Below are 72,089 nucleotides of genomic sequence, written 5' to 3'. Positions count from 1 at the left end.
GGTCTATGGGCATAGAACATTGACAGACTCTTTTGTGAAGCAGGAATTTCAATGGACTCTCCTACTTTGTCTTGGCAAATTTCAGCAATCATCTGCTTTTTTGTCCTGTTTGTCCAACTTGGACAGCATACTGTCAGTAGTTGAGGCAAAGGCTGTTTATTGCATAGTGGATAACTTTCCCACATTAAAAGTAAACTCCATATGAATGTTCTTAGATGCCAATAATCCTTCTCTGAAGTAAATTGCTGCTCCAGGAGCTGACATGTCTCACTGTCATGAAGAGCCTTGCTATTAAAACATCTTAAATACAATATTCTGTAGGTCTTGGAAGTATTTGAAGACCATTTGTGTATCTAAAATGTATCTCTTCTTGACCTTGAAAACATACCTAACATCGCCACAAATTTAATTGTTATAAATGAGTAACTACTCACCTATATTTCTTAATTATCTTAAACAGTTTTCAAGGACTAAAGCTTCACATTGCATTTCTAAATGAGCTGCATAGGTATAATACCTAAACAAAAGTAGGAACACTATACTTGTTCAATATAGAAAAATCCATACCAATGTAAAATACTTGAGAGTAGTGGTTGTTCAAAAGTAGACTCAACAATCCACCCATTCATTCCATACTATATCTCCTCTTTTCCCTTCAAACAGAGATTCCTGAATCTAATCTCTTTTGTTCAGCTTTTTACCTGACCATGACCAATAACAAATCATAAGCAGCTCCTCCCCCAACAATGACAAGCATCCTTAACCCACCAAATGACCAAAAACTACCCACTCTACCACGTGGTGTCATGTTCTCTAGACTCTTTCCTGTTGTCTGGGGTTGAAGACATTTTTAGGAGACCCAGAAAAAAATTATGACAATTGTCAAGTCCTGGGAAAGCTAGCTATATTATTTTTTTTTGTTTAGTCTCTGTGTAATGCGAAAGTATATAGCCTATCTGAAGTCCTGACTGGATAGTCTTTGAGACTGAATCATCTCAGCTAGCAGTTTTGAAGTTGTTCTTGATGCAGAATTTTTAGAAAACTGCAACAGAGGAATTCTCAGAGCTGGATCACCTGCGATATTTGTCTTCATTGGTGCTTGGTCTTTTTTTTTCTGAAAACACAAAAACTTTTAAAGGTAACATATATATCTGCATTAACACAAAAATGGAATGTGTGGTGCACACAAGTCAGCTAAAGAGGATTTTTTTGTTCTTTGCTTGAGCAGGTAAAAGGCATCTGTGAAGTTGATAAATCCTTTTTGACAATATAACCAAACCTCTATCCATGCTGTAAGAAAAGATGGCATGTAATAAATAATAAGTCATGAGGACCCTGTAGCCAACAAGACTTATCTTATCATGTCTCATCCAATCTTAGAAATGTTCCCATTATAGAGGGATCAGCACATATGTCATCTGTCCTGTAGTCTTTCTTAATTTATTTCTTCATATACGTAGTCAAGATTTCAGGAGGTCTCCCCCAATCCAAACTGATTTTTATTAATTTTAAAGAGAACCATAACTTTTTTTTCCCTGTGGAAACAAAAGCATAATCACTGCCCCAATGCAACATATTTTCTGACTTCCATTTTGAAGTTAAGATACTCTTAAAATACATAGGTTGGTTTAATTTAGCGATTTCCATAATCCAATGTCTCTCAGCTTAAGGTGAAGTTTCCTGTCCCTACCACCTGCTCCCAAATAACCAACACAGAGACATAATATTACTTATAAATTCCCAACCAATAACTCACCATTGTTACTAACTAGCTCCTAAAAGTTGGCCCATTTCTATTAATCTATTAAAAGCCCTAGGATCATGGCTTTTACCTATCTCCCATTTTGTGTGTCCAACTCGTTCTCCATATGGCTCGTGACTCCTCTGACCTTGCTCTATCTCTTCTCATCATTCTTAGTTTGGATCTCCCACCTGACTTTATACTGTTCTTCTATTGGCCAGTCAGCTTCTTTATTAACCATTGAGAGTGATGCATATTTATAGTGCACAGAAGGATTATTTCACAGAATTTCCCCCTTTTGTCTAATTAAAAAGGAGGGTTTTAACCTTTATTTAACATAATAAAACTATATATAATAAAAACAATTATTATGGAAGAATTACAGTTACAATATCCAGTCCATTTTTATTTGGCAAAATTAGAGAAAATACTTTCTTATCTAACTTTTCTTATTGAATCTAACATTTTGCCTCTAATCTACCTATATATCATAACTAACAAAACAACAACAACAAAAAAATCATACCTATCTAGTCTTCAACTCCATTACAGACCCAAGAAGGATATAATATTGCCTGAGTAAGCAGCAAGTGCAGAGCAAGGGACTTCCAACACTAAGAAATGACAGAAACAGATGGCTACTTCAAAAGTAACCCAAGGTTCAACAGTAACATTGGGGCATCCATCTTCTACTTTCAGGCGTATTATATATGTCAGATTTTTCTGTGAAGCAGGATTTGAAGGACTGTCCCGTCTTGTCTCAGTAGTCACTTTCTTTTGTGTCCTGATTGTCCAATTTGGGCAGCATATTGTCAGCAGTCAAAGCAAGGGCACTTTCTTGCCTAGTTGATAATTTCTGCCACAAAGAAAGTAAACTCCATATGGAGTTTCTTTGATGACCATCATCTTCTCTTAATGTAGATTGGTGCTGCCAAGGAACAGACATGTTTCATTGTCATCAAAAGTCTTGTTATTAAGACATCTTAAAAGCCATATTCTGTAGATCTCTGAAGTGTTTGAAGACCAACTGTCTATCTAAAATATATCTCTATTTGACTTTCAAAACATACCTAACATGACTACAAATTTGATTGTAATAGGTGATTATTAACCTGCATTTCTTTATTATCCTAAGAAGTTTGCAAAAATAACTTTCAAGAATTAGAAATTTACATTATATTGTTAAATGAGGTGTATTGGTATAATAGCTTGAAGAAGAATAGAAACATATGTACATTAGATTCTATAAAGAATAACCTTAAATTTGTATCAATATACAAAAGTATCTTAAATAAGAGAAGAAACATATATACAGTATAGCAAAAATAATCTCAAATTTGTATCAATATACAATGAACCATTACAATATAAAATATTTAAAACTAGTAGTTACTTTTTTGGTTTAAATATAGATTCAGTAATCTACTCTTTTACTCTATAACTTTTATATCCCCCCTTTTTCTTTTCAGAACAAGATCCCTTAATCTAATCTCTTTTGTTCAGCTTTCTCCCGGCCATTACCAACAACTTGTAACAATCCCCTCTTATATGATAATAAATATACATCACCCATCTTTTGGGAATGTGTACATAGTTCTGGAGACTATTTCCTGTTGTTTGTGTACACTGTTATCTTTGGGGGACCCTGAGAAAACTTAGGATTATGGTCAAGTCCTTACTGGAATATTCTGTGATGTTATGTCATCTCAGTCAGCAGCCCTGAAGCTGTTCAGGATGCAGAATTTTAAGGAGACTGTAATAGAGGCATTTTGAAATGCTAGATCACATGGATTATCTGTTTGCATTGCTATTTGGTCCCCTTGCTCTGAAAATACATAAACTTTTAAAGGTAGCATGCAGGTCTGCATTAATACAACTATATACTGTGCATTGTACCTAAGTCAGCCAAAGATTTTTTGCTGTGTTTGAGCAGGTAAAATATACATCACATGTATTGTAGTTCTTTTCAGTTTATTTCTTTATGTTAATAGCCAGGATTTTCATGAGGTCTTCTTTGATCAACCTGATTTGAAGTCACAATATTTTAAAATTATATTGATTGATTGAATCTAGCAGTTTTTATAATCCAGAGACTCTTAGCAGCCAAAAAATTCAAAGACAACACAATGACATACAGGATCCTGACTCTGTGTATTTGCTATCTTTATGTGGCTTATTATATTTTTACTACTCTATTCTTTTTCTAAGGACTTCCTTTACCCTTTTTATTTTCTCTCTCAAGCATACACACACACACACACACACACACACACACATATATATATATATATATATATATATATATATATATATATATACATAAAACACACTGCAACATGTTTAGAGTTTTTTTCCCATCTGAATTTGTCTTTATTGCATATCTGTAACCTTTTCTGCCTGCATGAGCAAAACCCTCAACCTGCAGCCCCTGTGAGAAACTGCAGGAACTTGACATGTGGCTAAGCTCATGATGTGCTAGTAGTTGCCAGGAGATGCATCTGTGTATTACTGCAGGTATGAGAGACACAGACTAGGAAGTCACATCTGGCTCAGTTTCTGTGTGTTAAGAACCTCTTTTTTTATGCTTTCTCAGGCTTTATGTGGATGCATATGGCCCTGGATGTTGGATGCCAGTTGAAGGCAGAGTTTTCCTCTCCCAACTTCCTGCTCTCAAATAATCAACATGAAGACTTAAAATTATTATGAATGCTCAGCCAATAGCTCAGGCTTGTTACTATTAACTCATATAACATAACACATTTCTATTAATCTGTGTGCTGCCCCAAGGCTCATGGCCTTTACCTCTATCACATTTTTGTGTATCCAATGCATTCTCCATCTGGCTGGTGATTCCGCTGATTCTGTCCTTCCTCTTTTCCTCTTCCTATCATTCTCAGTTTGTCTCTCCCACCTAACTTTATCCTGTCTAGCTATTGGCCAGTCAGCTTCTTTATTAACCAATGAGAATAATGCATATTTACAATGTATAGAAAGTTTATTCCACAGCACCCAGAAGCTATTGATTTTTGTACATTAGCATTTTAAAAAATTCAAAGTCAATGAAGCACCGAACAGGATCCAAATGCCCAGTATATTTTCCATCCTTATGTGGCATAAAGACTATATATATATATATATATATATATATATATATATATATATCTTTACTCTTTCTTTAAAAACTTTAAAGATACATAAGGAGGTGGTTTCTTTTAAGGAGAAAAACAGACATAATTTCTTTTTTATACTGTTAATTTATGAACAACTTCATGATTATTTCACATTATTAAATCTTTTTTTAAAAAAAGGAACATATTTTAACAAATCATTTAGGTTTTGGACAATTGATAGAGGTCTATTTTTTTTCCTAACAAATTTTTCTTGCTTCTAGTCTTTCACATACAGAGATGGTTCTACTGCTAATGACTTCAGTATAGATAAAATAAATAGGATGGTGCATTATGGACTGTGATCAAGGGTAGCCAAAACATGACTCTAGCCAAATATGACCTTCATTTGATTTTCATATTCATTAACTCACAACCAGATTCATTAGTTGCACAATATTTATAGTGTTTTTTTTTAATACTGTAATCCTGGAATGAGTACCAGTGACCAAGACTACATGTCTTCAAAGCCCAAAATATTTATTTATGTCTTCTTGAAGGAAATTCACTGACCCTTTGTCTTTAAAAATATTGCAATTATCCTTATTGTACATCAGAGAAAACTGAATCTCAGAGTAATGAGCATGTGTTCTAGAACACAAAAATAAATTAAATCTCCATTCACTATTCAAGTGTGCTTTATTTTAGAAAACACAAAGTGATGGAGGGGGATTTTAAGAAGAAAAAAAATACACATTTGATGAGTTGAAGAACCGTGAGAATTGTGGAGTCCATATCATGGAATTTGGCTACTATATCTTACAAATGGGAATGGCTTAGGAAATGTAACTATAAGACTAAGCAAGATTAAACTTGAAGTACAGGGCAAATGCATTTTAGGGGTTAATAAACAAAAGGGCTTAAGTCCATTGAAGCTAGTTAGGAAGGAGTCTAATTACTAACGTCACATTAGGAAAGAACAAACTGAGTATTGACAATATTTGTGGTAAGAAAAAAGGAATTATTTACATCACTTCATGTTATAGAAATAAACAGTACAGAGGAACTTCAGGTGTATTGCTTAAATGATAATTTGCATGGCTGTGCTTCAATATACATCACAATATGTAAACAATACAAATGATATGCTGGTTTATGGGATCAGGGCAAATTCTTTTTAGACAATGTTGGGTTTGATAACCTAAATGTGTTTGAAAGAACTTAATTTTTCCTACTAGAAATTGGATAGATCCTTATTTTTAAATATGTTTAAATCTAATTAAAGAATGTACATAATGATGAATGTAGAGATTACTAGACAGGTAAAGAGTAATGACACTGATAAGAAATATAAAATTGATTTCATATTTAGAGATCAAGAACATTCTGTTTAGCTTTCTCTATGCTATAGGTGGTTCAAGCCATTAATATCTTATTTCACATTCTTTTTCATCTTTCATTTTCAAAATGAGAATGTGAAAAAGAAATAGAGGCTCAATACATGGGGTGAGAAGGACAGTGTGTTCATAAGCTGTTATTAAAGGACACATGTAATTGCATCAATAGGAAGAACACTGATGAAAAGAAACTACAAGATTATGAAGAAAGTCAGTATAGAGAAAAATATGAAAGGCAAGACAAGGAAATAGTGGACATGCTACACATTTGTGGTACATTCTTCAACTTCTTAGTTACAAATCTCTCGTTGATGCTTAGACCACAATTATGAGAGAAAATATTTGTGCTTTATTCATATCTTTATCTCAAGGACAGCTTGCATATAATACGTAACTACTCTTTCTTTCATTTCGTTAAATACACAATGGTCAGAATTTATTGTATCACTTTGCTATTATTTTATAGTCTGTATTTATCAACAATAGCCACTCTAAATAAAGACGATGGCTTGGTCATTCCTATAGTCATAGCTTTACAAAACTAAGTGCACATAGTAGGTGCTTTATCAGCTATAGTGCATGAGGATACCAATATCAGATACAGTGTTAACTGGATAAAATACATTTCGGGTTCTAGAGTTTTGTTGATTTTGTTATTTAGTGTTTTAGCAACTTTATTGAGCTTAAAATTATCTCTAGATAGGAATAAAGAAAATTTTGTTGTTCTGAGATTTCCATATTTTTTGATTATTTAATTACAATGTCTGAACCTTAAGATAAAAGTTAAATAAAAGTATATATTGGCTCATATACATATAAAGCAGTGTGTTGAAGTATAGATAATAAAATTGGAGGCTTTCACAAAATTGTACCAGTAAGAATTTTGTAAAAGTAGATGCGAATTGATCAAATTATGTTGATGTTTTCATATGGCATTATTGTGGCTCAAGCTCATATGTGGCTTGAGAGAGATTATCTGGTTCATTTCTTTACATATTATCCTTTCTTACTAACACAGTACTTATCATGCAACAGATAAACACTGCATTGCATGTGCTTTCACAGGTACACACAATCATGCAGCAATAGAAATAGAGCAGATGCAAATGAGGTAAATTAGCAGGAGTTGAATGTATGTGTCTGCACCAATCATTTCTTTCTTTTTTTGCTCATCTTATTCTCTTCTTCATGTTCATCATTTTTTCTTTGTTTTTTTTTTTCCACTCTGCTATCTTCTTCCTCATGGATCTCTGTCACTTTTGTTTCCCTATCCTGACCATCAATATCAACATCAAACTGAAATATAAGTGCCAAGAAGACAAAGCTTGGAGATTCAAGTGCTAAAACACAGGACTTGAATTACAGGAACTGCCTCTGGAGAGACTTGACACTCTCTAATAGAAAATGGAAGCTCTACACTGAATGTCAATCACATCTTCCTACATTGTCTTCCCTTCTGTTCTCAGAGCTGCTGGTTTGTTTGTTTGTTTGTTTGTTTGTTTGTTTGTTTGTTTATTTGATTTAATTTTACCTATCAGCCACGGATTCCCCTGTCCTCCCTCCTCCTGCCCCCTAACCCTCCCCCAGCCCAGCCCACCCCTACCCCTCACTTCACGCCCCACCCCCCTCCACCCTCCATCCTCCTCCCATCTCCTCCAGGGAAAGGACTCCCCTGGGGATTCAGCTCAACCTGGTAGATTCAGTCCAGGCAGGTCCAGTCCCCTCCTTCCAGGCTGAGCTAAGTGTCTCTGTATAAGCCCCAGGTTTCAAACAGCCAGCTCATGCACTGAGGGCAGGTCCAGGTGCCACTGCCTGGGTGCCTCCCAAACAGTTCAAGCTAACAACTGTCTCACTTATCCAGAGGACCTGGTCCAATTTGGAGATCCTCAGCTATTAGTTCATAGTTCATGTGATTTCACTAGTTTGGCTATTTGTCCCTCTGCTGTTTCCAACCTTGGTCTCAACAATTCTTGCTCATACAAACCCTCCTCTTTCTCACCAATTGGATTCCTGGAGCTCCCCTGGGGCTTGGCCATGGATCTCTGCATTCGCTTCCTTCAGTCATTGGATAAGATTTCTAGCAGGACAGGTAGGGTGTTTGGCTATCCTATCACCAGAGTAGGTCAGTTGGGGCTTTCTCTCGATCATTGCCAGTAGTCTATTGTGGGGTATCTTTGTGGATTTCTGAGGACCTCTCTAGCACTTTGCTTCTTTCTATTCCATGGGGTGTTAATTTATTACGGTCTCTTTTTCTTTGCTCTCCCTCTCTGTTCTTGATCTAGCTGGAATCTCCTGCTCCCCTAAGCTGCTGTTTTTGTTTGCTTGTTTGTTTTTGTTTTTTGGGGTTTTTTTTAAGATTTTTTTTATTAATTTTATATATCAATCACAGATCCCCCTCTTACCTCCTCCCACCCCTCCAGCCTCCACCCCCCCTGCTGCAACTCCCCCATTCTCTCCTACAAGTAAGTAAGTCCTCCCATGGGGAGTCAACAGAGCCTGGTATATTTAGTAGAGGCAGGTTAAACCCCTCCCCCTCCCACAAGGCTGTGCAAGGTGTCCCACCATAGGTCACGGGCTCCAAAAACGCCAGCTCATGCACCAGGGATGGATCCTGATCCTACTGTCAGGGGACTCTTTAAACAGCTCAAGCTACACAACTGTCTCACTTATGCAGAGGGCCTAGTCCAGTCCTGTGGAGGCTCAACAGCTGTTGATCTAAATTTCATGAGTTCCCATTAATTTGGTTTGGCTGTCTTTATAGGTTTCTCCATCATGATCTTGATGCCCCTTGCTCTTCTCTCTCTTCAACTGAACTCCTGGATCTTGGCCTGGTGTTTGGCTGTGGATCTCTGCATCTGCTTCCATCAATTACTGGATGAAGGCTCTATGATGACAGATAGGGTATTTACCAATATGATTACTGGGGTAAGCCAGTTCAGGCATCCTCCCCACTATTGCTAGTAGTTTAAGCTGCTGTTACTTTTAGCTGCCCTGCTCAGGCCATGTCTTTGAACTTCATACCAAAGTAAGTCAATCTTTAGAACTGGATAGGCTAATCTGAGTGCCAAAACACTTTTGTGCACACATTAAAACCTGGCTTACTGAACATATGCAAGCGGGTACCATGAAGAGATGAATCTATATTTATTATATGTTTTTACATGTGAATAATATTTAAAAGTCTCCAAGTCATAATTAAGGATTTGCATTTGTGAGTGCAATGAGAGAAACCAAATATGCCAATAAATTTAGAGAATTGAAGTAGTACTGTGGGCATTATAAGGATGAAAATAAACAGAGGAAATTATATTATAATTCTTAGAAACAGTTGGTTTTACTTAGGAATGTTTGGTTTTATTTAGATCAATGGTAGGATAATAATGATTACCTAATAGTTCTTACTATATTCATTTTAATAGGTACTAATATATTATCATATAATAGAGCATTTTAAATATAAGTAACTATAAGGAAAATTTTTTCTCTCCTGTCTCATGGGATCTCTTAATTATTGTGTTTTAGAAGAAACTATTTTGCCCCAAAAGACATATTTTTAAACCTCTGTAGTTCTCCAGCATAAACAATAGAAATAAATAGTGTAGTTTATTCATTCCATAAGGGAGAAGTTCTGCCTACTATGGAGACTTACCAGAAACTCCAGTTAATTAATGATTTAAAAAAATCATTTTATTGACTTTATATTAATGTTTGCTTACTTTCCATTTTCCATTAAGACAATGCCTCAAGCTTTAATACATTATTCAACTGTATATTTTCAGATTCAAAATGTTATTACCTTCACTGTTTGCTACATATGTCATTGGCTCTCATTCATGCAAATAAAAGGAACACCATTCACACAAATATGTGCAACATCACACTGCAGATAATAGTGAAAGCCTGACTCTGGAAATGTTTCCATTCACATTCTAATATGGAGATTTTTTTTGTACCTCCACATTTAATCAAGTAAACAGCAACTAACAAGTAGGGTATCATCTGAATTACACCCAGTTCCTAGGTAGGACCTAAACTTGGCTCCAACCTGGATCTGATTTATGAAGAAAAAAAAGATACTGTGATACTGTCCCTCAGTCAAATAAAGAAGGTAGTCATAAAAAGCATCTAAATATAGGAATTATACTGATCAAGCCTAGAAGTGAGGGGGTGCTAACTACTTTTAGTGTGTACCATATATATTACTAAGTTCAATTTTTCAGTACAAATGTACTGTCACAATTCAAAATAGACCATACATTTAATTTTCCTAAATGTGTGAAATACAAATAGAGTATTGTCTATGTATTTTAACATTGTTCCAAAAAATGGACAGCAGGATGTACATTATACCAACTCAAAGTAAGGGTACACACTGGGTTAAACCTAGTGAGATGCAGTTTGAGAATATAGATTAGAGCAAGCCAAGGAAACAATGAGATGTGTTCTACATCACTGGTGGTTTTCTTATAAAAGTTAGTTTAAATTCCAAGTCTACTGCTGCATCTGTAAAAGTCTGCCAGCAGGGCTCTCCCTTGCATTATAATCTTGAAACAAACGATTCAAATTATTTTTTGTTTCCTTAGAAAATTTAACTCTGTAATCCCTAACAAAACTAATTACATTGGTTTGCCACAGCAAATGATTAATATCTCTGATCTTCCTGCTTATCCTGTTTCTTCATTTTCAATTCATTAAGAATGCATGGATTTTCAAAATAAATATTAGTATTATTTAGTAATGAGGGCTATCATTTTGCCAGTTCTAAATATTAAAAATTAAAATTAGAGTATTAATTAAGAAAAATTTAAAGTTTGCTGAACATTGAAAAGAATCATTACCTCATATATTTACTTTTTCTGTATTTTTAATTTTTCTTATAATGTTAATACCTGTGCCCTAAGTTATTTTCTCTTCTCTTTAAATCAAGAAATGCTCTCAAATAGTTTTGCTCATGGCAAACAAATTCTTTGTAGATTAGAGTACTCTTTTATATCTAACTAATAAGAATATGTACTACAGTTATAAACAGTAAAATTATGTTTAAAAATGTTAAGGGAGTAGGTTAAATGATCATCCATTCAGAGATTTAGAATATTTATTGTAGATGAACAATCATACCTGAAGAATTAAGTAATTAAATATAACAGAAGAAAATCATGAGCATCACAAAGACAGTTGAATATATTTTAAATGATAGATTTTTAGCATCAGATAACATTTAGTTTTTTATCTGATGTAACTATATATCTGATGATGATGTATGCTCTTGTATGCAGTCCTGTGGTTGACTCCATATCTATATTTCTGACCATAAAAGTGGGCATACACAGCACACAAATCTCATTATTGGAATGTTGAAGAATGCTTGTCTGATGCATCCAGACTCATCCACCCTTTCTACCACTATGGTCAATTTTCTATACCATCTACTTTTAAAACACACTACTTGATTTGATTTTGATACTTAATGAAGTATATCCTATTTCCCACTAACATTAAAACACCTGGGGCTTGTTTTTTTTTTTTCTGAAATATCTGGAGCAATCTTATGCACATTTCTAAATCTAAGTGCTACCTTCAATATTAATACATCAGTTGGGTGTTGAGAGTTTACTTTTAGAGAATTTTCAAGTCATTCTTTTTGATCTGTTCTAAAATAGGAAGATCAATTTCAAGAGGACTCAGTAAACTTGGCCCCAGAAAGAGAAGTTTTGAGCATTTACTTGCCATATTATAAAAACAAATGTGTGGAGAAAAATGAAAAGTAAACAGGAACTGTTGAAATATGAAATGCAATCCAACATATAATTTATAGCATTTTGCCATAGTTATCTCACATTAGGAAATTCAACCCAGTATCTAGAATACAAGTAAGCACTTAATAATAAGTTGACACACTTAATCATTCTGTTTATTTCATTAGTGCAACATATTTAGTCTTGATTATTATCTATTATTAATAGAGATTTTATATATATTTCTCAATTAAAATGCAATAAACATAGTTATATGAGCAGGACATTTTAATGCAAGTAGACTTAGAATTTAAAAGTAATAGGTAATTTAAAGCATTTTTCTATATTCTTTGAGAATATCTTACATGTGTACAATGTATTTTGATAATACAATATTCCTGCAACTTTTTCAGGACACATTCCTTCATTTAGTCACTCACAGAGACACAGACAGATCTCTGCCTCCCAAGTGCTAGAATTAAAGGTGTGTGCCACCATTGCCTGGCCTCTGTTTCATCCAGTGGCTTGTTTTGTTCTCTGATTTTCAGACAAAGTTTATTAGGGTGCAAAATATACCACCACAAACATTAACTCATGAGAGCTTCTAAACAGTAAACAGGTGCAAAAAATGTAGGCAATAAGATAGATAAGTGAGCTTCAAAATATGAAGAAGCTGCTTTATTTTTGATACATTGTACTCTTGCATGTAGTAATTCAGACTAACATTTTTCATTTGTAGCAGGTGTGAATATCGTTTACTTCTTTATGAGAGGAGTCTGTCTAGTAAAACACCCTTCATTTTCATTCTTCGGTTGTTCACACAAGTCTCACACTTTGCAGGCTAGAGCCCTTCTCATGCCAAATTCAGATTTCATACCTACACTGGTGTAAGAACATTGTAAGCGGTTCCGGGATGCTGTTGCCTTCTGCCTGATGATTACATTTGGTGATGTCATCAGCTTGGAATATTAATACCTCTGTTTTTTTTTAATGGATTATCTTTGTTCTCTTCAAATAGCTTCATAAAATGAATCTAAAATAAAAGCAGATATGAAATCCTTATAATACTTAAAATTTATGATTTATCTCTGATGAAAGTAGATCTAAAATTAAACTTCATTGAACACATGTAAAAATCATTAGTCTCAATTTTTGGACCAAACATCCTCAGATAATGATTTAATTGTGAGGAGAAATAATTAAACTAAGTAAACTATTTTTCATTAAAAGAACATTAAGTGGTTTCTAAGACAGCTGTTGTATTGATGAAGCCTATTGTCTTCCTCTGTTGTAACACAAGAGGACTCAAGCTTTCACTGTAGAATGTGATTTATAAGGGATTTCTGTGATTTATTATGAAACAAATCAGAGAGCATGGAACGGCCTGTCATTGTGGTAGATCATGTCTGTCGTGATCTCATGAGTTCTTCACATTAGTCATGTTTCTCAAGTCAACACTGACAGAGTGCCTCTGCAGTCACAGAGGCTCACTGGCGGCTCAGTGTTCTGTCAAGTTGAACCTCCAGGCGCCCACCTGGAATTCTACATGTGAAGAAGCCATGGCCATTTCTTCATGTAGTACACAAACTTCAGCATGACTACTTTAAAAATTAATTTCAGCATAAGAATTGAAGTGTCAAGATTACTGTGTTTCAACAATTCCAAAAACAGTAGTTCCAAAACCAAATAGTGCTGACCTTTAGAGGTCTATGTTTTTTTAAAAAAAACTCCTTATTTATTTTATTCTTTTGGTATATTAAAGACATAAAAATAAGTAAGTTATGTATTTATGAATATATATGATGTATAAAGGAGAATAAAAATATATGTCATGAAAGTAACTAAATTTTATCAACAGAATTTCATTTCTGAATAATGCAAACTGGAAATTCTTTCTATAGTATAGACATTGTCATTCTTTTATGTAAACAATATTTTTATTAATTCTTTGATAATTCCATACATGTACTCAATAAATATATCTTGACTATATTCAACTTCCATTTTCATTCTTCTTCTTCATTCTGTACTTAAAAATATTAGTTTGTATTACCTATATGTAATATACTTTATATTTTATATTTGTGATTTGAAGCCCTGGAATTTTCTTAAAATTTCCACTGCTCAGGAGGATGAGGGAGAATGATAATAATATGGGGACAGCTTAGGATACATATAAGAATCCCATGCAGAAATATCTAGTGACTCAAATTAGCCCACTTAATTTGAATATTTGTTGAAGAAGGAAAAAATAAACATGTCAATGTACTGTTTTATTGAGAAATTTCAAGACAACATTTAGCTCTTTTTTACATTGGCCAAAATGGATATTCCCTTTTTTACTATTTGTAGTCCATGGCTCTTTATATATTCATTTGTTTTTTAGAAGCTGAACAGAGCTTAAATGTGTGGAGGAGTTTAATAGTCACCCAAGTGCTAAGTTCTTCTTTGTATGATTCTGTGTTTTGTTATCTTTATTCTGAGCTTTGAATTGAGGCAGATGTAATTTTCAACTTTTGCTGAGTTACTTTTAAATTTACTAACCACCCATAGAGTCAAATTTTTCGTTATATTATGCATAAAAATACAACATTCTTTGTATAAGCTTCTTAGTAATCTGAATATTCTAACTAAGGTGAAGTCAATGATATTCTTATATTGCCAAACTCTGGGGCTGGAGAGGGTTTGCTGGTTGGTTAAGACAACTTGAAGCTCTTGCAGAGGACCTGAATTGGATTCTCAGCATTCCATCACTTGCTCACAACTAAGTATAACTTCAGTTCCTGGAGCTCTAATGCCCTTAATACCCTCTTCTCACTTCTGTAGGAACTAGGAACTTGGTGCACTTAACATACATGCCAACAAAGCTCATATATATATATATATATAATATATATATATATATATATATATATATATATATATATATATAGTGTGTGTGTGTGTGTGTGTGTGTGTGTGTGTGTGTGTGTGTGTGTACACATGTTAAAAATCCTTAAAGGTATTGCAAGGCTCCATAGCAGTGGAAGTTTATGTTCTTTTTTGAAAATTTATAAAAATGACTATAAATGTTTGAATAGCTGCACAAAATAACCAGCATCGAATATCCCAGAGATGTAATGTGTGCACTATGAAACATCTGCACTGTGAATGTTTATATCCACCTAACATCCTCTTTCATTCCAGCAGACCAAATGCATGATGGTTTAGAGAAGCACCTAGATCCAAAGGCAAGGAAATTCCAGTGAAATACATGAGGTATGATGAAGATTTCCCAACTCCCAATCTGTGAATTACTGTCTTCTGGCCAGAGCGGAGTAGCATGTTTGCCCTTGCTAGTGATTCAGTGGAAAGACAATGTTGTTTGAAACAAACAGAAAGTGTATGATTACGCTATATTAAGTCCTTTTCTTTTAACTCAGTCTTCACCCTCCTATTTTCTTTCTGCTGCATGTTGAATCATATTTATATTCTTCATCATGGTCATAAATTAAGGTGTAAACTCATGCCAAGTAGAGAGTTTTCTGTGTTCACTTCAAAAAGCATAATTTAATATTTCCTGTTATTAAAATAGTTACATTGTGTGGCTCACAAACTTGAGAACAGAAGTTATTAAGTAAGTTTCTGAGAAAGAAATTTGTTAATAAGCTTCTAGTTTAAATTTCATTATTTTGCAATTTTCTAGGTACAACTATGCTCAATTTTTCAAAGGTATTAAGTTTTTGAGAGAGTAGATTATCTGAATGATTAAGTAAAAATAATCTTTTGAAGGGAGGGATGCAAAAAGTGTAGTTACCCCAAAGTCTTTCACTGTCTGTGGGTCTTCGTGTTAATTAGCATCTATAAGAAGAAGAAGCTTCTACTCCATGTTCTTTCTTTCATTAAAGAAAGGAAGGAAGGAAGGAAGGAAGGAAGGAAGGAAGGAAGGAAGGAAGGAAGGAAGGAAGGAAGGAAGGAAGGAAGGGAAAGATAAAAGTCACTGAAAAATACCATGGAGTCCTACTTGTTTGGCCCAGTTCTCCTGAGAATGAGGCCTACCCTGGAATGTGGCAGATATACCCAGGGTCACTCCATCTAATGAAACTGTTTGATTATTTATTTCTTGTAACACAAATCTTAAAAGGTCTTATTAATAAAAACACAGGAGCCAGATATTGGGGTGAATGCTGAAAGGTCCGAGAAGCAGAACAAGCCACAGCTAACCTCACCTCACCAACTTCTCAGCTGATCCTGTTTCCTCAAATTGGAAGTCTCTGAGTCCTCACCCAAATGGATCTCAGCTAAACTGTTGCTAAAAGTCTAAAACCTTAAAGAGGCTCTAGTTCCTGGTCTTCACATACACCTTTCTGCTTCCTGCCACCACTTCCTGGGATTAAAGGTATGTGTCACCATGCCTGGCTATTTCCAGTGTAGCTTTGAACTTACAGAGATCCAGACAGATCTCTGCCTCCTGAATTCTAGGATTAAAGGCCTGTGCTACCACTGCCTAAACTTATTTAATATAGTGGCTGTTCTGTTCTCTGACCCCCAGATAAGTTTATTGGGATGTACAATATATCAACCACAATTCCTTTCCATCATTTGTACACAGCTTCTATAGGCCCATTTCTCTTGCTTTGTGCTTAGATTTTGTCTGGCTTGAGCTTGTGTAGATCATGTGTGTGTTGTCACAGTTTCTGTGACATATATACATATATATGCCCTTCATGCCTTAAAAATCAGCCACCACTACTGGCTCTTACAGCCTTTCCATGAGGAGGATCTGGAAGGAATCAGGGGATCAGAAAGAATATGATAACCATATAATGTATGAAATTTTTAATGAATTAAAAAAACAAAAAAGAATCAGACATATTTTTAAATTTTTAAAATTTTCTAAATATATATATATACACATATATATTTAACTATATATATTTAACTATAAATATATAAATATATATATATTTAACTTTATCCACAGAAGCATTTAGGAAAAGCTATCATAGGTAGTAGACACACTAATGATGGATACTGATAAATAAAATATTCAAGTGTTCTGTCTTTTAATCTCACAAGGGTAGAAACAGTAGTAATTCATGAATGTTTCCAAATGTTATACTAATCTATTAGATAATTACAGCTATGGAAATTAAAGCTGTATATACATCATAAAACTAAGTCTTAAAGAGGTAGTGGGGTTCAGTGAAGTGTCTCAGCATGGAAAGGCTTTGCAGTCAAGTCTGATGGCCCGAATGCAAACTCATGTTAAGTGACTGAAAATTCTATGCACTTAACCATGGATTCCACTATACATCAGATAGCCAATAATACCAGTCCTCCGAATTCTGTCTTCATTATAGCACATTTACATTCAGATGACACTCTATCAGTGCTCTATGATTTTGAATTGAAGCATCAATATGGTGGGAGTAATTTTTTCCTGTATTTCTAGTTTCCCTTCTCATATAGAGACTTGTGGTGATGTATTGTGTCCCCCGATATATTTTGCACCCTAATAAAGCTTATCTGAGGATTAGAGGGAAAAGCCAACTATTATAGTAAACGTAGAAATCAGGCAATATTAGCACACTCCTTTAATGCTAGCATTCAACAGGCAGAGATCCATCCGGATCTCTGTGAGTGAGTTCAATGCCACACTGGGAACAGAGCCAGACATGGTGGCACACACCTTAAATTCCAACACTAGTTAACCATAAAGGTCTGGAGGTCTGTACAGATAAACAGGAAGTGACAAGAGCTGGGCAAAAAGAAGTGATGTAGTTGGACAGAGAAAGGAAGTGAGATGGCAGGGACAGAAAGGCATATGGGGGTGGGTATATAGGAAGTAGGTCTCCTTGGAGGCTGAGGGTTGGTAAGGTGAGGTTGGCTGTGGCTCATCCTATTCCTCTGATCTCTCAGTTTTAACCCCAATATCCGGCTCTGTTTTTTTTTATTATTTTGTTTTGTTTTTTAATAATAAGACCATTTAGCAATTTGTCTTACAGAGAATGACAGAATGATGCCATTTTATCACATTAAAAACGGTCACACTTTTGATTGCTACTAGGATTGTTGAAAGTGGAAAAGTATCTGTGTTTTCTGTTTGTTTTATAGATGAGGTTTCTTTATGGATGAGGTCATTTAGTTTTTAAAGGAAAATCCTGTTTAAATATAAATACACAGATAATGACTCCATTGGACATTCTACTATCAAAAATCATACTATCTTAGTCACAATTAAAATTTCATAAGCTATCACATGATAATGCATAAAAGAATTTAAACCTCTTTATGAGCTTTAAGTATAATTTTCTCTCTCCTCTGTACAAAAAAAAAAAACCAGAATGTCCAGAGTTTGAGAAATCAAAAACAGATAAAAAAGAAAATGCATATCTTCATTTGTTTTTTCTAAAGATATTTTGGAATTTTCCAGAGAATAAAAATTTAAAATACATGTACAGTGAGTATTTCAAAAAATAGTGAAATTTGTGATAGAAGGGATATATTTCAAGTTAGAGCAAGTTTTAGGTTCTCAACAGTAGCATCTCAAATCTCTGAGAAAATTTAGGAGCATAGACTCCATAGTTAGAAAATATCCAAAGGTTTACAAATTATACTTGGGGTGTGTGTGCTTTCCAGTGGACAATACAACATTTTTACTGAACACATATTCCTCAATTTCTTTTGTAGTAAGACATAAACTCACTTGGACTTCTGCATAATCTCAAGGATGTTTTGGTAGTGCCTGGAAGTTTACATGTATGTCTTAAAAGTTTTTTTAAGCTGAAGTAGAATAGAGTGATTAACAACAAAAGTTAATATTAGAACATACAGAGAACTAGATTATTGCACTGGTAAACAAAATCAATTATATGCAGCAATGTTTGTTAGCAATGTTGCAATCTTTATTTCTCTTAGCAGCATTTGTTGGCTTTCTGTAATTCAGCTGAAGATGTCTGCCATATTTTTCAAGTGCTGTTTGAGGATTGGATTAGGTGGCTTTTTTCTGTACAAATCATGGGCTCCAAGAAATATGTATATTGTCATCTTTGTTTCCCTGAAATTATTATTTATATGTAACACATAGAGTTAGGAAATGTTAGAATAAAGGGGTGCCTGTATGAGTTTAGAAATGTTTGTGATTTGCAAGAACTAAGGGTCACTTTTTGTAAGTTCTCTACTCTAATAAATCCACTTTCTAAAAAGATTTTCCTGGTGATTATCAAGAGAGAAAACACAGACTGTTTACTAAGCTGCTTTCCCCATCCTCTGTAACTTCATATTTGGTATAATTTACATACTGATCATACATGTCTTTGGATTTTGGGCAAAATGGAAGCTATAGGTGTTGTATGACTGATGCAATAACTTGCTAAAGTTTTACTATTTATCCCTTTGTGCCCACCATGTCTATACATTTACTGTTCATTACATTTTAGTAATTAATCACACTTTTATTTTCTAAACACTTCTTTTTACTGTTCAATTCTAAGAAATAATAAGGCAAGAAAAGGAGAAGAGATTAACCATTGAAACTGATTATGCTGTAACTGTCAGCGTTGAATTTTAATCATGTGTAGAAAAGAAATCATGGTGTATTCTGTGGCAGAAATAAAGAAAATAATGTCGAAAAAATTCCCAAACAGTCAACCATAAACATATTGCTTTATGTCAAGGCACCACCAATAGCATCTTCCTTTTAAATGTCATCATGGGGTGACTGTCATAGATTTCTACTTTTCCTCACAGCTGGGGATTGTAGGGAAAAGATTTATTTGGACAAAGTTAATTTAACACATGTGATACCACACGCTGTTTGTACTGTAGAAGTCTGCCCCTTTCGAAATGGCTGTGATGTTACCCTGTCTTCTGGTACAGAAGAGAATAAAGCATCCTCACCACTGCTCTCTCACATTTGCCGTCTCTTTTGAAAACCATGGGGCCCTAGCAAGATGATTTGCAGAACTGGAATCAGAATGAATCTGTATTTTTTAATGATGCTGACAACATGCCTGTAGCATAACCCTCAGTGGGAAACTGAGGATGCTGAATCCTTCTTACGCCACTAATAGTCACTGCTGTTGTCTCCCCTTGAACCTATGAACGTATTATAGCACAATAATAAAGGAACTCCTCTATAGACATTATCCAGACTTACAGCTTTAATGTGATGCCTTGACCATGAACAAGTTGTTCTCCCCAAGAATGCTGTCAGTTGACCCCAATGTCTTATGTGAACATGTGTGCTCCATACTCAGAAATAATTCAGAAGGGTGGTTTCCACTCATCTCTGCACTGAGACTTATTTCTCAGAGATAATGTTTTCTTCCCATGTGCCTTTCATATGGTTATGAACTTTTGGGCGAAAGCCCCTCAGAATTTTACATTTTCTGACACCGTATCATCTGGGATGGATGTTCTTGATTACTCTGGATGATAACCTTGGTTACTTCACAGCGCCAGAGTTTGTTAGATAGGTTTCTTTTCTATAGAACTGCTTATTCATGCAGATCATCTCCCCTTTCACACTCTGCTCTCTAACAGAAGGTCACGTTGCCCAGCCGCAGTTGAGCACTTAGTAGTTTGGTTGTTTTTGTTGTGCTTTTTTTAAATTATAATTTAATTACATTTATTCATTCCCTTTCCCCTCCAAACTCTTCTGGGTATCCCTCCCCGTTCTTCGAATCCATTGCCTCTTTTTTCACTGTTATTGCATGCCTATATGTATTTATCTATATAGGTATATTCCTAAATATAACCTGCTGAGTCAGGATAATGTTGCTTATGTATATATTTTCAGGGCCAATAAACACTGAACTATTCTTTCTACAAAGTTACTGTTCTACTTTATTTATTTATTCTGTCCAATCATCAATGGAAACTCGGGTATTTCTAATATTGAATTATAACTTAATGCTACGTTATTTTGTTCCTTAAATGCTTGACAAAAACAACTTAAGGTCAGAGGGTTTATATTTGCTCAGTTTTTGAATATTGTTCATAATGTTGGGGAGATTATGGCAATAGGAATATAAAGCAGCTGGTCACGTTTTATCCACAGTTAGAAATCCTAGAGAAATGAAAGCTGCTTTTCAGCTCACGTTCTCCTTTTTATTCAGTCCTGGACCCATCCCATGGACTGCTGCTGCAGATGAGGGTGACCATAATTTCTCATTGTCATGCATCTACCTCCCAAGTGTTGGGATTACTGGTCTGTATCACCAAGCTTGTGCTGGATAAACAGTCTACCAACTGAGCTCCATCTTTAGCCATATGCATTTTCAATTGCCTAATTCTACTATGATTTTCTGCTTCAATACTAATTCCTTCATTGTATATTTATATAATTTTGTGATTTATTCTACATATCCACCAGTCAATAGCATCTATTTCCCACTTATTCTATAGTAACTCATGTGTATAAGGGCATGGAATCAGTATTTTGAAAGTGAAACTAATTATTTAGAGGTAATTGATGGTGTATTGAAGAAAAGGCATTTTGGTTATAAAGTATTGTGCTGACTTTTCTCTTTCTTTGTTTCTTTTCTTTCTTCCTTTATAATGTTTTCTTTCTTTTCCTTTACCTCTTTGACTCCATATTCAGAGTTTCACTGTAGTATAGAAGTCCTTCATTTCCTTATCCATAGTAACATTTTATAGTGTCTCTAGTAGACAACTATGCTGTTCCTACATGACCAATGCAAATGTGCAAACACGTGACAGAATTTATCCTTTCAGCTATTTTAGTACCTATAACACATTTTAGCAAATCCAGACACAGGGTCTTTCCATTTTATTCCTGGTCTTCAGGGCTGATAGCATGGGAATAATTTATTTAGTTATTAAGTGTGGTGGATTCAGTGAGGATGGCCTCCTTAGGCTCATCTATTTGAATGCTTGATCATTAGGGAGTCATGCTCCTTGACGGGGATTAGGAGGAGTGGTCTTGTTGGAGTAGGTGTTTCATTGTTGGAAGAAGTGTGTTATTTGAGGGTGGGCTTTGGAATTTTGAATGCTCCCACCAGTCCTAGTGTCTCTGTATTCCTGCTGCTTGTGGATCCAGAAGTAGAACTCTCAGCTACCATGTCAGCCTGCAAGCCACCACGTTTCTTCCTTACGGATAATGGACTAAACCTCTGAAACTTTAAACCCGCCCCAATTAAATGCTTTCCTTTGTAAGAGTTGCTGTGGTTATGGTGTCTCTTCACAGCAATAGGACACTGACTAAGACATTAAGCAGCAAGAAATCACATTGCATTCAATTTAATTTTATTTCTTCTTCTACCGAAAGCAATACATTCTCATGAGACACTGGAAATCATGTTTATTCTTAATACTTATAAGATAAAATGGCTTTTCTCTAAATCCGTGGCTCTCCTGGCTATTATGCTCAAAGGTCCTATCTATCCAGTTTATTTTCTGGCCAACCATGTCTTGATCAGTGTTTTTCTGTTTGCTTTTTATTCCGAAGGCACAAGTTTCCCCATGAGAATCTCATTTCCTAATATTTCATTTTAATATATTCAACATTATGTAATTTTTCAACTTCATGGTTTCACATAACTTTTCATTAATCCTTCTTAAATCTTGCAATAACAATTTGTTCTTTTGTGCGTCTGCTGCCAAAAAGTAACTTTCCCCATTTACAGTAGCATTTGTCTTTAAAAACATGTTCTACCTATATGTCTTCATGTACATGCTTGCACGTGTGTGTGTGTGTGTGTGTGTGTGTGTATTCATGGAGGCCAGAAGAGAGTACTGGATCTCATGGAACTAGAGTTGTAGGTAGATAGTTATAGGTGATAAAGGAGGTGAGAAACAAATCAAATGCAGGTCCTCTGAAAGAGCAGCAAGTGTTCCTAAACACTGAGAAATCTGCAGTTGTCTGTGGGCGATATTTCATTTGTCTATCTATTGGAGTGGAAAGCAGTGCTTCTCCCTGTAAACAATGTAGTTTAAGGAAAAGGAGTCTTATAAGCTTCATTTTAAAAAATTATGAGTTTTACGTGAGATAGCCCTTATAGCTTACCTACCTTTCCTTTTCAGTGTGTACACAGAACTCTATTCTCCATCAATCTCCTGCCACTGGCCATCCTTTGAATTCTGATTATTGAAGGTTGTTTGATTTTGGCCATTCAACACATGAGAGCTGCAAGCAAAATCTGAAACTGAGTGGGAGACAGTAATTACCATTTTCTTTTTCACTGAGGATATGTAAATCAATATAAGAATGGAATGATGGAGACTGTGTCTGGTTCCATTATATCAAAATTCTCATAAATATTATTATTCACATTCAAAATTTGCTTAAGACAGAGAAGGTGAAATACAGAAAATACATTTTAGAAATATTAATCCCTCTCATGCTTTCAGAACTTTGGCTTTCAAACATGCACAGAGTTCTTTTTTTCTATTAGAAATAAGATATAATTTGCACCTGACAGAGAACACCATGTGTGTTTGTATTTGTTCACGTTGAAGTTCTTGGTGCATATTTGTCAGCATAACATGATAGCAGGATGTCTGTCATTTCATTTCTGCCTTCCTGTTACCGTAATCAAACTAATTCATCATCTCACTTCCCTCTGATGTTTGAGACATTCATGTCTCTCTACATAAGTATTACATCTTTTCTGATTCACTTTTCCTGTGTTCAATATATGCATTACTACCTCTGCTGGTTTTGATCTAACTAAATTCCATATCTTAAATTGAATTTTCAGTTATTTCTGGGAGAATTGAGATTTCACACTGATCAGCACTGCTAAGGATGATATCAAAGCTAGGAATGTACTAAAGAAGTATTTGATGTGATATATTCATGGACTTTAGGAGACTCAGAAAGAGTATTACATTAAAGTTTTCACTATTTAACTTCATACACCAAATTCTGCCTTTAATGAGATGCAGCCATAATTCAGTATGTATCAAGTACTGGGCAGTCAGTCTCTGTAAATGGGGAATGGTTACTTATTAGTGTCCTGTGTACTGGTGTCTCAGAATTGACATGAGAAACGAATTAAATCTTGGGCAATGGTGATTTAGACTTCAGGTGGCAAAAATATGTTATATTTAAGCAGTGGAATTATGTTATTCATATAATTTATAGAAATGTTTATCATCTAAGAATATAAAACTTGTTGTCTCTTTAATAAATATCATGTTGGTGTTTAGGGTTTTTATGTTTTCTTTTGTTGTTTGTTTCTGGCTTTAAGCAGAGGGTCACAAAAAATACAATAAAATTGGATGGGTAGTGCTGTGGAATGTCTTTCTGTACGCTGTGTAAACCACAGCAGGGTAGGGAAGTGCGGAGGATTTGGGATGTACTGGGGGATAAGAAACACAAGATCAAATATGTTGTATGAAAATTTTGTCAACAAAAAAGTAAAAACAAAACAAAGTAAAACAGAGATATTAGCAATTCAGGAATTCTGTCTTTTAATTTTAATTCTCTGCAGATATGCACTAATTATTACTTGAAAGTGAATTTCAAATTCCAGAGAATGAACTAGATAAAGCAAGATAGGTTTAGAATCCTGAACAAGCTATTGAAATCTAATATTCAGAACCAAAATACCACCACAATTCTGTTGATGAGGGCATATGGGGGTGATATACTCATTGAGAACTTGTTAGGAGTGCTTGATCATTATATCATACTCAATTAAGTAATAAAAAACTGCACAGTGTTCTGACCAACATATTTTGGGAGTCTAACTTCACTGTGTTGTAGTAAAATAAGCCTTGAGAGGTGAGTTTGATAATAATTTGAACAAGGCATTCTAAGAGTCATTTCCATTCACATGACTAAAATCCAGCATTCATTGTGAATCACAATATCAAATTTATCTCTATTTTATATAACATACTGATGATTATGTTTTTGAATTCTAAAAACTCTGAACCATCCACAGTCAGAATGATGTTGAAATCTAGTGTGCCCCCAGAAAAAAAACATATAATTATAATTAACAAAATACCAAAGGAAGCAGAGGATATAAACGGGATGCATGATCTGCTGAAATTTTCTTCAGTTTATTTGAGATATATGCAAATGATTTTCATAATTGGAAATGGCAATCTTTATGAACAAGGGATACTTCTACGTGAGCAACAAATGATCACTTCTCAGGTACTGTTGACTTATTTCTTGTGATATGTGCACAACCCGTGCTTATTTTATAGACTGTTCTGTGAATCAACCTTTTCTTCTTAATGGCTTTCTACATAACTGGATGAGATTGAAAAAAACAAAATCACACAAGTGAAAATGTTCAAAATATGTCACCAAGAAAAGCAGTTTTCGATTCTTTACACTGTGACACATTCACTCAACCCTTCAAGTTTATGGTAGCAGAAGGGGGAAGAATTTGAGTGATGTACTGAGGTCCTGTCTAATTCATTATAGGAGAGGGAGGCCCAAGCTTCACACACTATGAATGTCTGAGCTGTGCCTAACATTTACATCTTTCATCTTTGATTTCACACCTTTTATTAACAATAATAGAATTATTCTGAATTATCTCGGTAGATTTTAGGATTTCTAACAATGCACATAAGTGTTTCTTCCAGTTGTATTTCTGTACTTAATGGACAAAGACAATATGCAAATTACTAACAATGTAATGCACGGAATCTTGTTTTGTGTAACACTCCCTCACTGTGAATGCTAAAATATTGCCTTACTAAAATGCTGTCACATTAGATAAAATGCCTTATTCAGTGCCTAAATTACTTGAAGCATGTCCCCCTGTGCAAGGTGAGTTAGAGAACAGGTTTCAAGCCGCAGACACATCTGTCACCATAGCAGGCTGGAGAACAGCTAACTCCACACCTCGTATTGTTCATTTTCTAGAAGAGCTTAGAACTGTGAAAACTGTAATATTCAAAGTTACAATCTATTAGTGAAAAAAATGTACAGCTTAAAAATCAGTTAGGAGGAGAGATATATAAAGCAAAAATCTATGAGAATTCCACTGTGTAACATTACATTTTTCTCTTCCCTCTGGTTTCACAAACAGCCAGGATTGATTGCCCCCTTTCTTCACTCCCCAGGAAAATGCAATAATGTTCCCAGAATACTCTGGACAGAAGAAGGTCTCCTGGATTTCCTGAGTCTCTAGTGGCTTTGTCGTATAAGCATGCCTAATTCTCCAACAAACCTGAGTTCCCAATCTCTCCAAAGTATTGCCTTGGTACCTGCTCACTCTCTACCAGTTTTAATAAAATATACTGTTGAGTTATCTGATGTGGCCCAAAGAATAAAGACTCATTTGATAGTCAGGCCATATTAAAATTTTAGAAATTACTGTCCAGGAGCTAAGGACAAAGGCTTGACCTTACTTTAGACAAGATCAAATACTCTATTACACATTGAAAATAGTGTGTTTTATCATATTCTCATATATTGGTACCCATGGGAGGCCTGTTCCTTTCTGAATGGAGATGGAGGAGGAGTGGATGGGGAGGGAGTAGACAGGACTAGAGGTGGGTGAGTAGGGTCGGGGAAAGGAGGGAGGGGAAATTGTGTTTTGTCAGTAGGAAAATTAATGAAAAAATTAATTAATAATAAAAAAATCACATAGATTATTTTACTCTGTCGAAATTATAAACCATAGAATGCTATAATAAATATATTATTAGAGACAAATATATAGGCTACCTAAAATAACTTTTTAATTAAATCAACTAATCAGATGTAAGTATGTGCTGACACACTGTGTACCCCAATACAGCTTGCCAGAGGATCAGAGGACAGAGCCAGCTACTAGATTAGACATAGAAGCCAGACAGTGGTGGCACACATGCCTTTAATCCTGTCACTGGGGAGGCAGAGATCCCCATGGATCTCTGTGAGTTCAAGGCCACACTGGAAACAGAGCCAGGCAGTGGTGGCATACACCTTTAATCCCAGTACTGGGAAGCACACACGCCTTTAATCCCAAGAAGGGATAGCAGGACAGAGAAATGTATATAAGGTGTGAGGAAACAGGAACTAATGCAATTCACCTGAGATTCTTTTGGGTGAGGACTCAGAAGCTTTCAGTCAGAGGATTTGTGGAGTTAGTGAGGTAGTAGATGGTGGCTGTGGCTTGCTCTGCTTCTTTGATCTTTCAGCTTTTACCCAAGTATCTGGCTTTGGTTTTTATTATTATTATTATTATTATTATTATTATTATTATTATTATTAAAAGACCATCTAAGATTCGAACAACACAAGTATTTTTCTGTATTCATATAAAATTCACAGAAAATCAAGGATCAGTAAATTATAGATGTAACCAACCGTTTTATTAAATAAGAAACACAGAAATAATGCAAAAGAGAAAGCCGAGAGGTCAGAGCTCAGAGCCAAAATCTCACCCTTCCGCCTGCGGTGTCCCAGCTTCCCGAATGAGGGCCCTTTTCCTGTCTGTTAGTCTATTTAAAGAGACAGAACAAGCCACAGCTATCTCACCTCACCAGTTCCTCAGCTGGTCCTGTTTCCTCAGACTGGAAGCTTCTGTGTCCTCATCCCAATAGCTCTCAGCTGAACTCTGTTGCTCCAAAGCCTGAAAGCTTAACCAGCCAAATGCTTCTAGTTTCTGGTCCTCACGCCTTATATATCTTTTTGCTTTCTACCACCACTCCCTGGGATTAAAGGCTGGCTTTCTGGGATTAAAGGCGTGTGCCACCACCGCCACACTTTTGCTATGGCTCTAATAGCTCTGACCCCCGGACAACTTTATTTATTAACATACAATCAAAATCACATTTCAGTATAATTAGATTACCACCACAGTAAATTAAGACAAAAATTAATAATACCAAATAAGGGCTCAAAACTAAAAGTTAGTAACAATCTAAAAGACTTCCCAAAGCCCCTGGAAGAAAGCTTCTATCAATCAACAGGTAGAAGCAACTGGTAAACAGCAATTTTAGTACTAATATTGGAATTGGAATTAAATTATCCATCTCCCCAAACCGAGCATTAAATGTTATAAAATATTTTAAGTGTATGATAACTTAATTACATATGGATAAAAATTTGACTGCCTATGCAAAGGAGCTTCTCTCCTATTTATGACACTCTCACTGCTATGCCCAAATCTGGGAAATTCTTTTCAATCCTATACACTGATGCAGCTAAATGTTTTTCATGTAAAAAAAATAAAATATTTTCACAAAGTCTCGACCAATCCTCAAATATTTCACTAGATAGTGATTCAAATATAGTTCCTTGGGTATGTATAGAAAGTGCTTTCTACATTAAGCCCAAATGCAGAATCAATATTTGCTAATGTTAATATTTATTGAAAGGATATGCAGATATTATGCACTATAAATAGTGATAATCATAAATAAGAATCTAAAATGGAAATTTCCTACATATTTAGGGAAATACAGGGTCTACTACCAAAAGAACATTTATGAGCTATTTCTAGGTGAGTAGTCATAAAAGAAAAAATACATGCTATAATAGACAGAATTGTTTGCAGGCTTGTCAGTTGCCTGCTAACATGGTTTGATGGCATTCAAATGGTTGCTTTGTAAGGTGTAAACACCAATGTCACAAAGCAAGAAATCACCTTACTGAGATTAATTCTGTTTTCTCTTAGCAGGAACTCGAATTCCTCTACTGCATTATGTTGGTGGAGCTGAACCTTGAACCCCATATCAGGGTTTGCAAACAAGTCAGGCATTACAGAAGGGGATCTGTGTCAAAGCAGGGAGAAACACAGCTCTCTTCTTCCTGTCTTCCTATTGGGTGCCTCATCTCTGTGGGTTTTGAGAAAATCCCTGCCTTGCAGCCAGTTCATACATGCAGCAGTTGCTCCTCTTCCTACAGCAGCTGCTTAGGTGCTAGTGTTCCCAAATTGTGCTGTCATAGCTTTATGACATTGCAATTTTGTTCCCTTTCATGGGGACACTCTTCCACATGACCACTACCTCCTCAGGGGGACTTACTTTGGTCTTTGAAAAACCTAGGATGGTTCCTATCATCCTGAGTGTGGCAGGTCAGCTCCCACCTTTTAAAGGAGTTCCTATGAGGAGGAGAGAGGGATAAAAAACATTTAGATAGAAAGATAGTGAAGAGGAAAAAGACAGAAACACAAGATAGATGTTGTTTGAGTCAATTCTTTCATCCTAATTACTATTTGGTTTTAGTTGCCTAACTGGGCAATAGCGAATATGTAGAGAACTGTGTATAAAGGAAATAATTAGAAATTAAATAGAGTTTCAGAGAAATGAGTGGGCAGTGAAAAATAGATGTAGCTTGAAAGAACTGATGTAAGATATAAGAAAGATAGCTGAGGATATTTTAGGACAAAAAGAAAGTGACAATGAATGTAAAACCAGAGACTTGATGAAGTAAAGGACAATTAGAAGTCAGTTATTCTAGTGGGTGAGGATGTGATGAGTTTAAAAGTGTTCCTTACAGCACTGGCATCTCACTTAATGGGATGAGAAACAAACAAACAAAATGAATAGCCACAAAACAGTTAATGGCATAAACTATCCCCCCCAAAAAAATCTAGAAAATAGGCATAAAAGAGATAACAAATAAATGACAAATTAATATTTATTTAAGAACGTTTAAATATCAGCGAAGATGGAGGCACAGCATTTAAAAGATTATAAATTGTCTCTGTTGCTGCCTTTTGGTCCTTGCCATTCATAGAAAACTTTACAGTTTTGTTTGAATTCCATCAGCTGGGTTACTATTGGCTTCAAGTAACAAAGAGCCAATTTGACCAGAAGCTGTAATAAAAATAAATTCAGTTGACAAGTGCAATAGATACATTACAAAATAATTATAAGATAACTTCTAAGATTAAGATCAAGTATGAAGAGCTCTTGAGAAATTATCACCCAGCAATGGTCATAGCCTAGTAATGGTTAGAGCACTAATTTTGAGACTAGTTTTCTTCAAACACAGTATAATTATTTATATGTTTCTGGTATATTGGCACAATTTACTGTTTCCTTATGACAATTTTGTTCATCAAGCAGCAAACATGGCCATGGGAAGCTTCAAGGTTATATGGCACGTTTCCAGACAAAAGAGACATGTGTTACAATGCAGTCAGCCTAACCACTCTACGTAAAATATTGCCAAGCAGCCTCTTTGAACAGTTGACCTTCAGCGGTCACTACAATACTGTGAGGGCTCAGGAGATGACCAGTGTGAGACAACAGCCTTCAAATATAAATTTAGGAAATATATAACTCCAGTAAAACCTGCATCAGTTTAATATAAGCTTATAATTGCTGTGTGACAACAAATTACACACTTATTGACTATTATGGCACAGTTTATGGTAGCCAGAAATTTTGACAGAATATAGCCTGCTCTTTGTGAGTCCCATGACTCACATACTCCAAAAATCACTTTCATTTCCTGCCACCAAAGTTACAATTAGTTTCACATTATGAATTCAGTAGTGTAAACCTAGATTTTCTTCATCTATATGAATGATGTGTAGATGAGGCATCTGCATCTAGCTCATTAGGTACAGCTACTATGTTCAGAATCCTATCTTCTGTCTTCTGTATTCTCAAAATACAGCAGAGGAATTATATATATATATATATATATATATATATATATATATACACACACACATACATACATACATATATTCTATAGCAACAAAGCAAGGGAAGGAATATGAGAGTATGATTGTATTAGTCAGGGTTCTCTAGAGTGACAGAATTTATAAAATGAATATATATACATAGTTAATATATTGACCATATATATAATCAATATATATTGACATATATATATATATATGTAGAGAGAGAGAGAGAGAGAGAGAGAGAGAGAGAGAGAGAGAAAAGAATGGTTTACATACTCTCCTCCAGCTAGTCCAACAATGTCCAGTTCAAGAATCTAGTAGCTGTTTGGTCCACATGGTTGGATGTCTCAGCTGGTCTTCTGTGTACACTGCAATCATGAAAAAGTTGGCTTTTGTCAGCGAAGGAATGGACATGCCAGAGAGAGCAAGCAAGCCAAGAAAGAGCAAGCTTTTTCCTTCCATGTCTTTTACATAGGCTGGCCGCAGAAGGAGTGGCTCAGATTAAATGCATGGGTCCCACCTCAAAAGTTTCAGAATAAAGGAGTATCTTCCAAACTCAAAGATCCAGATTAGAAGTGGGTCTTTGAGGCAGGGTCCTGTGCTGTCCCTTTGTGAGGGAGGGAGCAAGTTGGCACAGAGTCAATGACATAGACTCTGGGAGAATGTTGAAACAAGCTCAGTTTATTCAGGAAAAGCCAAGCATTATGTACTCTCTACCCCACACCAGAGAAGGTCTAGTGAATATGCATTTGCTGGTGTGACATGGCTGCCTCTCATTGGTCCAGATCATCTTCAGGTCATGTCTCAGCTGCTGTTACTAAGGCCCTTAGGCAAACTCAGGTGGGCTCTCAGGAAGTATCATATTACCAGGTTGGCTCTCCTTACTGGTTTGGGCTGGTTGGTCCTCAGGCCTGTTAGGGCTGAGTCATTCCATAGGTGTTCTCACTTTAAATGATTTAATCAATAAAAATTCTCACAGATGTGCCCTGCCATTTGTGCTTTAGTTAATTCTAGATGTAGTTAAGTTGCCTACCAAGACTAACCATTTCAGAGAATAATTATATATAGGGCCAAGTGACTTATGAAATCCAAATGGGTACATTCTAACACAATTCCATGATTAGTTTTTAAGACCTGGGAGTTATTACCCAACCCTTCAAAGGTGATTCTCTAAGCTTTTGACATCATGGTTACCTTCTTCATGCGGGCAAATGGTAATTACCAACTATATAATTTTATTAGCCTTGTCATTACAGTATGGGGGTTTAAGATATTTGACTTCATCTTTTCTTAGAATCTTTAGACTAAATTGAAATTATTTGCTAAGAAATAATGTTCTCAGTAACATTCTGGGTCTTGTGTAGGTTCCATTCGCTTAACTGATTAGTCAAATGAATAGTTGTAGGACTTTCTGGAGAAATTTCTTTTCTGTCATTCTCTTCTACTGATATGGCTGAGGGACAGTTAATATACCTACACCTCTGGAGTACTGAGTTGATGGACAGAATTTGATAGGCACACAAAATATTGAAAAGGTTCTTTCTGTTATCAAATACTTTTGTGTTGGTTTTGTCTGATATTCTAGTCAGGGTTATATAACAAAACATCAACCTTTTCTGTCTGCAAAGGTTTCTGCAGTCATATTTTAAATTTAGAATTTTTGCCATCCATCCAGAGATGTTCAAATTTTTCAAAGTCATCTATTGCTTCTTTCTGTGTTCTATAGTTCTTTCTTTAATCCTTTTTTATTATGATACATCAAATAGTACTCTAAAAATTGCTTAGAAATCTCCCTAGCATAGTTGGTCTTCTAAAAGATCTTTCTTCGCTGTGACTATAGTGGTTTGAATGAGACTGACACTCACTCATAGGCTCATATAATCACATTAGTCCCCAGTTGATGACCTACTTGGGAAGGATTAAGACAGTGGTTCTCAACTTTCCTAATGCTGCAGTTCTTTAATACAGTTCCTCATGCTATGGTGACTGCCAACTATAAAATTATTTTCATTGCTACTTTTTAACTGTAATTTTGCTGCTGTTATGAATAATAATGTAAATATCGGTGTTTGGGTGGTCTTAGGTGACCCCTATGAAAAGATTGTTCAACCCCAAAAGGGCTTATGACCTACAGATTGAGAACCACTGGATTAGGACATTTGGCCTTGTTGGAATAGGTGTGGCCTTGTTGGAGGAGCATGTCACTGCCTCTGAGGTTTCAAAAGCCCAGGGCAGGTGCATTCTCATTTGCTCCCTCTCTCTTTTCCCCTACCCCCCAATGCTGCCTGTTAGCTACTTCCCCAGCACCATGCCTGACTGTGTACCACCTTGCTCCCCACCATGAGGATAATGGACTAACCTTCTGAAAAGCTAAAAAACCCCCAATTAAATCCTTCCTTTTCTAAGAGTTACCTTGGTCCTGGTGTCTCTTTATAGCAATTGAACAGTAATGAAGACAGTAAGAATAGTTTTGTTATATTTTATTTTACTACATAAAATGAATGTTTCAATTGACATATAACAAGAACATATTCTTTCTCTGATTTTGTATCGTTACAGGTAGCAACCTTAATATCCCTGTACCCACTAGCTGATGGTTAAAGGAATTTTAGGCTTTTCTCTAGTATATTCCTCAGAATAATTCCAGACTCTGCTTACTCCATGATCTCAAAAATGCTTACAAACATGAAATATGTAGCATCAGCACTCCATTTCTTTAATGTATATGGGAATTTTCCCTGCATGTTTACATGTACCACATGCACACCCTGGTGCCTTCAGAGGTACAACATTTAAAACATTATCAAGTTCTGCTTCCAGCTCTAGATGCAGCCTGACTTACTTGGACCACATGTGGAGCATCTTTTATGTGTTGATCCTGAAGGAACACTCCATATCCCCCACTATAATTATCCTATACAAAATATTAGGCATATTTCAAAAATAGGAACATATGACATTTGTAAAATAAATTATGTTTGAAAAGCAGTTTTTTGAGATATCCTGTTACATGCCTGTAAACCAATGCTTGGGAGACAGAAGCAGGAGTATCATGGGTTCAAGAATAGTTGTGACTATGTAATAATGAACATGGATGACAAAAACAAAAGAAAATGCTGCTGTCTCACCATACTTCAGAAAATGAGTGATTGTTTAAATGTTGATCTCCAGGACCTGACTGCACATTTAAACTATACTACTGGATTAGTTGTTCTGAAGAAAAAGGGTTAAACATAGAAGTGGTGGTTGTAATATTGCATATAGCTTTACAAAAATTAGAAAGTGGATGCTATGACACTTTATTTAATGCATACACTAAACTGTCCTGGGAATAATGTTCAAACACTACTTGCCATGTGGACATGAGGACTTAAATCTAATGTTCATCACCCTTATTGCGAAATGCTAGTCATAGTGGCAAGCTTTTGTGATCCCAGTGTTGAGATCCTTAGGTTTGACTGGCCATCCACTCTAACATAGTAGGTGATTGTCATGGACACAGGACACAGCAGACCATTCTCAAAAAGCAAGAGGGCACCACCGGAGGAGAAATGACATGCCAGGTCATATTCTAGATTCCATGTGCATGCACCCACACTTTAACACAAAAGTACACATAAATTTATAGTTTGCCTTAAATACATGCTTGCAAAAACTGTTTATTTTCATCTGCATTCCTGTAAAAATTTTACGTAGAATTAGTTTTATTTATAGCTTATTACTGGTTGTCAAACTGAATTTTTGGAGGGTCTTATTTCACATATAATTAAGTGACCATATTTTATTTACATTTCTGAAATTGTTTTTAAGCTGAATAATTCCTGACTTTTACCTAATGAATATTTAATCATAAACCTTGTAAATATGTTCACTAACTATTTAAGGCAAATGTATTCAAAGGAACTATATGCAGTAATTTATATTTGTTTAAATATTTATTAAACATTTTTTCCTTATTCAAAAGAACAATAAAATTCTTGATTCATTTTCCATAAAGCATTGCATTACTGATTTAGAACATTTTGGAGCTGTAGCAAGTCTAAGTGGGCCTTACCAGGAGCATACACAGACAAAGGTAAACGTAAGTCTTAGAGGTTTAGAACCAAGTCTTCCATCATATTTCAGCTACTAGTTACACAGTCCATCATCTGTGTTGCCACTGAAAGGTTACTTTTCTTCTTAGATTTCACATTCTCATCTGAACAATGGGTATGAGAACAACTGAAACATGTACTGTCCTGGAGATAAAACATCCGTGGGAGCCCCTTGCTGGTGCTTCTCACAGAATTAGTTTACAGTACCCAGTCACATAATTATGACAGATTAATGATTTCAAAATTGTTGGGCTTCACTGACACAATAGTGCATGACTGTAAATTTAACACTTCAAAATAACACATTTACTTTTTTTATAGTTATGCATTTCAGAATTCCAACCCTGGTTTTATCAGGCTGTCAAGACAGAGTTTCTTTCTTGATTCCAAGGAGAAATTCTATTTCTAAAGTTGTCTAAGTTGCTTGCCTTAAGCAGAACTTGTCACTGGAGCCCCAGAGTCTCTGTATACTTGGAGGATGCCAACCAAGACTGGATCACAGCTCCCAGAGGCTGCCCACACTACTTGGCTCTTGGCCCTCTCCTCCATCTTCAAAGACAGCCGAATCAGTTGGAGTGTCTCTCACATTTTAGTCCTTCCTGCCTCTTTTTATGTCACACTGCTAGCACCCCCTGCTTCTTCTTTTTCCCTCAGATGGACCAATATATTACATTGGCCCGTCCACGGGATGCAGAATATTGCACTTACATTGTGGTCTCTTTCTTCCATGTTAGCTGTACTCTTTCTTTGTCATCTAAGGTCACGTGTTCTGGCTCTCAGACCTGGAGTGCACATATCATGCAGAAGCATTATTCTGCCTGTCACAGCCTTCTGAGAACCTGTTTTGCTTAGAGATTGACTTAGATTTCAATTTAAACTGTTGACCAATATTTTTGCTATCTCCAAACATATTTCATGAGCATTAAGATAAGATTTATAAAATCAAATGTGAGGAACCATTATATTAAGGTGGCTCATAAAATAATATGCCATGTAAAAGAGGTAATTTACTGGCACAGTGCACAGGCATACACAGATACAACAGTCCAGCATACACATATCTGTAGATGTAACCAATCGTCTTATTAAAATAAGAAACACAGAGCCAATGTAAAAGAGAAAGCCGAGAGGTCAGAGCTCAGAGATAAAATCTTACCTCCTGCAGTGCTCCTAACTTCCCGGAGAGAGAGCTACTTCCTGTTTGTCTGTGTTTAAATAATCTTTCTGTTCTGCCTTCTCATTGGTTGTAAACCCAACCACATGACTGCCTCATCACTGCCTGTAAGTACCGCCCTCCAGGTCTTAAAGGCATATGTCTCCAATACTGGCTGTATCCCTGAGCACACAGAAATCTACCTAGCTCTTCTAACCACCACGCTCTTGCTATGGCTATAATAGCTCTGACCCCAGGGCAACTTTATTTATTAACATAAAATTAAAATCACATTTCAGTACAAATAAAATATCACCATACATATCCACTCGCATCCACCCATCTAGAAATTGATATGAAGTATCACTACAGTTGCCTCATGCACTAGTTTCTGGCTCTCCTCAGGGAACTGGCCTTACTCTGCTTGATGATGTGATGAAGGAAAATTTCATAGCTCATATTTAATTTCCTCTCTTGTTTCCTGACATAGATTTTAAGGTTTTTTTTTTGTCACAAATTAAAGTGTTTATCAGAAGTGTGATTTTACTTGCTAATTTTTCTTTTAAATTAATCTTTAGTTTAAAAAAAAAACAAACAGCTTTGATTTTCAAGCAAGGGCTTATAGTTATCTCAATTTCTTTAGCCATGGTTACATAGGGTTTTTCTCTCTTCTCTGCTCTACAAACTCATTCCATCTGGAAAGTTAATGGAAAATATGTCTGGTACACACTTTTGACAAAACTGCCTGTCACAGCTGTCTCCTACCACAGGGAACAATTTCTTCTTAGAGATTTCCCACAGCAGAGGAGGGGACTAGAAGATTGTCAGGTTTTGTCCAAAACAAAACAAAACCCAAGCTGATTCATCCTAGGAAATGTTCCCAAGTTACAGAAAGTACTTATTCTATTTCTGTTTTGTCTAAGGTCAACTGTAGCTATGTGGGTACTGATGTACAATGTCCTTTGAATTGTTCTCTAGATTCTTATTCACATGCTTCTGCCTCATAAGTGTCATTCCTGAACAGTGTTATCTGTATAACAGTATACAGTACACTTCAGAAGTTAATGATTGGGAGGGTAAATACATAATGAGAGGTACATTTTATGGATTTTTAAAGCTAATATTCATTATATTAGAAATAAATTTTATTGTTCAAGTGAAGGAATTCATGAACTCAGTTAAAATTGTTTTCCATTCTTCTCTACTCTGGAGATTACATCAGGGCCTCACCTTTGTTATTTTAGTGCTCTGCTAAATGAGCTGTGTGAGCTCCCTCTTTAAATTATGTTCTGTGGCAAGCATCAGGAAATCTCAAAGGCTACCCTTGAAGTAGCTCGGTAGCACAGCCAGGTCTTAAAATGTTTAGCTTCCAGAGAACCTAGGATAACAGGTTTATATTACAAGGTCTAGCAAATTAAGAATTTACTTTAGTTTTCATGAATATGTGATGAAGTTAACATTTATTTATTGTCTTCTTTCTCATTTATAAATTACAATTCTTAAATAAACATCCTAAGTTTTGTTTTACTTTTTTCCATCTACGTTGTACATCATTGTTTGCAGATGATACCTTCTTAAACAGCAAACACCTCAAAGATTAAACCAAAAAAATATTAGAAGCAGTGTATTCCACATGTGGAGGGTACTAAACAATCACACAAAACCAGAAACTTTATTATATAACCCACCATCAGATAATCAGAAACAAAAACCAAGCAAAAAATTTATTCATAACAATTATGAAAACATTAACATGGCTATTACAAAATATTTGCAACTACCTAGGAACAAAGTTTATTAATTAAATGTTCTCTACAATTAAAATTATAAAAGCTGATGCAACAAACTCAGAAACTACAAAAAGGAGAATAGCATCCTGTGTTTAGGAAGAATGGACTCTACTGTGATTTCTTCTAAAGAAACAGAAAATTCTTAGCCATCAAGAAAATTTATATCAAAATTGCTTTGATATTTCATCTTATACCCATTAGAATGGCTACAATTAATAAAACAATTGACAGTTCATGCTAGTGAGGATGTGCGGGAAGGGGACCACTCATCCATTGCTGATGGGAGTGTAAACTTGTACATCCACTATAGAAATTAGTGGGTCCATTTCTCAGGAATAAGGGAATTGATCTACCCCAAGATTCAGCTCTATCACTTTTCTTAGTTAAGGTTACTATTGCTATGATGAAACACCATGACCAAAGAAACTTGGGGAGGAAAAGTGTTTATTCAGTTTAGTCAGGATAGGAACTCAAACACTGCAGGAACCTGAAGGTAAGAGTTCATGCAGAAGCCGCAGAAGGGTGCTGCTTACTGTTTTACTCTTCATCACTTACTCAGTCTGCTTTCTTATGAAACTTAGGATCACAAGCTCAGGGTTAGCACCGCCCACCATAGGCTGAACCATCCTGCATCAATCATTATTTTAAAAAAATGCCCAACAGCTGGATATTCTGTAGGCACTTTCTCAGCTGAAGTTCTCTCCTTTAGAATAACTCTAGTTATATCAAGTTAAAACTAGACAGGATAGCATTCTTGTGCATAAACCCAAATGACACTTTATCCTACCACAGGAATACCTGCTCAGCCATATGCATTTATTCATAATAGCCAGAAATTTGAAAAAAAATTTGCAGATACCAGAACAGAAAATAAATGAATTAAGAAAATACATTTACAGAATGGAGTATTACTCAGCTGTTAAAAGAATGAAGTCATAAAATTAAAAAATCTGACATGAGACTACCCAGACCCAGAAAAACAAATATGGTATGCATATGATTATAAGTAGAAATTAGCTGTTATGTCAGTAATAACCAAGATAGAATCCATAGAGTCATAGAAGATAGGTATAGAGTAAAGGACTAGAGAGGACAGATAGATCTCATAAGGAAAAGGAGATAGAATGGATAGTTATAGATGGATGGGAGTGATCTGTAACAGGATCAAATGAGGAGGAGAACAGAAGAGGAAAATGACGGGATGTATATGGGAAGACATAGATAAAATTAAGGGGCATTTGAGGGCTAATATGGAAACCTAATATAGTAAAAGCTTTCAAAAATGAATGTATATATGCACACATATATACATACACACACACACATATATATATACATATATATATATATATATGAAAGTGATCTAAATGAAATTTTCAAATTATGAGAGAAATACAGTCCCAACTGAGCCTCACTTGTCACCAAAGTAGCTTCCAGTACAGGGGTTACATTACACCTAATTTAATTGTTGGCCAAAGGGGTCCCATGGGAAACTCCAAGCAACACAGGCGGTTGTAAAGATTATAGATTATTCTCCACATACTGAGGACAAGGTACCCTTCCTGAAGACAACACCAACACAAGTCATTGAACATGGTGATGTCAAGCTAGTGTGTACATACAGTCTTCACTCCTATGTCCTACCATCTTTGGTACAAGAAGGTATTATGAGTGCCACCAAAAGTGAAATACAAAGACCAACCCAACCATAACACCTTTCATCTACAATGCTGTCCTTCCTGCAAGATATGCTAATGTAAATGTGGTTCAAACCTTGTGTGAATAACCAACCAATATCTGATTTAACTTAAGGCCCATTCCACAAGATAGAACCCATATCTGACACTGCTTATGAGGCCTAGAACTTAAGACAAGATAATTCAGGGACTTAGGATAAAACTAAATACTACTATACACACACACACACACACACACACACACACACACACACACACACACACACATACACATACACACACACAATTTTACTTTATATATATATATATATGTATGTAAAAAAATCAAAGCAATAAAATGACTCCTAATGATATTCTGCTATATTCATTGATCAGTGACTTGCTCAGTCACAATCACAGAAGCTTCCTCTTGCAGAAGGTAGAAACAAATACAGAGACCCATAGAAAGACATTATGTAGAGTCAGAGACCTTGGAACCCTCTACCCTAAATAGGGGGTCTCCATTAAATCCCTCCCCAAGGTCTCCAGGAACCCTGCTTAAGAGGAAATATAAAGCATCCAGAAGGGATGAAGGATACTAATAATCCAAAGCCCTCTAAGTCAACAGGGTCAGAGCTCATATGAACTCTGAGGCAGCATACACAGGGCCTGCAGAGGACTGCACCAGGTTCTCTTTGTATATCCAGTTTAGTGTTTTTATGGGATTCTCCATGGTGCATACATGTGGGTTTGACTTCTGTGCCTTTTAGGGGGGTCTTCTCTTTCTGTCTGTTTGTTTTGTCCAATTCTGATGTGTTAGTTTTGTTTATCTTTCATATTATGTTAATTATATTTTATTATCCTTTTGGAGTCTTTTTGTTTTTTAATGAGAGACAGAAAGGAAGTGGATATAAAATGGAAGGGACATGGAGAGGGAGGAAAATCAGTATATATTATGTGGGAAAAAGTATCTATTTTCAATAAAATAACCAAAATAAATAAATGCAATATGAATTCTAACAGGTCTTTCTAATAAACAAACAAACAAACAAACAAACAAACAAAAAAGCAAAGACCCAGAGCCAGATATTAGGGTAAATGCTGAAAGATCAGAGACAAAGGAACAAGCCACTACCACTACTGCCTCACCTCACCAGCTCCACGAATCCTCTGACTAAAATCAGAAAGGCTCCAGGTGAAAAAGATTCAAGCTGAAAGGGATGCTTCTGCTGAAAAGCCTTTAGTTCCTGTCTCCTCCTGCCTTATATACCTTTCTCTACCCAGTCATCACTTCCTTGGATTAAAGGTATGTGTGCTTCCCATGGGATTAAAGGTGTGTGCCACCACTGCCTGGCACTGTTTCTCTCCTAAACTGAATCATTCTCGTGTAGTACAGGGTAGCTTTAAACTCGCAGAGATCCAGACCTCCTGTGTGCTAGCATTAAAGGTATGTGATACCACTGTCTGGCATCTGTGTTTAATCTAGTGGCTTATTCTCTCCTCTGATCTTCAGGCAAATTTAATTAAGGTACACAATATATCACCACAAATAAATATATAAATAGGTAGGTAGGTGATAGATAGATAGATAGATAGATAGATAGATAGATAGATAGATAGATAGATAGATAGATTAATAGATAGATAGATAGATAGATAGACAGACAGACACAGACAGACAGACAGATGACAGACAGACAGACAGACAGCAGCCTGGGCACTGGGAGGTTACACACTATTTATCATATGTGCCCTTTTGAAAGAAAGTCAGACCATTGGAGTCATGCTCTGAAGACTGTAAAGAGATGCTAGCTGCTGTTTCTGCTACATCTATCTCTCTTTTCCCCCCTTGACAGCTGTAATGTTAGGAATCTTCTGTACCACATATTTCTGCCATGTCGGCCAGTCTCTAACTAATATAGGACCTAGAGAAATTTAGTCAAGTAACCATGGACTGAAACCTGATGTTATGAGACAAAATACATTTTTACTCATGATGAGTTTATTATTTCAAGCATATTGTTATGATGATGGAAACCTAGAATATTACCCAAAGCAATCAATATTCAATATAACCCCTATCAAAAATCACAGAAACACTTTTATATAAGTAGAAAATACAATATAAAATAATCTTAGAATCATAACAAAACAAAACATAAAAGCAACAGCAAATAACCAAAGTAATGTGGTGGTATTGTGTTCCCCAAAATATTGTGCACTCTAATAAACTTATCTGGGGTCAGAGAACAGGACAGCCACAATATTAAACATAGATGTTGGACAGTAGTAGCACATGCCTTTAATCCTAGCATTGCAGAGGTAGAGATTCACCTGGATCTCTGTGAGTTCAAGGCCACACTGGAAACAGCCAAGCATGGTGACTCATGCCTTTAACCCCAGGAAGTAATGGCAGGAGGTACAAAGGTATTTAAGGCATGAGGACCAGGAACTATAGCCTGGTTAAGCTTTTAGGCTTTTGAGCAGCAGTTCAGCTGAGACCCATTAGGATGAGAACTCAGAGGCTTCAGTCTGAGGAAATAGGATCAGCTGAGGAATTGGCAAGGTGAGGTGGCCGTGGCTTGTTCTGTTTCTCTGATCTTCCAGCATTCACCCCAGTACCTGGATTCAGGTTTGTTTTTATTTATAAGACCCTTTAAGATTCATGCTACAAAGTAATATTGAGCAAAAGAAATAAAGCAACCAGAATTTACTGCCTTAACTTAAAAACATACCACAAAGTTACAGCTCTTAAACAAAAATGGTTTTGACATGTACACAGAGACAAGGTAACAGAAGAGAGTTTAACCAACATCTCACACATGTAAGAAAACTGATTTCCAACAGGGCTGTTAATAAGCAATGGCATGGCGCAACTTACCTTTGCTTCTAGAACTAGGGAAGCAGAGGCAGACAGATGTCCATGGGTTCTAGGCCAGTATGCTCTACATAGGGACATTCAAGGCAACTAGAGCTATGTAGTGAGGCTCTATCTCAAGCAAACAAAAATAACAAAACCAAAAGAAAATGGGTGATCATTTTTGTAATGCTACCTGAAAAAATAGGGAATCTACATGCAAAATAATAAATATGCAAATATGTCTTCCACCATTTATGAAATGCATCTCAAAATAGATTAAAGACTTGAGTGTAAGATCTGACAAAACTAGTAGAATGAAACATAGGGGAAATGTTTCAGGATAAAGGACCAGGCCAATATACATGTGAAAAATACTCAAATGGGATGATTTTGAACTAAAACAAATGAATGAGAAAAATCAAGAAAGCGAAAAGAAAACTTAAATAATGAGGCAACATGTTTGCAAACTTTACTTCTGGCAAGTGTTTGCTATCTAAAGTGTGCATGTAACTCTGAAACCTCAGCAGCAGGAAAACATTCCAATTAAACATTTAGTGTTAGACCTAAGCAGATAATTTTAAATATACAAAAAGAATCAGCAAATATACAAAAAATAAAAAGTTCAGTATATTAATTATTAGCAAATAATCTAAGTCAAAACTACAAAGCACATGTTATCCGAGTATACTTGCTTTAAAGACTGTCCAAGCAAATAATTTTTAACTTCACAATTTAAAATATTTCCTTGAATCTGAAAAGGAAGGCTGTTATTTTTGTATGTTTATGAAACATTTATTTTTTTTGCTATTTGTGAGTGTGTCTGTTTTACTTTGTTATTTTTGTATGTTTATGAAACATTTAATTTTTGCTATTTGTGAGTGTGTCTGTTTTACTTATAAAGGATTAGGCACAACATCTCAAAGGGCCAGCCAATAAGTTGAGTGAATAGAATACACAGATCAACAACAGACACCTTTGTGTATTCTAGGACATGTCCAGTTATTTAAGGAAAGCTACTGAGGAAGAAGCACAGAAGGCCACCTGGGTGGATTGTGCTTTTAGGAGATGATTTCCTTTCTCATTTCCTGATGACATAGAAACTGAACCCCTTTTCTGGTATTAACATATCATTCTAGATAGAAAACAAGAAATGCTTCACATGCCTAAATGTGTTAGCTCATACTTGAGAATAGACATTTAGACATTCCTGAATGTATCTCAGTGAACTACCTGATTATGGAAATAGTATACCTACAGCATTGAACTCTTTGATACATTTTATAAGTTAGCTTTTCAATGAGGTGCCATAAGTATATTACTGAACAATTTAGAGAAACTAGATAAGCTCTACTGTCATACACACTTTGTTGCTGATTTAAAATGTCCTCTCTTTGCATTTCCCCATGTATATCAAAATGAATTGCATATATTTAACTGTTATGCATGCTGCTCTACAATGAGATCCTGTCTAGTGAAGGTGTGGCTCTTCCTCTTCAGAGCCTATGTAACTAAAGTAGCAAAGTAAGTTCAAGAAAAGACCATTACGTGCATTCATATTTCTTAGATTAACAGTTTCTACATACCAAACATTGGAATCTATTGTTCAAAAGGATCTGCCAAAAATAAGACTCAAGGCTGGTTAAATGGACTTCCTGGTGCAAAATGCACTATGAAGGCTATTGTAAAGTTCATAGCAGTTGCTTCTTGATTTCAGAATTTATGTATTTATTGATTTTTGTCTACTGTCTTCAATGTTCTTTAATGTGACTCTATTAACATGTGTTTTAAATTTTATACATTCTATTGAGCATTAATGTATACATTTATGCTGGTTTAATTTCTTCACTGTTTAGATTTTAGATTTTGCTAGATTGCATAATTTTGCTAAATTGCAAAATTTTCCAATATTGTCTCATTTTTATTGGGAAGAATTTAAATTCTACAGGAATTTGCAATTACAAACTTTCCTGTTAGCTCTATATTTTTTAGCAAAATCAATAGAAATGAGCACTTATGGCTTTTATTACAACTTAGATTCACCACAAAAAGAGAAGGTGATCATGAAATAATATATTGAGAAAAATACCCAGCTCAGGATCAAGTAAAGTAAAGATGGTTTATTAAATGCCTATATTAAACTTCTGTTACAATAATAAACTATTTTATTTGGAGTGACAGAATTTTACATCAAGAAAATAACTATCTATTCACAGCTTTTGTGCCCAGGTAAAGTAAATTTATCAATAATTCCTTTATTTAATTGCAAAAATCCCCAACAAATAAAACATAAAATAAAGCCAGTTTTGAATATTAAAAGTTTTTGGAAGAAACTCTACTGTCATACAATGAAGAATGACTTCTGGGCTGACTCCATAGATAATAAATAATGAAAGTATCTGCAGTTTGAATTACCACAAAATATTCTGTGATAAGAGTACCTTGAATAGAAATGATAATCTATCATTTATATTCTTTTCTTTAAAAAATATTCTACACTACATTTAGTCAGTACACATTTTCCACCTACTGATATTCCACACTCCACTACATTTTAATAGTTTTCCAAAACAAACTCATGTGTGATAATGAGTTTGTTTGTGCCTCACAGTTCAATAGCTGTAGAATCAAAATGAGGATTTCCTGTTTGTGAAATGTGGATTTTTAGAATATACAAATAGTTTCATTAAATAGAAGAAGACTATTTGTTTGAATTGCATGGGTAAAAGTATAATCTAAAAGTAAAGTTTTCTAGAGTTGAATTATCAGCATTTTTTCAAGCGTGTAATGAAACTGCAATTCCATCTTCATTTATGATTAATATATAAATATGCAAGTGCTTGTTTATGAACTAAACAGTTGAGTAGATCTTTTTTAGTCAAAGATAGTTTTCTAGTAATGCAAAAAATGAATCATTAAAATGAATTTTCATATTGTCCTAGAGCACTCCTTTGGATTGAATGAGAAGAAATTTCAATTTATAATACAATTATCCTTTCAATTTTATTTCTCACAAAGTGGGTTATTTCATTTATTGAGAACCGAGTATAGTAAATCAATTTTAAAATGTATAGCTATCTAATAAATTCACGGTTGTTAACTGTTTTTTCCTTATATTAAAAATAGATTTTTTCCACATTTAGTATATCTGGATTGTGGACTCCCCTCTGCTCCTCCCATTCCTTCCTACATGCCCCCAAACAAGATTCATCCCCTTTATGTCATTCATTCTGTTACTTTTGTCAAGAGTATTTCACTATGCCAACAGAAAAGAAACTAAGAAACTATATGCTATTGTGTTTGTTTTTGTTTATAGACACTTAAACTACATGGTTTTCTTTTGTAATTTCCTTCTACTGAGATTTTATTTTTTGCTATTTGAGTATTCTTGAATACTTATTCATGAAATATAAAATGTTTTAGATTCCTCTTAAAATTACAGATTTTATCATTTTTGCTATTTTAAATATGTTTAAATTAACAATGTACTCCAATATAAAGTAAATAAACAATTTAAAGCATATACAATAATAATTTCTGACATTATTAACAATATCCTTTCATGTTTTCCAGAATAAGACAATCTAATGTTTTAAACTCATTTCTGTTTTAATTGAAATAAACTGTAATTTTATCCTATTTATTTCCTCAACAGCACCTAACTGAAAGCATTCAGGGAGTTTTCTTCTTTTACCCCTTTTAAAATTAATGTTTACATATGTCATTAATATGTTAGTATCAGTACAATTTCAAACTTGATTGATACTGTGGCTGGAAGGCCATGAATGCTCTTCTCTGTCATCTGCACATTGCCTCTGGCACTGTGAAAGCTAGTCCATGGGGAGGAAGCTCTGAGCTCAGTCCCAACTTGATTTCTATGTTCTATATTCAACATACACAGGATCTTCAAAAGTCAGGTCTTACCATCTAGTTCTGGCAGGCCATCAAGAGCAATGGGAATCATTGTGGGATATTTGTACACTGTGTAAAAATGTGTTGCTGTGTTTGATGTAATAAAAAGCTGAATGGTCAATGGCTAGACAGGAAATATAGATGGGACTTCTGAACAGAGAGAGAACCCTGAGAAGAAGAAAGGTGGATTTGCAGGCAGACAGAGGGAGAGCAAGACATGCAGTATCTAATAGCTTTGAATTCATTGTCATAGGAGACAACTTCCTGAACAGGACACCTATAGCACAGGCACTAATAACAACAATCAAATGGAACCTTATGAAACAGAGAACATTTTGTAAGGCAAAGGACACCATCAGTAGGACAAAGCATCAGCCTACAGAATGGGAAATGGTCTTTACCAATTCCATAACTGACAGAGGCTAATATCCAAAATATAGAGAACTCAAGAATACTCAAATACATTGAAATTATAAAGAACTCAAGAAACTAGACATCAGCAAACCAAATGATTCAATTAAAAAATGGGGTATAGATCTAAACAAAGAATTCTCTACAGAGGAATCTCAAATGATGGGACACACTTAAAGAAATGTTCAACAACCTTAGCCATCAGGAAAATACAACTCAAAACTGTTTTGATATTCCATTTTATACCTGTCAGATTGGCTAGGATAACAAATACAAGTGACAGCTCATGCTGGTGAGATTGTGGAACAATGTGGAACAATGACTCCTCCATTGCTGGTGGGTGTACAAATTAATACAGATACTACGGAAATCAATATGGTGGTTCCTCAGAAAATTGTGACTCTATCTACCTCAAGACCCAGTTATACCACTCTTGGGTATATACCAAAAGGACTCCTTCCTACCACAAGGACACTTACTCAACCATTTTCATAGTAGCTTCATTCATAATAGGCAGAAACTGGAAACAAGCTAGGTGTCCCACAACTGAAGAATGGATAAAGAAAATGTAGTGCATTTACACAATGGAGTATTACTCAGCTGTTAAAAAAATGAAATCATGAAATTTGCAGGCAAGTGGATAGAACTAGAAAGACCATCCCGAATAAGGTAACCCAGACAAAGAAATACAAACATGGTATATACTCATTCGTAAGTGGATAATAAATTGTAAAGTAAAGGATAATCATGCTGCAATCCACAGGCTCAGTGAGGCTAAGTAATAAGGAGAGCTCAGAGAATGACTCATGGATCTACTGGGTAAAGGGAAACAGAATAGATTTTGCTGATGTACAGGGGCAGGTGGGGATGGGAGCAGGAAGGATCAGGTACGTGGGGGTAGGACCAAGGGAGTGATTTCTGGGAGAGACAACTTAGCAAGTGCAGTGGAAAGTTCCTGAAATCTACAAGCGTGACCCTAGCAAAGTCTTCTAGTAATGGGTAATGTGGAGACCACATTGGCCATCTTCTGTAACCAGGCATGACTCCTGCCAGTGGGACTGGGACATCAACCTAGCCACAAAATCTTTAACCTACAATCTATACTGCCTAAAAGATGTGCTGGGGTAATGGTGGTACAGAACTTGTAGGAGTGGCCAACCAATGACTGGTCCAACTTAAAGCTCACTCCTTGAGAGGGAGCCTGAGCCAGACACTGCCTGGATGGATAGCCACGAACCAGAGGCAGGAGAGACCAGAGACCCAGAATATAATCAAAAAAGTCTGACAAAGAACCAAAAAGCAAAAACAATCCCCACCTCAAAAATGTCAAGTAAATGATTCCTAATAATATTCTGATGTATTTATTTATGGATGCTAGCCCAGTTGTTATCAGAGGGGCATCATACCACAGTTGATGGGAGGAGATGCAGAAAGCCACAGCCAAACACTAGGTGGAGCCAGGGGAACCCCTAAGAAGAAGGGTGTCAAAAGAAAAAAAAAAGGATTGTAGGAGCTAGAAAGGTCGAGGACACCACAAGAACAGTACCCACAGAATCAACTAAACAGGCCTCAAGGACTTCACAAAGGCTAAAATGGTTCATTGTACATGTATTTTACTTTCTTAGTTAATTTTACTCCAAGTTTTTTGTTTGCTTGTTTATTATAAATGAGATCTTGCTTCCATAATTTCTTTCTTAGTATGTTTATAAATGATGTACAGGACAACTGTTTATTCTTTCATGGTAATTAGTACCTTGCTATTTTCTGAAAGTGCTTGTGAGTTCCAAGAGCTTCCCACAGACCCTGTATAATATCTTCTCCATAGAGTCATATCATCAGTAATTAAAGATACTTTAACTTCTTCCATCCCTAGTCCTATATAATTATTTTTTTCTTGCCTTACTGCTCTGACTGAAACTTAAAGTAGCATGTTTAATAAAATTAAAGATCTTAGTGGGAATGCTTTGAGATTTTGTCAGTTTCACATGATGATGCTTGCGCACTTGGCATGATTGAAACTTTCACTCTAATGAGACATGGTGGCTTTCACCCCTAGTCTCTCCAGGATTTTTATGATGAAAGCGTATTTTATTTTGTCAAAATATTTTTCCATCTCTTGAGATGATCTAGTGTTATCTATCCTTGAAAACATTTATTTGATAAATTAAAGTTATTAATATATTTGTAATGAATAATTCTCCGACTAATGAAGCCTGCCTAATTATAGAGGACAATCTTTTTGATGTAGTCTTGAGTTCTGTTTGCAAGTGTTTTTCTTTTGAGATTTTTGTACCTATGGTCTTGAGAAGTATTAGTCTATACATTATTTATTTTCTTCATTGTTGTTTGGTTTTTGGTGTAATGCTGCATTAGTCTACATCACTTTCTAAAGAATATCTAGGGTCATTTTGAAATAAATGATCAATTTAATGCTTGGGGAAATATTGGCAAAATAAAAATGTTATAAAATCTATCCCCAAAAAATGACTGACATAAAAAATATAAATAGTAACTGCTGGCAAATAAGTGCAGAAAAAGTAGACATAGACCCTTGTTGTGAGAAATGTCAATTACTGCATTTCTGCTACATATTTCTTTTATATAAATATTACATTAGGAGATTATTGGCTAAGTAGTAAAATTGTATTAATTTAGCTTTGGTTATTTATGCTTAAATATAGTGATATTATATTTGTACTAAAATGTGATTTGTATGTTAATAAATAAAGTTGCCCAGGGGTCAGAGCTATTAGAGCCATAGCAAAAGCTAGGCGGTGGTGGTGCAGGCCTTTAATCCCAGCGCTTTTATTGGTGAAATTATTAAGGCCACTCCACTTAGTTAAAAGGAAGATGTATTTAGTGGGCAACTTACAAAAAGGGAAAGGTAGGTCGCAGGGTCTGGGGAAGGTATATCGCAGTCCAGCGGTGTTCTCTGGAGCTCTGCTTGGTGCACCTCCACTGTTCAGGGACCCAGCACAGAGAGAGGACTCGCCCATCCAGCTCTCGGGTCTTCCAGCGCCTCCCCTGACCCCGCCTCGTAGGTGTGACAGTTGCCAGAGTCTCAATGGGGGTTGGAACTTCCAGATCCAAGCTGGAATGGCTACCTACTACATCTTCCTCTTTTTGTCTAAATAAGAAGGTTCTAAACTAATACAAGACTATATACAAAGGAATGGTTATCAAATATTGTCCAGGAATAATGAGGGACAATGACCTAGATAAGATGGAACTAAAACCAATGCAAACAATATCAAGCAAGAAACACATACTAAAATCCAGAGAAGTATAGAGCATAGGTAAATGACATGTTATAAAGATCATTCCAAAAGGTGTCCTATCCTAAAGAACCTGAATCTAATAATTAATATGCTCTATCTAAGATATTATATATACTAAGTTGTAGCTATAACTGCTAGTCTTCAATCCCATCAAAGACCTGAGAAGGAACATAATGGTACCTGAGAAATGGTAGATGGATGCAAGCAACTTTCAGGAATCTTGCAAGAATACACCAAGACAGCTGGCAGCCTAGACAGTCACCTAATGTTTCTCAGCATTGTTGGTGCATTCAAATTGGCTACAGGCCTAGAGTATCTGACAGACCATTTTCAGAAGCAGGAATTCTGAAAGACCATCTTACCCTGTCTTGGCAGAGTACAGTGGTCGCTTTCCTTGTGTCCCGCTTGTCCAGAAAGGACAGCATTGCATTTGTACTGTCAGCCATCAGGGCAAGGACAGTTCTTTGCCCAGTAGGCCATTTTGTGCCAAAAAGACAAACTTCCAAATGGAAATGTCTTAGAAGCCCAACTTTCTCTTGGGATCAAATTGGTGCAGCCAGGAGCAATTGTGTCTCACGTCAACAGATTTCTAAATTATTTAAATGCCATATTCTCTAGGTCTATAAAGTGTTTGAAGATTACCTGTCCATCTGACCTATGTATCTGTAAATCTGGATAACCTAAGTAACGTAACTATAGAGATGACAGGCATAGGTGACTATAAATCTATAAGTCTTATCTACCAAAATAACCTAAGGACTAAGGCTTCACATAAACAAGGTAAACAGTCTATAAGCAAATGTATGGTGAAGAATGATAATTTCAAAATTGTAGCAATACACAAGATATTTATAACAGAGGTAGGAATATATAGTGCAATATGCAATATGACAATAATCTTAAATATATATCAATATACTGAATATCCTAAACAGAAGTAGAACATACATAAAGTATGATAGATATAAATTTACATTTGTATCAATATAAAAATATTTCAAATAAGAGTAGAAATATATGTACATTATAACAAATACAGTTCTGTATTTGTATCAATATACAAATTATCTTAAACAGGAGTATAAAAATAGTTTACATTTGTATCAACATATAAGAATCCATAGCCGGGCGGTGGTGGCTCACACCTTTAATCCCAGCACTCGGGAGGCAGAGGCAGGCGGATCTCTGTGAGTTCGAGGCCAGCCTGGGCTACCAAGTGAGTTCCAGGAAAGGCGCAAAGCTACACAAAGAAACCCTGTCTCGAAAAAAAAAAAAAATCCATAACAGTACAAATTACAGTGCAAATTATCTAAGGTTGCTATTTTACTAAATTTGTTTACTAGTATATACAATGATATACCATCATATCATATACCTATCCAATCCATTTCTTCCCCCCCCCTTTTTTTAGAATACTGAGTCTAATATTTTCTTCCACCCCCAACCCTATAACCATCATCCATAACCCTGAGAATTATGAAACCTAAGGGAGAAGGGGCGTAGTTTTCTTAGAATTGCTTCCTGCCATTTAGGGGGTGATGTTATCTCTGTTGGGTACTGTGAGAAAGCTCAAATAGTTAAATCTCAGTTAGACTAACTGTAGGTTCTACAGCAAGTTTTAGAGTAATGTGTAAGATTATCTGAAATTCTGGCAAGAAGTGTAGTATAATGATGATTATCATGGCATCATTCTGGATTGGGTAGAGTTGTTGTTGGGGCCCCATCTTCCTTCTGGAGATCCAAGCTGGAATGGCTACCCACTACACACTTGCTAGGCAGAGCTAGGTACAGGCAAGGATACAGCCAGAATGGACACACACGCCTTTAATCTCAATACCAACCACAGAAGACCTGGAGGTCTGTACAGACAGGCAGTGACAAGGCAGTCATGTGGTTGTGTTTACAACCAATGAGAAGGCAGAACAGAAAGTCTATATAAAGACAAAAACACAAGAAGTAGGTCTCTTGGCTGAAGAGGCTAGCTGCAGCAGGTGATAAGGCTCTTAGCTCTGATCTCTTGGCTTTCTTCTTTACATTGGTTCTTTGTTTCTTATTTAATAAGATGGTTGGTTACATCTACATTTGGTGCCCAATGTGACAATAATCCATTAAAAACTGCTTGGCTTGGCTTGGCAGCAGGTAAAGTTTCCAGCCTGGGCGGCCTGGCTCCCTAGCTTGGGCCCAGGTCTGCTTAGTCTCAGGCCAGACTGACCATAGCCCCAAGCGATTGCACGCAGCTGGAGCTACTTGCTTAAAGCCGGTGCTACAAAAAACTCAGGCCTGCCCTGCCAAACAGGGCCCCTGCCTGTAAAGCCAATGCACATTGCACATGGTCAGAGCTTAAGGAAGCCAGAGCCAAGCCTTGACTCACCTCAAGAGGGAACACGTGGCTGGATTTAAGCTTTAGCCGGCTATGCTTTCTTGTTCTCTCTCTCTCTCTCTCTCTCTCTCTCTCTCTCTCTCTCTCTCTCTCTCTCTCTCTCGATTCACACCTCAGACACTAGGTGGCTGTTTTGAAATTCCCTCAGATTTCTACTGTTCTATGCAGATTTGGTAAGTCATAACATATCAGTTTTTTTTTTTTTTTTTTGGTTTTTCGAGACAGGGTTTCTCTGTGTAGCTTTGCGCCTTTTCTGGAACTCACTTGGTAGCCCAGGCTGGCCTCGAACTCATACAGATCCTCCTGACTCTGCCTCCCAAGTGCTGGGATTAAAGGCATGCACCACCACTGCCCGGCCATATCAGATATTTTAAAGGAAACTATTTAAAAGAGAATTTTTTTCCACATTAAAAAATGGGTTTTATGTGTACATTGGAAGAAAATTGGGTTTTGTTTGAAATTTTAGGCAGTCTGATAATTGAACAACTATATGAGAAGATTAATATTGATCAAATTATACAGTTTATTACTATGCTTATACTCATTTTACTATTTAAAAAGATAGTCAATTTAAGTACCAGGATGATAGCTTTAGAAAAACTTGTTAAACATGTAAAAATTCGGACAGAAGAAATTAACAGTGAAGTTGTTTCAAGTTTGGATCATAAGGTTACAGAAAGAAAGCCTGTTTTCACAGTCACCCTTAATTTATCCTGTAACCGTACAGCAGATGCCTGATCAAATGACTACACAAAATATTTGGGCTCCAATTGAAATGTTGGATTTAAAAAGGTTTAAGGAGGCAATAGTATCTTATGGCATGCATTCCCCATATGTAAAGCAAATGTTAAACTCTTGGTCAACATATAATAGGATTGTACCACAGGACTGGAGGAAGCTGGCACAATCTATTCTTGAACCCAGCCAGAGGCTTCAGTTTTTAACTTGGTTCAAGGATGAGTCTAAAAACATAGAAAAACAATGGAGGGATAAAGGAATACAAGTTTGCCAGGATCAGCTTATTGGAGAAGGCCAATATGCTTCAGTACAAACACAATGTTTATATGATGTCCAAACCCTAATTTTATGTCGAACGGCAGCCTTGAATGCATGGGACAGAGTTGAGGAACCAGGGGAAAAAAACCGGAGTCATTTACAAAGGTTATGAAAGGCCCAAAAGAATCTTGCACAGATTTTTTACAAAGACTGGCTTCAGCAGTAAAGAGAATGGTCTTGGATTCAGAAGCTAGTAAGATAATAATTGAATCTTTGGCCTTTGAGAATGCAAATGCAGCATGCAAAAGAATAATCAGGCCGTTAAAGGCAAGATCTGCACCTTTGGAAGATTGGATTAGAGAAACAATTAATGTTGAGGCTGATGAGCATGATGATACGTGGGTAGGAGAAGTAATTTCAAAAGATTTGAGGAGTGTTAGATATTTTGGATGTGGAAAGCAAGGACATTTGAAAAGGGACTGTAGACAGGTCATTCCTAGAAACAATGTTTCTTCAAGGAACAATGGTAACAGAATGCCCCTTCCTTCTGGAGTATGCAGAAGGTGTGGTAAGGGAAAACACTGGACCAACAAATGTAGATCAACAAAGGACAGACAGGGTAATCCTTTGCCTCAGTCTTCAGGAAACTCCCAGAGGGCCTCATGCAGGCCCCCATAGCAAATCCAGTTCATACCTTCCTGCAGCTGTAGAGGAAACCCCTGCTCAGAGCAATTAAATAACCAAAGGCCTATTGGAATAAATGATGCTGATCAGGATGATGAAACAGAGAGAATAGAAAATTCAGGAGAAAACAAAGAAAAATTTTTGGCAATCTTCTATTAATGAACAAAGACCAAAATTAACGATAAAAATAAATGGTGTTTTGTTGTATGGTCTGGTAGACACAGGTGCGGACATTACCATAATTGCACCAGAATTTTGGCATCCAACTTGGCCTCTTCAGGAGGTAAACGTTCAACTGTTAGGAATTGGGACATTATCTCAGGTGAAACAGAGTGCAAGATGGCTGGAATGTATAGGTCCAGAAGGACAGAGAGGAAAATTAAAACCATATTTTACCTTCTAGGCATTCTCCTACTGGAATATTAATGCAGAGGGAAGATATTATATTGGAATGGATATTTTTACCAAATAAATCAAATAAAAAATTAAAAACTTATGGGGAAAAAAATCTCTGACTTGATTTGGAAAGGAAAATTGAGACTTCATCAATTAGCAGCAATAGACCCAGCAGAAATTGTCATATCTTTAACTAAGGAGGACATTGAAAAATTATGGACAGAAAGTGAACCTTGGCAAAGACCTTGCAGTAATTTTTTGGGAGAAATTAACAGCAAATATCCCAAAAGCAATAGAATTGATCTTATAAACAGAGCTGATTGGATCTTGCCTTGAATTGTATGGGAAAAACCCATATCTGGAGTTTGTACATTTTATACAGATGCCAACAAACAAGGAAAGGCAGGTTACAAATTAGAAAATTTAAGTAAAGTGGTTCAAAGTCCTTATAATTCAGCTCAAAAATCAGAATTGTATGTTATTCTGTTGGTATTAATGGATTTTTCAGAACCTCTCAACATAGTAACTGACTCTCAGTGTGCTGAAAGAGTAATATTACATATTGAGACTGCAGAATTTATCCCTGATGCTTCAGAATTAACTTCACTATTTATTCAATTACAAGATACAATCAGGAAAAGGAGTCATCCTTTATATATAACTCAGAAAAAGACAATTACTAGTTTAAATACTTTACATTGGATTGGATTGTTTTATATTATATACAAATTATATATATTGAAATTGATATTGTTAGAAAATGCTATATGTATATTTCTAATTGTACTTACACCGTTCATCTAACAATATAATGCAATTTTCTGATCCTTGAATGTTATTATTACCAACTATTAGGATATAAAGAAATGAAAGTTAGTATTTAAACATTATAATAGAACTTGTATTCATATTAGGTATATTTTCAGGATTGAGCAGATATAATTTAGATAGACAGGTCATCTTCAAACCCTTCAGAGATCTACAGAATATGGCATTTAAAATGTTTTAATAACTTAGAAAATTTTTCTTTTTGTTATGACTACAAGACATGTTGGCTCCTGGCAGTACCAATCTACTTCAGAGAAAATATGGGCATTGAAGAAACTGCATATGGAGTTAACTTTCATTGTGGCAAAAGTTAGCCACTGGACAACAAAGTATCCTCGAATCAACTGCTGTCAAACAGGACAAACTGGACATGAAACAAAGGACTACTGATTCTTGCCCAAACAAGTGTGGTTATGGCTTTATCAAAAGGCATCTTCTGAGTCCAGGACAATATCGCACCATCCCTGAAGTGACCTTCGCAATCTGGAAAAGGTACAGTGCCCTTTTCTTTGAAGACAGCTGAACAGGCAGTGGGCCGATGGCTTCTAATGTGCAATGGAACAGCAACTGAAACAGTTATTCTTGAAGAGTAACTAAGCTCACGCCTCTCAATAGTAGACTGACATTTAATAGAGGGGTGTGAAGAAGAACGGGATACTGACATGAAGCCACATATACACAGCCAAGAAGAATGGACAGCTGAATTAAAAAAAGATCAACAATTTCCAAATTTTAAAATCCTGAATCATGACAGGACACTAGTGGAATTCAGGTGTTTCTGGTACGTGGACTGCTTTCATCCAATGTGAGGTCCAACTATTGACCTTGTGTACATCCTAGTTCACAAATGAGTCTGTCAGCTACGCTAAGCCTGTAGGCTGAAGATGATGCCCCAACACTGTGGAGAAACCTCAGGTGACTGTCCAGGCAGCTGGCTGTTTCTGTCAACTCACAAATTTTTTAGAGGTTGCTTGCATGTACTTCCTGTTTTTATTTTTTATTAGGTAATATTATTTTCCTTCTTGGATCTCTAAGGGAGTTGAAGATTAGTTAGTCATAGTTGAAGATTAATTAGGATAGAAAGTGAATTAGATACATTTTGGACTTACCAAAATAGGATAGATAATGGAATTATTTTCTCTGAATTTGTCAAATTCAAATGGACTAGATATTGTTTAGGTATTTATTACTTGAATATATTGTATATAGTTATTGTACTTTTTTTATATAGTTTTTCTTATGCTAGTTATAACCTTTTTCCTTTTTTCTTTTTATTAAAATAGAAGAGGGGAAATACAGTGATATTTTATTTGTACTAAAATGTGATTTGTATGTTAATAAATAAAGTTGCCCGGGGTCAGAGCTATTAGAGCCATAGCAAAAGCTGGGTGGTGGTGGTGCATGCCTTTAATCCCAGCACTTGTAGGCAGAGCTAGGTAGATCTGTGTGTTCAAGGATACAGCCAGCATTGGAGACACATGCCTTTAATCTCAATACCAACCATAGAAGACCTGGAGGTCTGTACAGACAGGCAGTGACAAGGCAGTCATGTGGTTGTGTTTACAACCAATGAGAAGGCAGAACAGAAAGTCTATATAAAGACAAAAACACAGGAAGTACGTCTTTTGGCTTAAGAGGCTAGCTGCAGCAGGCAGGTAAGGCTCTTATCTCTGACCTCTTGGCTTTCTTCTTTGCATTGGTTCTGTATTTCTTATTTAATAAGATGTTTGGTTAAATCTACACTTCAATTTAACTTTCAACATATAATTTTATATAATTTTGACACAAGCTACAGTCATCAGATAGGGTAGGGACTCAATTGAGAAATTCACTCCTTATGATCAGGCTGCAGATTATTTAATTAATTACTGAATGATGTGGGAGGGCCAAGCCCATTAGGGGTAGTATCACCCTGAGCTGGTAGTCCTGGATTCTATAAGAAATCAAGATGAACAACCCACGAGGAAAAAGTCAGTAAGCAGCACTCTTCCATGGCCTCTAATCAATTCCTGCTTCCAGGTTTCTGCCCCACTAAAGTTCCTGTCCTGACTTGGTCATTGATGAAGATGATGATGAAGCATAAAATAAATCCTTTCCACACTCAAGTTGCATTTGGTAATGGTGTTTCACCTTAGCAATAATAACCTTGACTAAGGCAGAATACCTTATCCTAGGATTACATATACAATGAATGGAAAAATTGTTTTATAAATCTATAATATACTAATTGCATTTATTAAAGTTTTATTTGTTTATTTTGTGCACAGATTACTTTTGTCTACAAAATTGCTCTAATGATTCTTTTATTTTTATAGTTTTAAAAAATTACACATGTAATTATATATGTGTGTATAGTGTTTTTCTTGTATATATGTGTAATGCATGAATGCCTGGTGCTCAAAGAGACCATGATAAGGCTTCAGGAACTCTGGAATTGAAGTTATAAATTATTATGAGCTGCTATGTGGGTGCTGTGAGCTGAGCCTAGGTCTTATGAAAGAGCAATAAGTGCTCTTAATTGACAAGCCAACATTCCAGCTACCAATTTATCTGAATATTAAAATTAAGTTTATTACTAAATCTTTAGTAAACTAACATACTATGTGCTGGATTATTGCTGGCACATAATTTTTATAATTATAAATAAATATGTAGTCCTGGTACTGTTATGGGAAGTTGTGTTTCTGCCTTTTCTCAATAATTGAAGTCGCATTAACTCATGCAAAAATCATTTTGATACTTAAATGTAATAATTTTCAGAAATTCTTATTTATTTCACCCATATGTGGGTTTCTTTATTAAAATTTATAAAATAAAAAGTTCATAAAAATTGTAAAATCGTGTTTGGATGAGTAGCTTTAAAAATAAAAGATATTTGCATTAACATATACATCTTTTTATAACTATATAAATTATTACAAATACTTGCATTTATAAAAAACTCTAAATATACTAGATTCAAATTTTTAAATGTGATTATATATATATATATATATATATATATATATATATAGAGAGAGAGAGAGAGAGAGAGAGACAGACAGACAGACAGACAGACAGACAGACAGACTATATATATTCATGTAATAAAGGATAATGTCCAAGTCTCTGACTTCATGTGTACATCACACTGTTTCATCTGGAAAACTCTGGATTTCAAAGTCATCCATCCCTTCTGGCCTTTGAAATCTTTTCTTCCCCTCTTCTGCATCCTCTGGGGCTCAGATGAGACCTGAGCAAGCTCAAGCGAGACAAAATTCCTTCACAGAGGAGGAGATGAAGAGAAAAAGTCTCAACCCTAACCAAACAGTCTTTTGCAATTGATGGTTTTTGGGAGAGGGAGTATCAGTTTTCTTCAATGTGTGACATGGGACTTATCAACCAAACTCAGGACAGACCCCATACTCAGGAATATATGGCGAACACAGATTGGACCATTTCATTTGTGATATTTTTTTGTTCTATTTTGATTTTAGCAGTGAGAAAGAACATGAAGTTGTGTGGTTAGAAGGGGCTGTGGGAGGAAAAGCAATATGATTAAAATGAAGTTCTTAAAGAATAAATAAAAACATTAAGTTTCATGGCATATTATATATAAAATAAGTGAAAACTAAAGAGTATATAGCAAAGAATGGGCATATTAGTAAATATTTACTGATATTTAAACTGTATATATATATACATACACACACACACACACACACACACACACACACACATATATATATATATATATATATATATATATACATTCACATTACATTGTGTCTATTTGCAGCAAAATTATGATAATTTAATCCTATCTACCAAGGCAAAATGATTTACTTGATCTTTACAATTTTACTTATTTATCATCTTCTTGGTTCCAAAACTAATTAACAAGATATCAAGGCATGGCAATAAATGGAAGATTACTAAAACTGAACTAAGTACAAGAAAATTAGCACTATCCATGCCTTGCAGAATGTTATGTTTTCTTTACTTTCCCTTCCAGACTTCGGGAACTTCTCACAAAAGTAGAAATATTCAAACTATACTGACACACAAACTACTCATTTTGCTAAAAAATATTTTTCTAGAAGATCATTTTTACCAGAATCATATACCACAAAACACAAAAATGTAGGAATAAGAAGTGTAGTATGAGTTACAAAAGAGCATGTTATTAGTTATCAAACTACAAGGCTTTAGGTTTTGGAGGTTATAGAAAATAATGACCAATATGTACTCCTGGTGATGGAATTTTTAAGACTGTCCATTTTCTTTTCATTTTGTCACTGTAGTTTTAAAGCTTTTATAGTGGCTGTATCAATTCTTATGGAAATTATTTTCATGTTTGAGCTATCCAGGATTCATCAGAAATAAGTGTTAGCTCATTTCCTGCTTCAGAAACTGCATTGACTTCAGCCAAGTGTGATTCAAGGAAGGAAGTCTAAAGGAAACAAAAGAATGAAATGAAATCAGTGATGAAAAGAATTTTCTACATGGGAAAGCTGACTAAGGACATATACTAGAACTAAAAGTAGATACTTTTGACCCCATGAAATCACAATAAGCTCCCATTCTGTGTCTTTAAGGCAAATTGTATTAGGAAGTTGGAGGTTAAGCAATCAGCTACACATACAGGGTTCAAGTTCTATCATCTACCTGTGTAATTTAAGACCTCAAATCCATTAATTCACACCCCTGAAACCTATTCTTACTATAAAATTCACTAAAGTAGCAATTATTTTAAAGGTACCTAAGCTGTCTAAGGAATTAATTAAAATTATATAAAACATGAGCTATGAATACATATTTGTAAAAATAAAAATTGAAAAGTACTGATATCTATTATAAAATCACCTCCCTGTCTATTGGTAATCTTTACTCACAGACCTGGCAATACATAAATAGATATGATGTTTTAAAATTGACTTTTGTCTGGCTCCTTAGGAAGTTATTGGGGAATTAAATACTTTGACTGAAAAGCTAAACTATCCATTTATCACTTTTTCATCAGATGCTGACAATTTGTAGGACTTTAAATATTGTTAGAGCCTTCCTTGTACCTTTAAAATTGTTGGTTTGAGATTGTCCTTATCTAGTTCTAATCATTAAACACTTGCTTATGTTAGGACTCTTTAGGCCCTCCACCCACAAATATATGGGCAGCATTAACTGAACTTATTGGTTTATTTGAAAACGAAAAAAGAAAGACATGAAATCATGAAGTTTTTTGGGGGGGCAAGTGGAGAGTTGAGTGTGAAAATGAGTAGTTAAATATGACTATATTTCCAAGCCAGGCAGTGGTAGCACACACTTTTAATCCCAGCGCTCGGGAGGCAGAGGCAGGCGGATCTTTGTGAGTTCGAGGCCAGCCTATTCTACAGAGTGAGATCCAGGAAAGGTGCAAGGCTACACAGAGAAACCCTGTCTCGAAAAACCAAAAACCAAAAACCAAAAAAATATGACCATATCTCATTTACACGTATGAGATTCTCAACAATAAATAATAATTTTAGAAAAGAACAGCCCTATGCAGATAATAGTAACAAGCTCTAAACTTCTCATACAATTTCATATTGGAAGGATCTAGAGACCCACACACAGTCAAAGGGATTCTGCTCCAGAAGGAAGGGCTCCACATGTGACCATGTCACAAGGTCTTCGCAAGAATGGTATTGAAATGCAAGGAAACTTATTCAGGATTAAAAGTGTATAGAAGAAAATACACATCTTTCTAATGCACTTGGACGTTTGTCTTGCTTGAAGTTATTTAAAAATAAAACATAAAGATATGTGAATGAAAACACTCAGAGAGTTAGAAAGCAAGTAAACGGCATCAGACTTGCTATACGAAATTAAACTGATATATCTCTCCTGGGACAAAGAAAACTGAATAAATGCACCATCGGTGACAGCGGTATGGGAGATGCTGAGGCCAAGCGGAGGACCTCATATTGCTTTGCTTAGGAAGGGAATATCTGAGAGGTAGATTTAAAAATGAATCACTACACTTAGTGAGTAAAATTGTATGCTATACAAGTCTAGCCAGAGGCATCAGACTCCCTCAGCTGGAAAACCATCTTGTTGATGTAAATAATGGAACAGTTAGGTCCTTTCAGGAAATAAACTCAGATTTTAGTAAAGAACTTCTGCTTTTCTATTATTATTTCTTGTGGAACAATAAAAACATCAGCTAGACACTGTTATCTGGCAAGAATCACAGTGATTTTATATATATATATATATATATATATATATATATATATATATATATATATATATATATATATATAATGTTATTTAAAAATACTCTATGGGAAGTTTTGTAAATTGCATTCAAATAGGAATCTACAAAAAGGAACAACAATGAGTGAGTTCTTTCTGAGCCAATTTGAATGGTGAGACACTTTCTATGCTACTATGTGGTGATATATTGTGTTCCCCAATATATTGTGTACCCTAATAAGCTTATCTAGGGATCAGAGGACAGAGCAGCCACTGGATTAGACATAGAGGCCAGACAGTGGTGGCATACACACACTTAATCCTATCACTTGGGAGGCAGAAATCCATCTGGATCTCTGTGAGGTCAAGGCCACACTGGGAACAGAGTCAGGCAGTGGTGGCACATGCCTTTAATCCTCGCACTTGAGATCTCATGCTTGGGAAGCACACATACTTTTAATCCCAAGAAGTGACATGGCTGGGTGCAGAATAGTACATAAGGCCTGAGGAGACAGGAACTGAGCAGCAGTTCAACTGAGACCCCCGAGGTGAGGACTCAGAGGCTTTCAGTGTGAGGATTTGTGGGAATAGGATTATCTGAGGAGTTGGCAAGGTGAGGTTGGCTGTGGCTTGTTCTGTTTCTCTGATCTTTCAGTTTTCACCCCAATATCTGGCTCTGTTTTGTTTGTTTGTTTGTTTGTTTTGTTTTTAATAAGACTGTTTAGCAACTAGTGTTACACTACTAGGTGACAGATATTGAATACTGCTCATATCCCAATTATGGTGATTAAAATGCTCTATTTATTCTTGGTAATGACCAAACATTGGCAAGTTGATTGCATTGCTAGAACATAGCATTTGATATTTGCTATCACAATTCATAGTGTATCTTTAATTTTTGTTCAAAATATACAAAAAGAGTTAATTTAATTTCTTTTCTTAAACCAGCTGATGAGGAAATGATTTTAGACATTGGATGTAGGTTCCAAATAGCTCAGAATTTCAGTTTGCTTTGGGGGAAAGCTATTAGAAATTCAGGCTAATTTTGATTTTTCTCAGTTTCAGCACCAATAGCAACCCAGTTAAGAAAAAGTGCTTCTATTACTATGTCTATGAACATGAATTTATTTAGTGCTTTTCCATGTGCTCTCCATTCCACACAGACAATTGCTGTCTAGCAGGGAAGTGAACTGGAGAGTTCAGAATTTAAATCAGGCTTTTTCTCCTGTGAGAAGAATCACAAGAAACTGCCGTGTCTCTTAGAGTACAGCACTGGACAACTTCGTCATTTACTTCCTCTGACTTCCCACAATACTTGAGTTGTATCAGTTCTCGTTTGGTAATAGACATTATTTTTGATCAGGTGTCTACCTTCCTGTGTTACTCTACATTCTTTAATAAAATTCATCCAGGCATTATATAATTCTTAAATGATTAATTCTAGTAACCCAAGGTTGTAGTTGCATTGGTATGTACTGTACCATCTGGTTATATGAGTATTTTAGTATTCTCAGCTCTGACTTCATTCTCTTACAGTTTTTAATGCAAGTGTCTGTTTGTATTTATATGAGCATGTCTGCTGCCTATGTTGAGATTCATCTGATGCCTCTGACATTTTCTATGTTATGTCTTTACCCACATACAAATGTATAAAGACCATACATACTTCCACATTTCAATGAAGAAACTACTAAAACCCACCTGGTTTTGCAATACAACAGGAATAGAATGTTTATAATTGCTAAGATTTGCTAAATAACATTGTCAATATTCTTACAAATCATGCACTTCATAAAATACCTCTGTAAAATGGCATCATAAGAATTTTGAGGCCTCACTGCATTAAAGGTGCCCTCTGTGCAATGCTGGATGTGTTCCAAGTAGTTGATGTGCTATCGTTGGTACAATGTTCAGATTTCTCTGTCATCCCTGATTTTGACAGTGAGGTGACACGGAGTAGAGCCGGTACACATGCCTTGTTTCCAGTGTGCACTGTTGCCCTGAGAGTAGCTGGGCACTGTGTTACTGTGCTCCTCTCACACAGAAGGGGAAATGCAGGATGAGAGATTGAAGAAAGTCAAAGGATTATTAAGGAATTTTTCAGAGAAGACGGAAGTTTCTATTATCTTGGGGTCTCCTGTTTCGGTGACTTGAGATCTAGTCTGACTTCATTATTATTCCTGGTGAGACATGAGTTAGGAATAGCACAGCTTTTCTTTTGTCTCAGTCTCCCTTATATTGGTTACTTTCCGTGACTGCTAGTCTTGTTTCAGTAACATGTTAATAGAAAGTAATTTCAAGCAAACACTTCACCTTAAGTGTGCAATTATTAAGCCAGGAAAAAGATTGATTTAGAATTTTCTAGAAACACTTCTTACTGTGATAATCACTATAATGTATGTCAAAACGAAACAGAAATAAAAAGAAATGTATAAATCATTATAAAGAATTGTGTGCAATATGGTTTATAAGAGATTTTCTTTACTTTCTATTTTCATTAACTGTAATGAGATTTATTATGCAAATTTTAAACACAAAAAATATCAGCCTAACAATATTAGGTTGGCAAAACAGTATAAAAATCACGCTAACTGTACAAAGACAGGTGTAATTAATATATTCGTTTTAATTGATCAATAATATGCCCTATGGTATGATAATAGCCAACAGTTTGACAGTATCTTGCAAAACTCTCTCATTGCATCAAAATACTTTTAAAATAGCCTCCTTGACAATGTTTAATCTTATTGAAGTGATATGCTCAGTCATCTTCAAGAATAAATTCCATTTCAGAATATGATAAAAAAATCACTAAAGTAGCTATCATTGGAATCAAGGATTTCAGAATATAATTTATCTTCTTAGATAGGAATATCAATTCCAGATTGCAATGACCTGAATTCTTAAGTATCTTATTTTTTTAAAAAAAGAAACAGGCAATGTATCCTGAGAATCAAGCAGGTAGAAGAACTCCTGTCTGTAAATTGGTCTACAGATAGCCACAATATGCTTTTTGACCTTGAGCAAGATACCCTTACCTAACCAAATATGAGCAGTTCCCAGTACATAAAGAGTTTGGAACTAATGCATTCTGACAAGTGACCTTCATGTCATTCTTTCATGTCAACTCTGTTGAAGCTGCCTTTAAATATTTAGTAACATGATCAGAAATTATTCAGTCCTTACAAATGGCTATACGACCCTGACAATACTTTTGTTTTGGGCTAGATAATTCTTTTGGGAGTGCTGTCATTAGTGTAAAATATCTGTGGCATCTCTGTTCTACTACATCTACTTGATGCCAGCAGCAGTGTTAATAAAAAATATCAGAAAGAAATGCATGCTATATTTTCAATCGCTCCTTGGAGGCCAAGTCTCCCTGACTTCAGACCCTCTGCTGTAAAAGGAGAAACACTGGTGGTGTTATGGGGTCACAAGACACCATGGAAACTCTTTTCTCAGAAAACTCAGTTGTTGGTTATATAAGCCAGAACCTTAGGTATACTCCCTGTTCCTAAAATTATGAAAGTGAATTTTGGAAAATATCACTGCACACCTACATGGTTTGTTTATAAACCATTAACCCCTTCCCCTAAGGTGTAATTTATCATTCCTGTAAAGACTGAGCTCTTTCTATTCATTCTTATTTTCTGTTTTTTAAAAAAAAGCCCAGTCACTTTGTTAACCTCAAAATGGAATTAAATTCTTGATGATACTCATAGAGTACAATAATATATTATTGGTTAAAAATCTATCTTTGCTTTTGTATGCAAGGTTAAGGTTTGTTTAATTTGATTGCTCATTCACTTTGTATCCTTACTTTTTAAGATAAAGTTTCCACCTGAACCTGAATGAAGCTCATCCATTTCTATACTGGCTTTCTAGCAAGCTCAAAGGGCTTGTCTCTGCTCCCAAATCCCTGGGGTTATATGTAGATGTAATTCTGAACGGTCTTATTAAATAAGAAACACAGAGCCAAAAACAGAGTTAAAAGCCCAGAGATTGAGCAGCAACCAAGAGTTACCCCTCGCTGCTGCTGTAGTCCTTCCCCTCCGAAGGAGACCTACTTCCTGTGTGTCTATCTTTTTATTGACTTTCTGTTCTGCCTTCTCATTGGTTGTAAACCCAACCACATGACCTCCTCGTCACTGCCTGTCTATACAGACCTCCAGGTCTCTATGGTTGGCATTGAGATTAAAGGCTTGTGTCTCCTTGCTGGCTGTATCCTTGAACACACAGAGATCTACCTGTCATGTGATCGGGATTAAGGGCGTGTGCTACCACTGCCTGGCTTCTGCTATGGCTTGCTATTAGCTCTGACTCCCATGCAACTTTATTTATTAACATATAAATAATATCACATTTCAGCACAAATAAAATATCACCATAGTTATAGGTATATGCAGCCGCATCTTATTTTTTACCTGAGTACCAGGGATTTAAACTCAGTGCCTCACTCTTGTGCATCAGGCACTCCACTGAAAGCCTGTTCTCCAGTCTCATATCAAGAATGATACTTGATTTCCTGTTTTCTTTCTTTCTGCTCTTAAATACAAATACTAAAATGTTGTCCTGAGTGTCTGCATTTTTATTTCATATTTCCAGTATCTGTATATTTTTTATTTGCCTATATTTTAGCATTTGGGGTTTATTGTGTTTCTTCATGGATTAATTAACTCAACAATTTGACAAAGAACACATTAACAGTATATTTATAAATATATCATTAGGAGTAATGTTATAACTATATTTATTTAGAGCAGAGCATCACTCAATGCTCATTGGAGAAGCTTCTTGCAGTAAATCCGAATTAGCACAGAGATGCAAAATGGATAAGGTGCAGAGAATGACAGAATTTGGAGCTTTCCAACATGAGTGGGATGTCTCTATCAAAGCCCTCCACTTAAGGGTCATCAATCTATGCAGAGGAGGATACAGAAAGATTGTAGGAGCCAGATGTGATGGATGATTCCTAGTATAGAGGTTTTTCTAGACACTGCAAGACTTACATATACATAAACTCACAGAGAGTAAGACAGTACATATGAGACCTGCACAAGTACAAAAGACAAAAATCCAGCATGGAAGAGAAAGGGGACATAAATTTCTACCCTTAGCCAAGAAACTATTTGCAACTGATACCCCTTGGGAAAGAGAAAATCACTTTTCTTCATTGGAATGTTACTGAATATATCAACCACACACCAGGGTAGGCTGCATGCCAAGGAGTAGTTGGTTAACACAAATGGAATCTATGTCTTTTGTGAGCTTCTTGTTTTATTTTTTGTATTTTAGGTTTTATTGCTGAAATTTCTTTCTTTTTTTATTTGGTTTCTTTTTTATTTTCATTCCCTCTTTTAGAGATAGAGAAATAGAACATGAATTTTGGTGATTAGAGAGTTGGGTAGGTTCTGAGTGAAGTAAGAAGGGAAATCATATGATCGAAATATATAAAAAATTTGAAATATAAAAGTTAATTAAAAACAGTAAATTTGTATAATGTTTTAGAAATATATTACCATTTCAACATATGTTTAATAATATATGTAATATTATTAAAGTAAAAATGTATCACTAATATTATAAAATGCCATTATTCTTTTTTATTTTATAATTTAATCTAATTTTACATATCAGCCACAGATGACAGGGACCGGTCATTATTCCTTTTTTATTATTTTTTATTATTTTTTTATTTTACAATACTATTCAGTTCTACATATCAGCCATGGATTACCTTGTTCTTCCCCCTCCTGCCCCCTACTCTTCCCCCCAGCCCACCCTCCATTCCCACCTCCTCCAGGGCAAAGTCTCCCTCAAGGACTGAGATCAACCTGGTAGACTCAGTTCAGGCAGGTCCAGTCCCCTCCTCCCAGACTGAGCCAAGCATCCCTGCTTAAGTCCCAGGTTTCAAAGAACCAACTCATGCAATGAGCACAGGACCCGGTCCCACTGCCTAGATGCCTCCCAAACAGATCAAGCCAATCAACTGTCTCACCTATTCAGAGGGCCTGATCCAGTTGGGGGCCCCTCAGCCTTTGGTTCATAGTTCATGTGTTTCCATTCGTTTGGCTATTTGTCTCTGTGCTTTATCCAACCTTGGTCTCAACAATTCTCGCTCATATAAACCCTCCTCTTTCTTGCTAATTAGACTCCCGGAGCTCCATCCAGGGTCTAGCTGTGGATCTCTGCATCCAGATCCCTCAGTTGTTGAATGGGGTTTCTAGCACGACTATTAGGGTGTTTGGCCATCCCATCACCAGAGTAGGTCAGTTCCGGCTGTCTCTCGACCATTGCCAGCAGTCTATTGTGGGGGTATCTTTGTGGATTTTTGTGGGCCTCTCTAGCACTTTGTTTCTTCCTTTTCTCATGTGGTCTTCATTTACCATGGTCTTCATTATTCTTTAGATGTAACATTGGCAAAAACTGTAGAATTCCATTGTAGATATTAAAATTTTCATTATTTGGAAAGCTTATTAAAAAGCTCAGAATCTCAGAATTCTAACAATATGATGAGAGCTAATACCAATGTAAGCCAAAAGTTTGGTTGGCTAAGGGAGCTACAGAAGAGTATAAACAATAGTTTATGCGCAAAAGTTATGCAAACTATTGATAATTATTCTTTCACAACTGTAGAATGCTTTACCTGTAATCAAAATATATTAAGCAATCTTCAGTGTGGGCACTCTGTTGATAATGTTTTCCTCTGGGCTGACATTTAGGAGCTATTAGGTTCTACTGTTGAAAGACCCTAGCCCTTCAGGCTTATACCCCCAAGACTCAGGAAAAGAGAAACTTCAAGTACCAGGAAATGAGAAACTAAAAATCTATTTCCAAGGGCAACCTGACTTAGCCATTGTTCAATCTCCCCTGCAACCATATAACAATGTAAACAGATTTCTGTTAAGAGATGTGCTCAACTGTGACTGGGATAGTTGCAGGTGTTCTAGGAAGGACCACCGTGACCTGTGTGAAAACTCCACTCCCGCCCTGATATCCCCCCTTGAGGTTTTAGGAAGAATGTACCTGTTGACATAACTGTACCCCCTCTGTGATCACTCTGTGATCAGACCATGATCTTGTGAAAAGAAATTATCTGGGAATTGTAATCTTGTGGGTTTTGTAGGTTTTTCCTTTAAAAGCCCTCATGGGGCTGCAGTAAGATGCGACTCTTGCTCTCAGGACAAAAGTTTGCCCTTTCTGTTCTTTAATAAATCCTCGTGCTTTTGCATCAACTGGACTGGAGTCTGGGTTCTTGGGGTACCCACTTGAGACCCTAAACTTTGGGGTCCAACACTGTTGCTTCATTATGAATTCAATTTAATTCTTTGTGATGTTGATTAACCCTGAAATGCTTAGGAGTTACTGAATATTGGCTTCAGTATTAAGAGGCTAGTTAGCATTTTGATAATGTGCAAGTCATGCCTGATATAATTTTCAGCAAATACATTTTTCATAAACTATAGTGAGTGGTGGGAAAATGTATGTGTCATGCTTTACACAACATGTATGTGGAGGTCAGTTAAGAAGAAAGCCACACTCAAGGTACTGACCTGCAGAAATTATAAGGTGGTAAATATCTATTCTTTTTAATTAAAAAATTAAATATATTCATTTGGATTGTGTGTGTGTGTTTGTGTGTGTGTGTGTGTGTGTGTGTGTGTGTCTGTGTGTGTTGGAGGAATAGACACATGTGTAACATGGCACCTATGTAGAAGTCAAAATACAACTTTTGGGAGTCCTGAGGATCAAACTCAGGTTCCTAGATGTGGTGGCAAAGGCTTTTAAAGCCTGTTATATCTTGTTTTGTCACAAATACCTACTCTTAAGCACATCAAATTTTTGAATATATCTCACATTATATGAGAAATAATACATATTCACCGGTATATCTAATTTTAATATTATATAATTACACATATATAAATCTAGGCTAATATTGAAAAGATAACATGGTACAGTATATATTCTTCACAAGTTTCCATGAGACAGTTTTTTAAAATAAGTTAGCAAATCCATTTTTATCATATTACTCTCAAATAAGAAAAAAAAAAAAAACATGAGAAATAAGCCTGGGGAGATGGAATATCTTCAGACTCAAGAGATGAATAAGCTGGGGAGAAATTTTGTTAGCTAATTGACACATTATTTATCATTACAATAGGAGATAATTAAGAAAAAAGCGTAATTTCTTAATTTCTCTCAGTGAGGGCAATTACGAAAGCCATTAACTTACTAGGACTTTTACCAGGAGTTCCCTGCTCCTATACTCATTGTGATGATGTAACAAATGACACAGGGCAAAGGTGTGTTCTCTTCTACCAGTGTGTGAATGGGGGACACCAGCAACAGAGGAGTGAGTGCCCAGTGAAGCAGGCAGTTAAGTCTCCTACGTGTCCGTAAAATGCCATGTGGGAAGAAATGTCCCTTACCATGGTTTTCAAGATTGAATGAGAGTTCAGAAGCATGTGCTTATTAATATTAAAACTTCACATAATTAAAAAAATTATTTTCAAAACACTAATTAAATTCATCTATTTGTGGTGTCTCATCCATTTTATATCTGTCTTTCAGGACAGTGAATGCCAAAGAAAATGACTTAAGGTAAGTAGAAAACAGGGAAGATGTCACCTAGAAAAATATAAGGAGCTAACATTTCCCTGACGTTATTTCTAGCAGATCATGAGTACTAGTCTGAAGAAGGCTTTGTGCCAAGGTGGCACAGTGACAGACCTACAGGTTTGATACTTGTCTCTGTTTTGCAGTAGAACTTGCTAGTTTAGGATGGAAGTATCAAATAAAACCCAAATAAGAAAAGTCATTAGCACTTCTAAAAATGTTATTTAATTTTGCAACAACCTATTTGATGTTTCTTCATCTACTATTATAGGATATTCTGGTTCATCATCAATGGTACAGAGTAAGCATATATAGACTCAAGAGCACACTCCAACTCTTCTTCACTCTATGGTTTTAGTGTGGCAGGTGTTTGGGTAAGAGTGACCCCAAAGCTAAAACAAAATCTACTAACTTGATATCTGTTGCTAAAATGGAAGGGAGGTGTTTATAAATGAGGTCTGTGCTGCTGCCAAGGGTCCTGTCTGGAATCGTGGTTCTACTACAGCCAGGGACCATGTTGATGCTCATGGCCTGTGTCATCTGCCCTGAAGGCCGTGCAGATATCTGTCCTCTGCACTGCCACTGAGGCCATGTTGATGTCCACGAGCCATGCTGCCACCAAGGATTATGATACTGTCCCTGGCCCATGGTGTGGCAGAGGCCTGTATCCACGTCCATGGTCTGTACCGCTACCAGACGCCATTCTCTGCTGAGGTCCATGGCATGTACTGATGCTGCAGACCATGTAGATGCCCATGATTTGTGCTGTGGCCCAAAACCATGTGACTGCAGACTCAGAGTTGAGAAAGAGGGACATAGAAGGCTTCTGTGAAAACCCTTACCCTTCCTCCCAGCACGGCCAAAGCACAGCCTAAGTAGGAAACCATTAAAGAAAACTCTTAAAAATTGTGTGAGGATTCTAAAGTGTAGCTCTCCATACTGAGGGCTTCTGGGGGAAGTGCAGGTGGGGAAGGGCACAGTTTTCTTATTTTAGGGGCTGGATACTGGGAGTTTGTCCATGCTCCAGTGAGTATGTGGACAACACAAATTAGACTTGTGGGTTTTCTTCTTTTTTGGGGGGATGGGGAGCAGTCACAAGAGTTGAAGGTGAAACTGGGAAGACTAGGAAATGAGTGTGATTGGGCTGTATGATATGAAATTCCCAAATAATCAACAAAAATATTATATTAGAAAAAATGAGTAGAAGGAGAAAAACTATTTATATGTGTATAGGATTTGTGGTGGAGTTATTTGTAAATAAGTTCACCTTAAAAGAGCTATCAAGTACTGATAGTGATCTCCTACCAGATTATTCTTCCATTATGTCTGGGAACATATTTTGATACTCCTTAATCATTATTATGATAGTGTCATATTTGAACACACCAGAGTGTATTAAAGGTATGGAATTTTAAATTTGATGAAAATGCTGATTTGGTTTGAAACATTTGTGATATAACTCCTCTGTCCTATGGGACAATTTGATGTTATCTCTAAGCAGATTACACATCAGCTTGACTGTTTGTGACATATAAAGTAAGCTTGTATTTGTTGATTATTGCCGTCAGGTGCTATTTTAAGACCTTGATATGTATTTCAAAGCATCATTCTAGCAAAACAGATTTATATTTCAGCCATTGGATCCTATTTAGACATATATTTCATATAGGAAAATAAACATCTGGAAATGTTTCTCCTGTTGAAAAGACAGAGAAATCACCTAGTTTGGTATCATGCAAGTAGACAAGGTTTTAAGTATTAGATGTCTAGATGATTTTTGATTTAATATGAAGTAGTAGAATAATAGTAATTAAACATGACATTTTATTTAGAAAATATGAAAGAATCCACTAACCATATCTAACATAGTATAAACTGAGTTATTTTAGGGCAAATATTGAGAGGTGTACATGCCATTAGCCCAGCAAGTACTGTCTCAAACATACTCCATATGTCTTAAGGGCACCAGCATTTATATTTGTATTAAAAGATATCATACTGCACAAGTGCAAATTGATCAGCTTCAGCTCCTTGGGTTTCTTACCTTTTTGCACTTCCATACTTATTTTTTTAGAATCAATTATTAGAATTGATTTGTTAAAATCTTGCTCTAAAATATATTTTAATAATGCATAAATCCAGAAAGCATGTTTAGAGAATTATCACTTGAGACATTGGACATGCTAACAGAACATTGGATGGCAATAGCATTTGTACTTAGCTCATTTTTAATATCTTATTTATTTCTTTGTAGAGTGTCTGACTAATTTAAATTTA

This window comes from Peromyscus maniculatus, chromosome 9 (genome assembly GCF_049852395.1).
Source record: "Peromyscus maniculatus bairdii isolate BWxNUB_F1_BW_parent chromosome 9, HU_Pman_BW_mat_3.1, whole genome shotgun sequence".
Lineage (NCBI taxonomy): Eukaryota > Metazoa > Chordata > Mammalia > Rodentia > Cricetidae > Peromyscus > Peromyscus maniculatus.
The sequence above is the reverse complement of the archived record's forward strand: the minus strand, read 5'-3'. Positions refer to the sequence as shown.